The following is a 72,089-nucleotide window of genomic DNA, read 5'->3' as shown; positions in this document are numbered from 1 at the left end:
GTTATCAAAAATAAAACAATTCACTTCAAGCACAGCTATGCAATTTACTTCGAAAATCTTAAAGAAATGTTTAATAATATTTGAATAAAGGATGAAAATGTCAACAACTTTAGGCCACTACTGTATATGTTTTTTTTTAAATTAACGTTTAGTTATTTTAGACTAAATGAATGATGCTATATATATATATATATATATATATATATGTGTGTAAACATTTATATTTTTAAGGTTTTTGACAGTCTTTCATGCTCATCAAGCCTGCATTTATTTGATCAAAAACACAGGGGGAAAACGGTAATATTGTGAAATATTATTACAATTTAAAATAATGTTTTTTTCTATTTTAATATAGTTTAAAATGTAATTTATTCCTGTGATCAAAGCTGAATTTTCAGCATTATTACTCCAGTCTTCGGTGACCCTTCAGAAATCATTGTAATATGCTGATTTATTATCAATGTTGAAAATATTTATATATTTTTGTCTGTATGTTTGATCAAATAAAGCTTGATGAGCATTCTTTCAAAAAACAGTAATGTTTCCAATCTTTTGACCGGTACTGTATGAATATACAGCAGATGGTGGAGGCATCAATCTGCTCCACAAGAAGGATTGGGGGAAGAGGGTGAACAATGGGAGGTCTTTTCCGCTGTGGAATTATGGGAACACTATGGAATGAGGTGTGGCAGATCACATGTGCTGTGTAGGCAGACGGGATCTCACACAGCACAGGTGGGAGAACAGCCGGATTTAAGGCTGAAGAATGAGAGTGTCACAGAAAACATGCACTTACTGACGTGTGAGAGAGGAGAACCATGTCTACAGCGGACTGATATATTATACATGGGTCTTTGCAGATCTATTACATCGGCTGGACCACATGACTTTGATTTGAACTGTTTTTAAGTTATATAACAGCTGTGCCAATCCATTTTCACCTCTCCTATGCTGCACTGTAATCCTGGATAAGTTGGCAAAACTCAAAAAAATTGAGGCAATCAATTACATCACAATTTTTAAGTTAAGAAATTCAAAGTTTAAAGGGTTAGTTCACCCAAAAATGAAAATTCTGTCATTAATTACTCACCCTCATGTCGTTCGACACCTGTAAGACCTCCGTTCATCTTCACAACACAAATGAAGATATTTTTGTTGAAAGCTGATGCTGAGAAAGGCTTCACACAGGCCTCCATTGGCATTCAGTACATTTACTCTCCCAAGACCCATAAAAGGCACTAAAAACGTCGTTACAAAGTCCATCTCACCACAGTGACTCTACAATAATTTTACGATGCGACGACAATAGTTTTTGTGCGCAAAAAGAAATAAAAATAACACCTTTATCCAGCTTGTTCTTGTCTTCCGTGTGTGCCTCCACGACGCATGCGCGAGAATATGACGCAGATCCGGCGTTCGGACACATGACCCAGAAGCGATTTGTTTACAAGCAGAGGAAGACGCGCGTATCTAAGCTGTTGAATTCTACATTGATCGTGCTTTAGGTCTCGGCGTAGTTCTCAAATGGGGTTAAGTGTGCATTTCATGGATTCCCGAACCCCGGCGCTACGTCATATTCTCGCGCATGCGTCGTGGAGGCACACACGGAAGACAAGAAGAGGTGAATAAAGTCGTTATTTGGATTTTTTTTGCGCACAAAAATTATTGTCGTCGCTTCGTAAAATTATTGTAGAGCCACTGTGGTGAGATGGACTTTGTAACGACGTTTTAAGTGCCTTTTATGGGTCTTGGGAGTGTAAATGTACTGAATGCCAATGGAGGCCTATCTGAAGCCTTTCTCAGCATCAGCTTTCAACTAAAATATCTTCATTTGTGTTCCGAAGATGAACGGAGGTCTTACGGGTGTCGAACGACATGAGGGTGAGTAATTAATGACAGAATTTTCATTTTTGGGTGAACTAACCCTTTAAATTCCATATCTTTTTGTTTGGCATGGTCTGAAGATGATCTGGTTACATTGAAAATCGTCTTGAGCCAAGGAATCCGAATTTAGTAAAGAATTTTAGTAATTAATGACAGAATTTTCATTTTTGGGTGAACTAACCCTTTAAGTAAGCAGAACTGGCAGATTGTTCATTTTATTTGCTCTTAGCTTGAAATATTTGATTAAGCCAACTCATACATTTCACTTAAAGGCACAATATGTAAAAAATTTTGTATTAAAGGTCCTGTTCTTCGTGATCCCAATATAAAGCTCAAAGTTCAATGTCAAGCGAGATATTTTATTTAACAGAAGTTCCCTTTCAAAGCCTACAGCGAACGGCCGGTTTGGACTACATCCCTGTACTTTCTGCTTTAATGACGTCAGTAGAACAGTTTGTTGACTAAACTCCGCCCACAAGAATAGGCGAAAAAGGGGGCGTGGTCTTGTTGCTCTCCCTCGTGGAGAAGAGGAAGTGTTGCGTTTGTAGAGTGTGTTTGTCGCCATGTCATCGAGACGCTGTTATTTTCATCCCGGAGTCAAATCACCTTTGTTTGGCCTTCAGGGATGCTGTAGTTTGAGCACATGCATCTCCCCGTTATGGTAAGAGGCGTGACCTTTCCGGGCAACGAATCACAACACGGGAACCGCTGGCACAATCAGAACTCGTTACGTATTTCTGAAGGAGGGACTTCATAGAATAAGGAAATCCTCAAGCCGTTTTTAGGACAGTGAAAACAGCGGTATACAGATAAGTAAATTGTGTGAAAAATACTGTTTTTTTACACGCGAAACATAAACACATGTTATATTGCACACTGTAAACACAATCAAAGCTTCAAAAACACAGGAAAAACGGGACCTTTAAAATATCCAAAAAACACTTGCACAGTGTGATTAGGCTATGCAGTTACATTACTTACATTATCCCAAAAGTTCCCAAGAATTTGTAAATCCAGAGAAATGGCTCGTCCCTTGACATTATCGCCTGTAAATGACGTAATATCCTCGGTTTACGCGTGTTAAAAACCATGGCAACACACGTGGATAATTGCAAACACGCCTGTTGTGGCATTCAGTCATCATGGATCACGATTTTTCATTGGAGAGTTGAGTTCAGAAAACCACCCCTAAATGTAAACGTAGATCATCTGAAGCCCCGGGTATACTTCACTAGTTTCCACAGATTTATATTCCTTTTGCCATAAACGCGGAAAGACGCGTTCGGCGCGTGCACACTATCTATCGCTCTCACTTTGATGTCATTCGCCGATCTGTCTGCGGAGCGCCAATGCATCTCAAACAAGCCAAAAAGATTAATGGGATTTAAAAAAAATGTTTACCATTATAGGCTGGTTGTTTACACTCACTGTGTTCAAACCAAGTGGCAACCTCCCCAGTTTCTCTTGAAGCCAATACGGAAGTGATTTAAACTGCAATTCATCGATTGGCCACTAGAGAGAATTGCAGAAGAGAGCAGGGCCCTTCTTAAGTGGTTGTATCCCTAAGGGGGAAAAATCCCTGAGGCAAGGGATTTCTTTAAGAGGGTTGTAACAAACGTCTTAACCGTCACCCTTACCTAAGTGTTTAAACTAAGCTTTTCGCGATAGTTTCTGTCAAAACACGGCAATGGAGAAGCGGTTGCTATAGTTACAAAATCTCACGCAATAAACAGAACATACATAACGGACCACTGACTTTTAAACAAGTTTGACATTTACTAAACTATACAGCTGTACTACAATATTTGAGTTATGGGGAATATTAAAGGCGGCCTGACGGACGACACAGAGCGTCCTCGAGCACATTGTTTTATGAGTCCAGCTACGACACCTGACCGGAGGATGTGTGTCCTAGACGCAACGTGTGCTAACCGGCTTTACAGTAATGCAAAAAAAAAGAAATCTAAAACAAACTGGACCAAGGACAAACAGCATTTTTGTTTTGTTTTTAAACAGGGGTAAAACACCCAAGCCTGCCACTATAATCGGTCACTCTTGTGCACAAGATGAAAGCCTGCCATGAAATAATTAATTTAAGTAATGAAAAAAATATGAAAACTTTGGTGTTGAATGTTTATTTAATCAATATACACCGTGTCACGTCATACTTTCAACAGGCTTATTTTAATTGATTGGTAAAAATGCACATCAGTACATTCTTTCTCAGTTCACATGAAATCATCCATGGCGTTTGAGTTTAGCAGATGACTTAAGATACCTATTTTGATCCCTTAATTTTTTAAGGGCTAAATGGTTACTAAGGACTTTGTTGCAACGCATAACAGAACTTAAGGGAAAACTTAAAGGGATAGTTCACCCAAAAATGAAAATGATCCAATGATTTACTCACCCTCAAGTCATCCGAGGTGTATATGACATTCTTCTTTCAGACGAGTTGTATTAAAAATGTTCTGGCTAACCCAAGCATTATAATGGCAGTAATAGTTGCTCGGTTTTTGAAGTCTTGTCCTCTTTTGAAAAATGCATCTGTCCGTCAAATAACTGCTCCACGTGGCTCCGGGCTGTTAATAAAGGCCTTCTGAAGCGAATCGATGCGTTTGTGTAAGAAAAATATCCATATTTAAAAATGTATTTTTTTCTATGGCTCTGCATCAGCCGTCCCCGCGCCATCACTTCCGGCGAATAAGGTCAAAATACATCCAAAATACCGGCGCGATCATAGATATATACATAGATTCCTCAGTAGTGCCTGCGCGGATCAGTCGAATGAGGCATCTACATATATATAGGCTATCTTTGATTATTTCCATTATTTTGACCTTATTTGCCCGAAGTTATGGCACTGGGAATACTAGATGACATTCGTCGGATAAGAGGTAAAAAATAACATAAATACTGTTAGATTTCTCGCAGAAACCGATCGTTTCGTGTCTTAAGACATCAATGTGTCGCCACGAGCCGCATGGTTTAATAAGGATTCGTATGTCGATGTGTTTTTCCTCTCTTTGCTCTCATACTCTAAAATATCCCCATTGACATGCATTATACGACTATCACACTGCAACGGTTGGAGTTAAAAATCTTCATTTGTGTTCTACTGAAGAAACAAAGACACCTACATCTTGGATGCCCTGTGGGTGAACAGATAAACATAAAAAAAATTGTTGTTGCATTTAAGCCTTTAAGCATTTAAGGGAAATACTTAGTAAAAGCCTTAAGATTCCTTAAAGGGTTACTTCAGTGATTTAGCATTAAGCTTTGTATTTAAACTGGGTCATTTATGTAGTAGAAATGTGAAATTATTTTTGAATTTGGTGCCTTCTAGACTAAGAAAAGACAGAGGTCGGAGGTGAACGGAGGTCTTACGGGTGTCGAACGACATGAGGGTAAGTAATTAATGACAGAATTATCATTTTTGGGTGAACTAACCCTTTAAGGGCTTTCGAAACACATCTAGTACCACCCCAAAGTTCCTAGTTCCTGGGGAAAAGTTCCTGCAGTAAACGCGGCTTATGCTATCCACCTGTCACTCAAAGTGGCCACGCCCTTAATTATGCAGAACTTTAAGGCTTTATATAATGTAAACGAATGAGTCATTAAAAAATTCACCCCCTCACAGTCGTCATGAAGGGCAAAAATAGACCAAAACCACAATTTGTCCCAGACTGTAAACATGTGTTTTTCTGCTGTAAAGTTGGGCATTTTAACATGAGCTCAATGAGATTCTGCTCCTTCTGGAGTCTGTCCCTAATGGCCAGTCGAGGAATTGCAGTTTAAGTCACTTCCGTATTGGCCACAAGAGAAACTTATGGGTGACTTCACGGACACTACATCCATATTTTTTTACAGTCTATGGTTCAAACACCTTATAAAAGTGAATTTTGCAGTGTGATTACAGTGTGAATAAGATGATCTGAGGAAAAGTGTGTTCTTTCTGCATGTAGCGTGTCTGATAAAGGGTTTGAGGTGTTTGGCTTTGCAACAAATATTTGTGCCATTCACACACATTTCTTGAAATCCTAATGGCGCGTCACACAAAAGTCCAGCGATTTATGAGCTCTATGCTGAAGCTTTGCCCTCGATGCAAAACTGGAAACAATTAAATACTCGTTATTTGAAAAGGAAGAATGAAGGAAAGCACAGCCATTGCGAACAGGGCTTTATAAAGGGCAAACTGCGTTTCACCAGACAGACACATTGTTTTCCGGTTGCCGAATCTGAGGCTGTTTTTGCAGACGCCAAATATAAGGTGACGACCGTCTCTCGCTCTCCTCCTACAGCTGTGGTCACACGCAACAGCCCGAGCTGTAAATCCCCCCCCTGTCTTTGTTTATGCACAGCCTGACCGCGTCCACCGACACTCGGTGATATTTTTCTGCTCAAAACCCCCGGGCCAGTGGAATGTGCTGATTGTCAGGCTTTTTGGAGCCATTCTCACATTGCAACCCCATCTGAACTTCCCTCACCGAAGCTTCCCCGCACCACTCCTGCTCTCCTTATTCCTACTATTTGGATGCCCTTGTCTCCAAGGTAACACACAAAGACACAGATGTTTCTCGGTTAGCCAAAGCAATTTGTGAGGACAGACGGAGCGCAGAAGACAAGTATAGGCCTTCGACGTGACTGTAGTCTGACGAGACTTTCTGGACTGAAAACACTGTAATCAAGACATGACATGAACCCTGCAGAAAGCCTTTACATGAAGACATTTGCATAATGTCTGGAGTGTCTTGTGATCTGAAAATATTTAGATGCAAGTGTCTGCTTTTTCCTGATAAAAGCAACACTGGACATTGTCTGTGATCTTGGCCCAGCAGGTCTTCTTTAATAATTAAAAAACACACATTTCATTTACACACTTGAGTTGAGTGCGGTATTTAATGGCTTAGTAAAATTCATGATGGTCAATTACACAAAGAGTGTTTGAGATAAAGAAAAGTGTGCCAAATGCATTTGAAAAACATTTTTATTTAAAGGTGCACTATGTAACTTTTGTAGTTTGAAGATGTCAAGTGACCGAGTTTTGTGGAGCTGAGGAACCGCTGGAGCGATTGTTAATAAGATTAATGCAACACGCTTCGCGAGCAGCGGGACTTTTATTATGACACAGTCGCCGGCGCCATTTCTGCTTTTCCGGTCATGAGTATGAGGTAACGCAGCTCTGTTTATCATATTAGACACATCTGAGTGTGTTAATGATGTTATGACGTTACTCTGTGTGTTCTCTCTGCGGCTGCTATGACACTTGTTCACACTGCAGTGAGAGTAAAGCGTTTCTGCAAAATAAAACCGGAAACCGAGAGTAACGCAGATATGATGTCATCGACAGGCGACGCCCTCACACGTCCCAGTTCCTCGGTTAAAATAGCAATTTCTCACGATTTACAAATAGTTGGAAACATTTGGGATATTGTAAATACTCAACTGAACAAAATATATAACACTGGCCTAGTGGTTTTTTGATAATTTACTGAATTTTTTTTACATATTGCAGCTTTAATGACTGTACAAATGACAAGTAGTGTAACCATCAAATATGTATAGGCTACATCTTAATATTTTCATAAAAGTTTATTTATTTTTAATATTTATAAATTGTTACATTTTTTTTTTAATCATAAGTTTTTTTGCAAAGTTGCACCACATGACATATTCTCAACTAATCTTGCCTTGTTATAAAATGATCAAAATATCTGATAAAACCTGGACAATCTCTATGATGTAATTTCCTGTTTCATGTTTTTTTGTCTGTATGTTTGTCTGTGTTGGTTTCATATATTTTTGAAAAACATTTGAAGCATATTTTAATGTAGGTTTAAAAATGAAACTGTAAAAATGTCATGTGGTATAACTATCAAATATGTAAATATAATAATAATATTTTCATGTTTCTAAACATATTTTTCAAATTATTATTATTTTTTTTTTTTTACAAATATCATAAATGATTACTTTTACAGCATCTCACCACATGATATTTCCTACTATTTTCTACATTTTATTACTAAACTTGGCTTGTCATAAATTCTAATATATATTAGGGCTGTCAAACAATTAATCACATCCAAAATAAAAGTTCATGTTTACATAATATATGTGTGTGTACTGTGTATAATTATTATGTATATATAAATACACAAACATGCATGTATATATTTAAGAAAACACTTTTATTTATAAATCAAATATTTATATGTATATATAATATATGCATGCAACTATTTCTTAAATATATACATGAATGAGTGCTTATTTATATATATATATATATACATACAAATAACAATTATACACAGTACACACGATTTTACAGGACTAATATATATATATATATATATATATATATATATATATATATATATATATATATATATAATTACATTTATACTATATTAAATAAAATTATACTATATACTTTTTGACATTGACAAAAGGATTTCTATGATGTAGTTTCCTGCTTTTTGGTTTGTTTTCGTGTGTTGGTTGTTGTTGTTTTTTGCATGTTTCTCTGTGTTTGTGACTTTGTGACTTGTGACTTTGATATAAATAAATATTATATATACCCGGTATATTATTATATACAGTCAAACCAAAAAGATTCAGACTCCAGATATAATGTTTCACTAGTGTGTGCAGGACACTATAGTTCATTTATGATGTGAGGAGAGCAAAATAAAGTAAACTGTGACATATTATACCCAAACATTCTTCATACAGTGACTACAGTAAAACTGATAAAAATTTGCGAGCAAAATGATTCAGACACTTTGAGCTGACCGTGTTTTGCTGAAGTGTTTTCTCTTTAATTGCTCATGTGACCTTTGACACCACAGACTGAACAAAATGAAGCATTGCTTGGTCATTGAGCGTATTATCTAATTGTGTTCTTAATTGTAATCCATTACATCCCTTTTTATCAAAGTTATCTGACATTATCAAGATGAATTTGAGTTCATTTTCTAAACTATAGCGAATGAACTGTGATAATGTGAGATGTCTGAATACATTTTGGTTTGACTGTATAATATTACATATAAATAAGTTTCAATATCTAAATTAATTTTAATTCAGAAATGAAAATCATACTCGTCACAGAAGATCCATATTCAGGTGGTTGTGTGTACAGTATGATAAGACAAATGCACTCCCTCAGATGCTTGATGAATAATGTGTTGAAACTGCTAAGCCATGCTGAGTAAAGCGTTTTCATGGACTGCATGTGCCGGGCCGTCATGCAAACGTGGCAGCCTCCTCTGCCCCCTCCTCTCCTCTCCTACCACCCCTCCTCTCCTCTCCTCCTCCTCCTCCTCCTCCTCCTCTTTACTGGCAGCGCCAGACCGCCGGGGCCCCGGGGGCGAGATCTGTGGCGGGCCCCGCTCTCATGTCACTGGGCTTGCAGAGATTACGCTGACTCCTGCTGGTCAGAGGAGGCGAGGCGCTGGCCCGCTCCAGATGTCAGCCTCAACACCAGTCTGAGGTCGCTCCCAAGGTTTTGGGGTTTGATGAGAAAGAATGTTCGAAACGGCACAGACATCTGATCCCAGATCTGCTGTGTGAATGTGCACGTGAAAACGGAGTGTGAGGACTGAATGCACTGAAGAGGAAAGAAGCTAAATGAATTACACAATCTGCCTCCTGTCATCAGAACCGGATGTCTCTTTCTTTGTTAAAACTAAATTTGTTTTTTACGTTGATTTTTATAATCAGTATTTATTTATTAAATGTATTCATTTATTTATGTTTGGCATTAGAAGTTTTTTGGGCTTGATTAATTATATTTTCATGTTTGTAAAGAGGCAAAAAAAAATGATTAGGTTTCTATAAAATTGTTAGTTTTTGCCAAAAAAAACAATTCAGGTATTTATTTATTTATTTAGTATAGAATTTTTACATTTTCGGACCAGTATTTTATTTATATTTTTAATAATTGTATTTTAATAATAATTTATTTATTTGTTTGTTTGTTTATTAGTCTTTTATCTGCAAGAAAACAACATTAAAAACTATTAATAAGAATAAAAATGAGCATAACATGATCATACTTAAGCAAACTCAGTGATTGCATAAATATATTTTTACATATATATATATAATGTACACAAACATAAAAAATAGTAAAAAAATTATATATATGTACTGTAATAAAAAGATTTATTACACTTTTTTACTATTTTTTATTTTTGGGTATATATGTGTATATATATATATATATATATATAATATTATTTTAAAAATTATATATTTTATATATATAAATATATAATAGAATTTTTTAGTAATTTTTATATATATTAAAATAAAAATAATTTAAAAAAAATATGTATGTGTGTGTGTGTGTGTATGTATATATATATATGTATATATGTATATATATATATGTATATGTATATATGTATATATGTATATATATATGTATATATGTATATATATATGTATATATGTATATATGTATATATATATGTATATATGTATATATATATATATATATATATATATATGTATATATGTATATATATATATATATATATATATGTATATATATATATATATATATATATATATATATATATATATATATATATATATATATATATATATATATATATATATATATATATATATATATATATATATATATATATATATATATATGTACACACACACACACATTTTTTATTCACATTATTTTTATTTTATTATGTGGGGCACAAAGAATGTACATGTAGATGTTGGGCTTCAAATGTTAAACTTCGTAAACCCATTCACTTTCATTATGCAATAGGGCAGCCTGGACATTCTGCTAAACATCTCCTTCTTTTCCATTCCACACAAATCATACAAGTTTATAACAAACCACAAGAGGAGGAGTAAATGATGACGGAATATTCATTTAAAGAGACGTAAACAATGTTGCTAAATAGTATGTTTAGAGTGATGATATAATCTTTGTTATGCAACCATAAGCATTTCAACATGTCAGCAGATTTATTTGAGAGCATGAAAATAGCCCTTAATGAAGAACATGATGATCTTTCCAGTAATGAAACTATACAGGAAGTGTCGATCACATTCAGACGAGGAGTGTTGCCTCATTTCTGAAATAAATTGCATATGGAGACATTGCGTGGTTGTCAGTTTAGCGTCTATCTCTAATCATATTATCCCAGTGGAGTGGCATGCCTGCTCAGACAGGACAGAGAAGACTCTGGGATTACAGTGCTTTAAAACATACAATTACTGGCAGATTTGGCCTCTTGAAGCAGCATGGGGTGCTCAATTAAAATAATTAAAGCCAGGAAGTATTAAGGTAAACATTCTCATTGTGTCTACACTGCACTTCATTTCACTAATGTGTTTCGGAGGTGTTCACTGGTCTACTTTATGCTGAAACTAGTTCACCAGAGAATGTCAATAGTTATGCAGTTGCTTAGGTCAGTTGCATAAACAGCCATTATGTTAAGACGGTGTCTTAAAGGGATAGTTCACCCAAAAATTTAAATGTTGTCATCTCTTACACACCCTCAGGTTGTTCCAAACCTGAATGAGTTTCTTTCTTCTGTTGAACACAAAAGATATTTTGAAGAATGTTGGGCCTAAAATGGACACTCGCCAAGCACCAAATGCGAGTAAAAATCTGTGTTGGCGACTGTGAAATAGTGTCACTCGCCAGTTGAATTTATGAATTTGAACAATGCATGAGCGTAAACAAACGTGACGGGCCAGCGCTACATCACCGCGAAAGTTTAAGCCTCGACAATATTCAAGATGGGAGCTCATTTCATTACTCGCACTCTGTGTGGAGAGTCTAATGTGGCGTTCACACCGGACGCGATTCGCGCGAATAATTGGTGTAAAAGGAGGACGCTTGAACATTTTGAGTTTACTCGCTTCAATCGCGCGTGAAATTCACTGCACAACAGACGCGAATTCGCGTCATGGGCGGGGCTTCTGCCAGCGGCTCGTCTCGTTGAGAAATGGCTGACATGGGCTGTGTTTACACGTCTTTTTTTTGTTAAAATCTACTGTTAATGTGTGACAAAACGTAGGTTTATGACTTTTTCAGTCGATAATGTAGTTGTTTAAAGCTCAAATCTGTGGTTTATTTATATAAAGAGTGCCTATTTGAACATTTTATCTGCCGTTTTCGGAGTTGTGAGCTCCAGTGGATCAGCGGCACTCATCGCTCGTCAAAGCCGGCGAGGGCAACCTTTCCTCGGCCAGTCCTTCTGCCGTCTGCCGCTGGCTCTGATGTCTCTGTGGTTTTTCGAGCTATAATTCGTCTTGTAACGGCCGATCTTTGGTCTCATGGATCTATAATTTGTTCCCTGGCAAATCGTTTAGACTGAAGGCAAAGATAAGTTTCATTACTTTAAATTTTTTGGCTATAACTGTACGTTGCAGTTGTAACGTTAGCCGACTAGCACTGACTTTGAATGTTTGACTGAATTGTTTGCTTTATTTCATGTATAGCTTATTATAGCTTTTACTTATACTTTTGTATTATTGATCATACATAAACTTGCATTTAACAAAAAGAGACTGGGTTGTGTTTCATGTCATTTAATGTTATCACAGTGATAATCATATTGTGTGAACCAGATATTAATATACAGATTTTCTCCTCATTGTTGTCACTACTAGAGCAAGCTCCTGATTGGTTAACGCAGCGCGAAATATCCGCCAAAGTTCAGATTTTTCAACTTGAGCGATTCGCGCGAATCGTGCGTTCAAAACGATCAATTCGCGTCCTTCGCGCCGCCTCAATCGCGCTGCAGAATGCCATTTCGCGTCTCTGCATTGACTTAACATGTAAATCACTCGCGCGAATCGCGTCCGGTGTGAACGCACCATAAGACTTCGAGCGAATACTAAACTGAGCTCTTTTTCACCTTTGCTTGCATTTGAGCGGACCAATTCACACAAAATTATGTCCAAAAATAGTGAGCATCCTTGTAAACCTACTCTCAAAAAAATGAACTTTCACTGTTGTTAGTTGCACTCAAATCATCCTTGTTCACATTACTTAAAAAACTCATGTAACCAAATTTACTTCGATTTACTGAGTTGTTTCTACTAAAAAATTAGTATTGTCAGCTTTACTTAATAAGTGTTTGTTCGGTCAACTTAACATTGACAAACTGGGCAGTGGATCTTTAGTTCCCACCATGCTTTGCAAGGGACTGCATTAGGAGAGTAAATTTAGGGATTAAAGTGTTATTTTATCTTTTTCAGTAAAGGGAAAGATGTAGTTAGTTTATGTTAGCGCTATGTGCAGTTATGTTGGACATTTAGAGGAGTTTCTGTAATTTTAGGAGTTTCAGCCTGTGTTTAGGCTGTGCAGCCACTCATTCACTCATTTAATGGATGGACTTCCTGTTCTCAATTAAGTTTTTTAATTTTGTTTCTAAAAATATGCTTTTTGTTATATTTAATAGTTTTCCACTTACACTTGTAGAACAAGTAGGTAATTTAATAAGGTAAATTAAATCAATAAATGTGTTCACCTAACATAATAAACTTTTATAAATGTAACATAACATTATTAAGTAAACTGCACATATAAATATTATGTAACAGTGACAAATTCAAATGGTTTGTATTTACTTAAAGACATTTTGTCAGCTTTACTTGACTTTCTTTTGTTCATATAACTAAATTGTTATTTGTAAAAATGACTCAATATAGTTGAGTGGAACAACTTGACGCAGCTTTTTTAAGTAAATTCAACAAATTATTTTTTTGAGTGTAGTCATTTGTGTTAAAGGAACGGCGACTTTTTGGGATAAGTCCATACATCCCATTCTCATCTCCGTACGTGCCATAACTCTGTCTGACGCACACAACGCTAGCCTAGCTTAGCACAAAGACTGGAGGTAAATGGCTCCAGCTAGCCTAAATAGGTGACTAAATAACGCCAACATTTTCATATTTACATGTTGTGATGTGTATAGTTACATCGTGTACTAAGACCGACGAAAAATGAAAAGTTGTGATTTTCTAGACCGATATGGCTAGGAACTATTCTCTCATTCCTGCGTAATAATCAAGGAACTTTGAGCCGTACCACGAAGACGTCAATAAAACAGCTTGAGAACAATATGACGCAGCAACACATTTACCTCAGAAGTCATTCAGTGTCCACAGCTGTGAGTTCACTAGAGAAATCAACTCTTTCACTAAATATATGCCCTAAATTAGCCGTTATATTCATTATATTCTACTGAACCTGTTAGTGATGTCTGGATTATTTCATGTATGTTTAAATAAATCTGTCCTGAAAAGGACAGACACTGTGTATAAATTATATTTCAACAACGAATTTGTGAAAAAACATAATTTTACCGTCAGTTTTGTGTACTGTTACACCACTATTTGTTCTTATTTTATTACTGACTGTTAACTTGTCTTTTAAATGTAAGTTTTACATTTATATTAGTTAGTCTAGTAGTTTTAGCTGTGGTATCGAAACTGTAATAGGAAATTTTGAATTTTCACTGGTATCTCATATTTTGGTGTCATTACTGCGTGTTTCATGGCCGGTACATTTTCTGAAGTCACCGGCCATTGGCAGGTGTGGCAAAAAGTTAGTTTTAGGCCCTGGTTGGTAACCAGACAGTTAATGGTAGCCATTGACTTCTATAGTATGGAGAGAAAAAATACAATGGAAGTCAAAGTCTACACTCTAAAAAATGCTGGGTTAAAAATAACCCAAGTTGGGTTGAAAATGGACTAACCCAGGAATTGGGTTGTTTTAACCCAGAGGTTGGGTTAAATGTTTGCTTAAAACAACCCAATTCCTGGATTAGTCCATTTTTAACCAAACTTGGGTTATTTTTAACCTAGCATTTTTAGAGTGTACCGTCAACTGTTGCCAACATTCTTCAAAATATCTTCTTTTGTGTTCAACTGAAGAAAAAAACTCATACAGGTTTGAAACAACATGAGGGTGAGTAAACGATGGCAGAATATACATTTTTGGGTGAACTATCCCTTTAAAGGTCCCATGGCATGGCATTTTTCTATTATTGTATAATGTTTCCTGAGGTGTACTTATATTGTTAGTATGACTTTTACATCATAAAATGTCATAATTTAGAAATAAAAGGCATTTTTTCAATACTGCTGTTTGCCCTGTGGCTGAATGCCCTGCTTCAAGAGGCGTGTCTGCTGTGAGACTTCAGTAAAAACGCCCACTGTTGTGATTGGCTGACATCTTTGTATTTTAAATGAGCGGAGGGGGCGTGGTTTAACGAGGTCTACGAGGCACGAGCTGCTGCCAGAGAGACGGATGGACCTGAGTTCACTTCACATCAGTTCTCAGCATGTCTGAACTGTTGTAGTTACTAGAATATACTTCAGGTTATTAGTCTATTTCTAGTCGGAGGGGCTGTCACTCATGTCAGAAAGTTAGTAACTTTAGTAAATTATGGATCAGCACTGACTGGAGACGCGAAACGTTTAGAACGATTCAGTCCGATTTGGTGAACTGATTCGGTTCACTAAAAAGAACTGGTTCAAAAGAAAGATCGTTCGCGAACCGGACATCACTAACGTACCAGAGATGGAGCTCAGCGATTGCTAACAAAGTTATTTATAGTACCTACTGAGTTATGAGAGCGCTGTCAGTCAGCGCGAGTTTATTGTGTTTGTATCTGAGAGTTCTGAATAAACACGAGTCCCAGTCACACCGAGTCCGTCTTCATCATTATTACCAACTTTGTAACACATGCAAAGTACCATTACAGCTGTCGAGATGAACGAGTTAAAAGTAAGTGTTGATAATAGCATTATTTTTAAAATAAAATAAAAGCGTCAGTGACGCGCATTGAGTACACAGCGCAAACAAAGACACAACAGCAGTAATCGAATGTAATCCAGTTTATTGTGGGGAAAGCTGGCTAGCCCGGATACCCTCACGCTTACCCCCCTTCTGCTTAATCTCACGCCGCGTTTGGTGCCTCCGCTGTGGGCCAGATGCAGTACTGGGGGTCGGGGATGTTGAAGGCCAACGGCCAGTGCAGCCCGAGCTTCGGCGTGTGTGAGGCCGATGTTGAGCAGAAACTCATGACTGTATGCACATTTTAGAACCGATAGACGCGACGAGGACGTACAAAAACACTGACTCACAAGATAGAAAACACGAAAACACAGTTCTGTCTGGAGAGAGAGAAGCCGCAGTGTGTGCACGAATAATAAATAATTAGCTACACATCAGAAATTACTGATCACAGATCAGAAGGAACTGAAAAAAGACTTCTGTTTTCATTTGTACATCCAAACACTGAGAAACTGCCAGCGTTCACTCGTTCACAAGTAATGATCTCTCGAGCGTTTGCATGGATGTGCCAGATTCTCTGGGCGGAGGAAAGGGAGGAAACCGTTCCTGCTTGGACGTCAAACCAGGAGACTTCAGGATTGGCTCGTCTGGCCTGTCATTTTCTCAAAGGCAGAGAGAGACAGCCAGAACTCGGGTTTACACCGATCAACATTTCTATCCACTTGGGGACAATATTCAGGCTAGGGGAACTCATATTAATGTTGAAATACCTCATAAAATGGAAATTTCATGCCATGGGACCTTTAAGAACTGGTATGACCAACTAGCAAATTAGATCATTAGATTGAGTTATAATAAAGTTATGACATCCGCATCAAACATTACAATGCTCATGATACCTTTCGGTAACTCTACAATAAGTAAATCCACTTCACCAAGTAATTACTCTTCGGCAGCGATGCCATAGAGCCAGAGCCGGCCCAGCCACTAAGCGAACCTTGCAATTGCAAAGGGCCCCGTGGCCAGCAGAGGGCCCCCTAGAGTCATTGCTGAAAAAAAATCATACATCAAAAGTAACATAAAATAAATAAATAAAAATAAAGAAAGAAATGGGCCTACAGTGCTCTTTATCAGGCATCATGATAAGCACAGTTGTTATTTATTTAGTTCTTTATTATGGCGAGTTCCCCGCTAATCTTGACCCCTGACTGACCCTGTGATGTCAGTCACATCATGTCACTCGTCAGTCAGTGACTCCGACGTCGACGATGTCTGACAACAAGAAACGAAAATATCTTTCTGGCCATGAAAAACGACAAAAGAAGAGGCTGGAAGAAGAAAAGAAGCAAGAAGATAAAGGTACGTAAACCTGTAGGCTTAATTTTCCGATACCTATGTATGTATGGATAATCTGCAGTCTAAATATAAGTTAGTCTCTCTCGCTCGCAGTATAGCGAGGCGGTTGTTATAGCGAATAAAAACCGCCTCGCAGCTCGCTATAGATTATCCCTCTTATTACATGGATACCTACCAAATCAATAAATAATTTGACACAAAATATTGATTGAAAAAGGAGTTTATTGATTTAAAAACGATTGTTGCTTCCGCTAAAGAAAATAGTCCGTTCCGCGTCCATAGCAACGCTCTGCTCAACGGTGTGTTATAGCTACTTCACAGCGGGCTGTTATCAAGACGTAACAGACCCGCATTCTACATTGGAATTCAACCAAGCCATGTAATAAATGCTAATAACATGCTGCAAAAAATTAGTTTAGTATTATACAATTTGTTGTGATGTTAAAGCATTTAACAGAACAATACAACCCCAGTTTGGCTTCTTCACTAAAGGGCTAACATTAATTTACTCCTTATGTCCCCTTTCCAGGGGCACTATTAAAGTATATGCTGCCAGTAAGCAAAGCTCCAGCTGTTGGTGAGTATAAAGGTACTGTAAAATGATAACCTTCTGCATTTTAAAAAATTAAGTCTAACTTTATGTATAATTATTTTCTTTATTGCAGCTCCATCAACCACTTCTTTTCCTGGTTCACAACACAGTCATGTCACCCAAGAAGACACAAATACACAAGTTTGGATTTTAATAGTTCTATTGTAATGTTACCTAATTCTTATTATTGTTACTTTTAATCTTGTTTGTGGTGTTTTAGATATTGTTAATTTTGTTTATTTGAAAAGTTAAAACATTTAAATGTTCTATTTATTATTTTATATAATAGTTTATTTAAATGTATTAAATATTACTCTATTTGCTCTATTTCATTTCAATTATATATAGGCTGTTGTTTGTGCCTCTTAAACTCTTGTGTCAATTAAAAATGTTTCTTTGATTGTCAGTGAAAATCACTTTATCAGTCTTTTTATTCAGCAAGTTCATCAGTGTGTTCATTGCACTGCACTGCCATTCAGCTCAGTGGTATCATAATTTTACTGTTAGACATCAAACATGGAACTCAACTCAAGAACTCAAGGTCTTTTATTGTCATTCTGTACATGTTGCCACATAAGAACGAAATACGTACTCAGGACCAGCAGCGTAAAAAAGAAAATTAGCATACAGTATACATAGAATAATTAAAACATAATTTAATAGACTAAAAAATAAAATAAAAACATAGTAGATATAATATGTACAGTATAGTTATAAGGTAGTCATTGCTTTTCTTTAGGCCTTACTTAAAAACGGTCAAAGGGGCCTCCAACCAAATTTTGCTTAGGGCCCCCAAAGGTCTAGGGCCGGCTCTGCATAGAGCTGATGTTCAAACACAACATTCTGCGCACTTGTTTCTCTGGCGCTTAAGGTCTGTACACTTTTGGTTGGTGTTTAGTTTCTTGCTATGTGGTTGCTAGGGTGTTCTACATTATTGTTTACTTGCTTAAGTAAGTTCATATTGAAAGCTGAAAGATGAGAGATTATTATGTGAAGTTGATGGCAGTTTGCAGGGGGTTCAGATGTTCTGCCTCTGTGTCCTGACTGAGATTTCTGTCCGGTTTACAAACCTCACTAAGCCAGATTGAATGCGTCCAATGTACTGGACGCCACCCGCTGGCATGTGTCCCTCCTAAGCCTGATCTGGGACAAAATGTATGTTAGTCACATAAGTCACATTTATCAGCTTTTTCAAATCGAAAGTTAAAGTGTGTCATTTTTAAAATGCTAAAATGTCCTGCCCAAGCTTAAAATGCACAGACAGATATACGTAAAGCATTTAAGTTAATTTCCTATGAAAAGTGTGAGCACTGTCTGTGTGCATGTGTGTGTGTGTGTGTGTGCTGTGTTTGTTTAAACATCCCAACCAGCCAGACGCCAACAACACTGGCTGAACCAATAATATGAGTCTGTTTGTCTGACCAATGACAGACGGGTGTGTTGAGGAAACCTGTTTGAAAGCATTCATTATTTTTGGCAGTGATGGAAATTACATTGAAAACATTTTTTTTGTATATATAAAATGGCTGACTATTTTTTTTATAGATAGCATTTTATGTAATACACTCAATTATACTGTAGTTATAAGTGATATTTATCTTAATATTTCGTCTTGTTCTCAGTCACATACATGTTTCATATTTACATCTCAGGCATTATTACGGAGAAAATTGTTGGTTGCAATAGAAATCATTATACACAAACACACTTCTAGAAGCGCATTTGTGAGGTCAGGCACTGATGTCGGATGAGAAGGTCTGGCTCTCAGTCTCCACGCTAATTCATCCCAAAGGTGTTCAATCAGGTTGAGGTCAGGACTTCACACCAAACTCGCTCATCTATGTCTTTATGGAGCGACGCTTTGTGCACTGATCAGTCATGTTGGGACAGGAAGGGGTCGTTCCCAAACTGTTCCCACAAAGTTGGCATGAAATTGTCCAAAATGTCTTGGTATGCTGAAGCATTAAGAGTTCATTTCACTGGAACTAAGGGGCCAAGCCCAACCCCTGAAAAACAACCCCTACACCATAATCCCCCCTACACCAAACTTTACACTTGGCACAATGCAGTCAGGCAAGTCCCGTTCTCCTGGCAACCGCCAAACCCAGACTCATCCATCGGACAGCCAGACAGAGAAGCGTGATTGGTCACTCCAGAGAACACGTCTCTACTGCTCTAGAGTCCAGTGGTGGCGTGCTTTACCCCACTGTTGGTCCCACCCGTCGAGGCATGGACTCCACTACACCCCTGAAGGTGTGCTGTAATATCTGGCACCAAGATTTTAGCAGCAGATCCTTTAAGTCCTGTAAGTTGCGAGGTGGGGCCTCCATGGATCGGACTTGTTTGTTCAGCTCATCCCACAGACGCTCGATTGGATTGAGATCTGGGGAATTTGGAGGCCAAGTCAACACCTCAAACTTGTGCCCCTCAAACCATTCCTGAAGCATTTGTGCTTTGTGTCAGGCGCATTATCTGCTGAAAGAGCCACAGCCACCAGAGAATACCGTTTCTTAAATACATACATGCATGTTAGGGTGGGGTTAGGTTGGGGTTAGGGTTGGGGTGGGGTTAGGGTGGGGTTGGGGTGGGGTTAGGGTTAGGGTGGGGTTAGGTTAGGGTTAGGGTGGGGTTAGTTTACGGTTAGGTTAGGGTGGGGTTAGGTTAGGGTGGGGTTAGGGTTAGGTTAGGGTTAGGGTGGGTTAGGGTTAGGGTAGGTTAGGGTTAGAGTGGGTTAGGGTTAGGGTGGGTTAGGGTGGGTTAGGGTTAGGGCGGGGTTAGGTTAGGGTTAGGGTGGGTTAGGGTTAGGGTAGGTTAGGGTTAGGGTGGGGTTAGGGTAAGGGTTAGGGTGGGTTAGGGTGTGGTTAGGTTAGGGTGGGGTTAGGGTTAGGGTGAGGTTAGATTAGGGTTTGGGTGGGTTAAGGTTAGGGTGGGGTTAGGTTAGGTTAGGGTGGGTTAGGTTAGGGTTAGGGTTAGGGTGGGGTTAGGTTAGGGTTAGGGTGGGTTAGGGTTAGGGTGGGGTTAGGTTAGGGTTAGGGTGGGGTTAGGTTAGGGTTAGGGTGGGTTAGGGTTAGATTAGGGTGGGTTAGGTTTAGGGTTAGGGTTAGGTTAGGGTAGGGTTAGGGTTAGGGTGGGGTTAGGGTGGGGTTAGGTTAGGTTAGGTTAGGGTGGGGCTAGGTTAGGGTTAGGGTGGGGTTAGGTTAGGGTTAGGTTAGGTTAGGGTGGGGTTAGGTTAGGGTTAGGTTAGGTTAGGTTAGGGTGGGTTAGGGTTAGGGTGGGGTTAGGTTAGGTTAGGGTTGGGTTAGGGTTAGGGTGGGGCTAGGTTAGGGTTAGGGTGGGGTTAGGTTAGGGTTAGGTTAGGTTAGGGTGGGGCTAGGTTAGGGTTAGGGTTAGGGTTAGGGTTACCTCATTATTACTCTGTCCAGCTGGAATTCAACATACAATATGACCGATTTCACGGGAAGTGCATGAAACCCTGGTGATTTGTAAAGAAATGTTCATGCATTTGCCATTCTTCTAGCAGATTCTGAAAGAAAGAGATGTTTTAGTAGCCCTCTGGAAATGGCATGAACATCGAGGCTGCACACTTTTGCTGCCAGCCGCACAGATGTGCCCGTTCCAGCTGTATTCGGCCCGTTGGCTTGTGTTTCAGGCACATGTGGAGCGTTTAGAGAGTGTGGGTGGGAAGATCGTCATAATTTCCAAAGAGGAAACAGAATAGCTCGGTTACAGCAAACTGAGGGAGTTTCTGATTTGATGAAGCCTCTTCACACACGTTTTCCGCACTTGCCAAAGACAAATTCCTGTACTTACTGTATTTAAGGGATGAAAAAGAAGAACTGAGAAAACTGAGAAACATTTTCATTTTATGGCAATTTAAATCTCAGCTTGCTTCCGGCTGCTTTTTGACAGCTATTTTTCTAAGTGCTTTATGTTACTGGATCTCAAACTTGTTTTCCTCAGGAATTCAGAGATTTTCTATTAGACATCAAGTGTAGCAGTGTAAAAAAATCCCCGTAAAATTTACGGTAAAACAACGGTGACTGTGGTTGACAGAACTTTACCGTAAAAAATACGGTAGCAACATTTTATGGTTTACAGATTTAAGTTACATTTACAGTAAATAACCGTACTTCATTAACTGAAATAATGTTAATTTACCAACCTAATGGAATATTAATATCTGTTATATACTGACAACCATCGATAACAGTGGAAATAAGAGTCACATGATGAATCAAAGCCTTTAGGAGGACAATACTCAAGAAGGTGCACAGTGTCATTTACACAAACACTAAACACCATCATGGTAACACGCATGAAATTAAAAAAATGCAATAAACACTAATTGAACAACATTAGATGAAACATAAAACCCTAATCTACATAACTGATTAGAAAAAAAATAAGAAGAAACAGTTATTTCAACGAAAATACATCAAATGTGAAGTGTCACGCGGGGAATTATGGGAGTGTTAATTTGCGTTTTTTCACTGTAAATTACACAACGACTTGTTCTTTTTCACTAGCCTGGTCCTACAAGAATCTCGTACATTTAATTTGTACAGAGAGTCTGGCCACTCTCCATTGACAAGCATTTACTTCCTTGAAGGCGGTACTCTGTTGAAGTTTAAAACTATTGGATCTGCCCAGAGTCGATCTGGATCTGCCATAACCAATCGCTAACCATAGGTGGAGTTTCACTTTTGTGCTTTGGCACCTTGGGTATAATTTATATTAATAATAATAATGCCAGCCCCCGTGTTTCCTGTTTCACGCGCCTCAATCCATGCAGAGTTTTTCAGAAAGTCAGCTGCGCACCATTGCATTTGCGTGTTACTGAGAATGACACCTGACTCACCCTCTGCTCATTCAGATCAGAAAACTCACACTTGACAGTTTATGGGGGAACTTTCATGTCTCAAGGGACAGATTTCAGCTTTTATTTTGGTTATATAAAGGTCACACTAAAACATTGTGGCATGCATTGTAAATAGTGGTCAAATATCGAAGCTAATCTATTTAATACTTCAAAGCTCAAAGTTAAATCAGAATATTTATTATAAAAAAGAAAAAATGTAACAGCTGCCAAAAAAATAGTCTATAGCTCCAGTGTGATTTATTTTTAAAGGAAAAAAAACTTTTAAAAAGCATCCCCTTCTGTTTTTTTTTTTTTTTTCACACATCGCACCCTGATAATAATAATAATAATAATAATAATAATAATAATAATAATAATAAAGGAATTGAATAATTAACGGATTAAATGAATTTAAGGGAATAAATACATAAATATGAATGGTAAAGTCCTAGGTCTAGTTTTTGAAGTAATCAATTTAAACAATTTGCAAATATTTTATTTCAAAAGAGTTCACTCTTAAAGGGTTAGTTCACCCAAAAATGAAAATTCTGTCATTAATTACTTTCCCTCATGTCATTCGACACCCGTAAGACCTCCGTTCATCTTCAGAACACAAATGAAGATATTTTAGTTGAAATCTGATGGCTCTGAAAGGCCTCCATTGGCACAATGCACTTTACACTCTCAAGACCCTTAAAAGGTACTAAAGACGTCGTTACAAAGTCCATCTCACTACAGTGGTTCTAAAATAACTTTATGAATCGGCGAGAATAGTTTTTGTGCGCAAAAAAACCCTAAATAACGACTTATATAGTGATGACGATTTCAAAACACGGCCTCATGAAGCTTCGAAGCGTTATGAATCAGTGAGTCGAATCAGCGGTTTGAATCGGCAAATTTCAGCAGTTTGGCGGTTTGACACGCGATCCGAATCATGAATCGACTCACTGATTCATAACGCTTCGAAGCTTCATGATGCCTTGTTTTGAAATCGTCATCACTATATAAGTCGTTATTTAGGGTTTTTTTGCGCACAAAAACTATTCTCGCCGATTCATAAAGTTATTTTAGAACCACTGTAGTGAGATGGACTTTGTAACGACGTCTTTAGTAGCTTTTAAGGGTCTTGAGAGTGTAAAGTGCATTGTGCCAATGGAGGCCTTTCAGAGCCATCAGATTTCAACTAAAATATCTTCACTTCTGTTCCGAAGATGAACGGAGGTCTCACAGGTTTTCATTTTTGGGTGAACTAACCCTTTAATATTCGTATGTCTAATAAGTAGAAAATGCTAACATTTTTTTGCCTCTTCGTCACGTTCATTTATGAATTACATGAACCTTGATCGCATTTTTTTCAGTTCAAAACAGCGCAATTTCACAAAAAGTGGAGAAGTTTGCAGTCTATTACTGCCGGTAGCTGAACATTTCTATCATAAAACAGTGTCTAAGACTTGCATCTACTTGCATCTTTCCACGAACTCTCGTTGCTGACAGTATGACAGTAAGCCCCGCCTTCTTTGATTTGATTGGCCTATCTCGATCATTTTGACATTGACGAGCGCTGTTAGACCACTGAGGGAGAAAATTAATCACCCTAAAAATTTAACTTTTAACATTTATTGTCATCCTAAAAACAATCAGCTTTACTCATTCTACACTAAACGGATAAGATAAGACAAATAAAATGAGAAAATATGAATTATATTATTTAAAAAAAAATGTATCCATAGCTCAGACAAAATCATTGGCACTGGTCTGGGTGGGACCAGCAACTACGCCTATGTCGCTAACGTTTGGTTGTGACGTATGTCATTCCATACTAGCGCACAACATCAACGTCATCGCTCTCAGCCACTCCCTGGCTGAGAATTTGACTGGAGAAAACCAGAGAATATACCGCAATCCCAGACGGAGTACTGAAGGAAAATGAAAATTGAGCGGAAGTATGTAGGAGGGTGGATCCAGGCTACTTTTCACCTTCAAAAACTGTAAATTTAAAGGCGGTCGGCCGAAAGTTTACTTGCTTAAGTTTTAAATATGGATATTTTTCTTACACAAACGCATCGATTCGCTTCAGAAGGCCTTTATTAACACCCCAGAGCCGCGTGGAGCAGTTATTTGATGGGCGGATGTACTTTTTATGGACTTCAAAAACAGAGCAACTATGAATCAAATTCTAATGCTTGGATTAGCCTGGACTTTTGTAATATAACTTTTGTATATGTCTGAAAGAAGAATGTCATATACACTAGGATAACTTGAGGGTGAGTAAATTATGGGCTAATTTTCATTTTTGGGTGAACTATCCCTTTAAGGCAGAAGAGAAGATCCGTTCATGTTGAACTGAGCTGCGGCAGAGCGATCTCGCGCCACAGCGCCAAAACGTGAAATTTCGTGAAAAAAAAAAATAGACGTAATTTGAAATCTGAGACTTTGTTTCATATCAATAGTAATAAAGCACAAAGATTATTGCGATTTATTGGGAGGCGTGCTACAATGTTTATTTCATTCATTAACTGAAAAAACAGGATGACTAATCGATTCTTGGGATTTAAGAATCGATATTGTTTTGTAAAAGTGAGAATCGATTAAAATCGAGAAATCGATATTTTTTACCCATCCCTAGTATACAGTGAGGTAAGACCTGGCTCTGTGGCGGCTCTCTAGTGTGGAAAGGCAAACCGGTTCTTAGAAGACTCGTCAGTCGAACCAACTCTGAACCGGCACTAGCACTGGCTCTGAACTAACACCCGGTTCATTCTGGTGGAAAAGGGGTAACTGAGGTCGTATTGCAAAAAAAATCCTGTATCAGATTAAGGACCACACATGGAAGTGGCACACATCAGAATTGAAAAGATCATACTCCATGTGGTTTGTGCAGTTCACACTGTCATGACAAAGACACGTGAGCAAAAAGTCGGATTTGGGCCACATTTAAACGTAAGGTGTGGATTTGCACACAGAACATCTACGACTTCATATAAAACACAAATCTGGTAGACCTTCTAGACGAGGATATAAACGGGAAAACGTCCCTCTCTATCGGGAATCAGAGGAACACACGGCTCCTTGTGAGTCGACATCAATGGAGGCTTTTTCCCAGTCTTCCAGTGCGATGAATGCGTGTTTGCTCATGAGTAGGAGAGCGTGGCCAGTCTATGAATGTGTCATTGAGATGCAGCACACTGTTACACACACTACACTTCCTCATCTCTTCTGGCTAGAAGCTTTTCACTTCTGGCTGAGGCATTTATCTCATTAGTCATCATTCCCACCATCGTAGGGACTTTTTTTGGGGCCGCAGCTGCTCCTGTTGTGTTTTACTGCCTCGCAGGCAGATTGTAATCCTCACCTGACCTGAATCATTACCACCTCACAGGGAACAAGGGCTGATGTTATGTAAGGAACCACACCACGGTGAAAGGCTTATTTGCAGTGAACCTGATCCAGAGGCGTTTAGTGTTCATAAATTCATCGCATAAAAAAAGTCAAAAAGTGACTGTGTCACAGTCAATACGTTTATTTAATTTGATATTGGGTTAGTTCAGACTGCCATACAGTAAGACTCCCTGATTTGTGAATTAATAGTTTACAATATTTGTAAAAAAGAAAAATTGTCAATATGAACTAACGAATAAAAATAACATCAAAAGTTGTATCTGTAAATATTATTAACTAACATTAATAGTTAATGAATGAACTAATGGATCAAAATTTACTTTTCAACTAATTAAATCATTAGTTCACGTGAATTCAAGGTGCGAGGAAAATATATGACTTTTTTACCTAATAGCTGCACAACATTTTTAGAGAAAATCAGGGGGCCAAGCACCGAAGCACCATCAAATGCCCAAAGATACACTCACGTTTATGCTAATAACTTTTGAAGCATAGGGGCTAGAAACAAAATTAGACAAAATTAACTCCTCCTAGGCCGTTGCTCCGATTTTCGCGAAAATTTAACCTCATCATCTTCACACCATGCCGACATAAAGTTATGGGATTCGATTCGTCAAACTGTTAGAATAACGCTCAAACGAATTTGACTAAGTGCTCGCCAAAATGATCGTGAGGCTAAATCTCCACAACGCGTTAGTGTATTCTGACCAAACTTGGTGTGTGTTATGACAACCATGACATGAGGCTACCTGCACAGTTTCGGCACAGTGCCACCTAGTGGTCAGGAGATGTGAAATATTTACATTTTTGCTTATAACTTCTGAACTGTTTGGCTAAAACCCACAAAAGTCTCTTTATGGTGCATTCACACCGGACGCAAATGACGCGATTCGCGTGATTTACATGTTAAGTCAATGCAAATACGCGAATAGACATTATGCGGTGCTGTGCGATTCGCGCCTTTTCGTGAATCGCACAGCACCGCATAATGTCTATTCGCGAATTTTGACTTTTTTTGACCCGAGTTGAAAAATCTGAACTTTGGCGGATATTCGCACCGCGTAAACCAATCAGGAGCTTGCTCTGGTAGTGACAACAATGAGGAGAAAATCTGTATATTAATATCTGGTTCAGACAATATGATTATCACTGTGATAACATTAAATGACATGAAACACAACCCAGTCTCTTTTGTTAAATGCAAGTTTATGTATGATCAATAATTCTACAGTATAAGTAAAAGGTATATATAAAGGTATAATAAGCTATACATGAAATAACGCAAACAATTAAGTCAAACATTCAAAGTCAGTGCTAGTCGGCTACAACGGTAACGTAAAGTTAAATAGCCTAAAAATAAAAAAGTAATGAAACTTCACTTTGCCCTCAGCCTAAACGATTTGCCAGAGAACAAATTATAGATCCATGAGACCAAAGATCGCCCGTTACATTTACACAAGACGAATTATAGCTCGAGACACCACAGAGACATCAGAGCCTGCGGCAGAAGGACTAGCCGAGGAAAGGCTGCTCTCGCCGGGGTTAACGAGCGATGAGCGCCGCTGATCCACTGGAGCTCACAACTCCGAAAACGCCAGATAAAATGTTAAAATAGGCACTCTCTTGATAAATAAACCACAGGTTTGAGCTTTAAACAACTACATTATCGCCTGAAAAGTCTTAAAACTACGTTTTGTCACACATTAATAGTAGTATTTTCACAAAAAAGACGAGTAAACACAGCCCATGTCAGCCATTTCTCAACGAGACGAGCCGCTGGCAGAAGCCCCGCCCATGACGCAAAATCGTGTCTGTTGTGAAGTGAATGTCACGCACGAATCAAGCGAATTTCACGTCCAACTTCGCGAGAAAAGCGTGAATTATTTGCGTCCGGTGTGATCGCTACATAAGAATCAGTGCAGTACACCAGTACCACATTTTGTGTGTCAGCCATTTTGAATTGTGTCGAAAAATGCTATATTCTATGAACGTATTGGTGTATCATTACGATACTCGTTTTCAGCAATATGCCCTGTGACAGTACTCAAAAAGCTTCGGGGCAAAAGTTGTAAAATTACATTTTTAAATAATGCTAAAAACTAAATTAGCCTATTGTAAGGAAATTAAAGGTGCACAATGTAACATTTTTTCAGGAAAATATCCAAAAACCACTAGGCTAGTGTTATATATTTTGTTCAGTTGAGTATTTACAATATCCCAAATGTTTCCAACTATTTGTAAATCGTGAGAAATTGCTATTTTAACCGAGGAACCGGGACGTGTGAGGGCGTCGCCTGTCGATGGCGTCATATCTGCGTTCCCATCTGTTTCTGGTTTTATTTTGCAGAAACGCTTTACTCTCACTGCAGTGTGAACAAGTGTCATAGCAGCCGCCGAGAGAACACACAGAGTAACGTCATAACATTATTAACACACTCAGATGTGTCTAATATGATAAACAGAGCTGCGTTACCTCATACTCATGACCGGAAAAGCGGAAATGATGCCGGCGACTGTGTCATAATAAAAGTCCCGCTGCTCGTGAGGCGTGTGTCGCGTTCATCTTATTAACAATCGCTCCAGCGGTTCCTCAGCTCCACAACACTCGGTCCTGCTTCTGCTTCACTACAGTAACGTTAATAATCACATCCATCAACATGATTTCTGCCCGAGTCCTATCCCGACTCTTTCCCACCGGCTGTGAGGTGAAGACCACATGTCCCAAGAGTCTGCGCTCAAACATGCCGTCATCAAACTACGCTTTTGTTTTGAATAGGCGACCTCTAGCGGACGGAAAAGTTACATAGTGCACCTTTAATAGAGTCCTTGGGTCATACTGAGAACAGAGATACAAATTTTGCCAAACTTCCCGTCAGCCATTTTGATTTTCTTTAAAAACCTACTTTTCGAGCTTTTCACCAAATTTGAGTCAGGGCATCTTCAGACTGTGGCAACAAAAAGTTATGGATTTTTTGTCGATAGACAAAACCATTTTCATATACATTTTTGTGTGTAATTGTCACTTTACTGACCACACCACAATTTTGTGTCTGCGCCACCTACTGGTCGAAAGTGATAAACCATTAAATCACATTACTAGTGATATTATTTATGATTTTACAGGCATTTTGTCTTTAATAGTTCGTTGTTACAGTTGGTCTGATGCTCCCAGTCATGTTGGCTTGACTTATCATGTGTTTGTGCTTGGCCCCAATAATGACTACTTGCAGCTATATTTCAAACTTTTGTTGAAAATAATGTAAATGTTTTTTTGAAACCAGCCGAAAGCAACATGAAAACTTGGCATGTTTTTATTTTTTTTAAATAATGGACACTCGTATTTGTCATAGAACTCATAAGTACAGACTCAAATAGATCCTTGAGCCTTTTCTGTTTATTTCATGATCTATACATTTAAGTCTTTATACCTCTACATCTTTTCCCTAACACTAACAGTCAGCCGAGGTCACATCCTCAAACATCATCATAATAAAAACCATCTGGAAATATCAATAATCTACCTGTTACAAAAAGTCCTGGTAAGATCAACAGGAGAGGGAAGTGCATTCGATGTCCAGTGGGACAGAAGAGGACAGGCCTGCATGTTTTCTCTGTGTAGAAAAGGGTGTGTGATGCCAAAAGGAAGGATAAAATGTAACATTACTTCTAATCTGACTTTTTTATTATCATAATATATCATTCCACTTCATCAAAGCCAGAACAAAATCAGAACACACATGTATGAGTATCTCTTTGCAAACACTGCCACCGTGTGGCTGAAACTGGCACATCTGCGGTTCAATGCCCTTTGGCAGCCGGTTTTCTTCAGAGTGGCTGCCAAGGTCAAAGCGCGTGACCTTTCTCGAGCCTCGTCAGATTGTCAGAAAGATGCAGAAACAAACAAGGGAGACTGAAAGGCGACTCAGCAGTTTTTAGGGCGGGTGAGGTGAGGCAGCTCTGCAGGGACTCCAGCAACACCTCATTTACACCAGAACATTCTGTGCACAACCAAACTCCCGAGCTGCACCTATGAGTGTTTATTCCTGTTATTCTCGTTTCAGTCTGGTGTATTATAGGCTAGTTATGGAAATATTGGACCCTTATTTACTTATATTAGTCCTTCCTTATATGTAATAATATTTATAATGATTTATTTAATGATTTAAATTTTTATAATTAATCATTTAACATAAGATTATCAAATATCTTGATATAATTTTTTTTTAAATAGTAAAAAAATGTGTGTGTGTGTGTGTATATATATATATATATATTAAGATTATTGAATATCTTGATATTAGTTTTTTTCAATAGTACAAAAATGTGTATATATATTTTTTTATTTATATTTATTTATATATATTTGCATGTATATTTATATTTGCATTTATTTATATTTATATTTCCATTTATGTTTATATTTGCTTATATATTTATATTTGCATTTATGTATATTTATATTTGCTTATATATATTTACATTTGCTTATATATATTTCTATTTGCATATTTATATTTCCATTTATATATATTTATATTTGCTTATATATATTTATATTTCCATTTATATATTTATATTTGCATTCATATGTTTATATTTGCATTTATATATATTTATATTTCCATTTATATATATATTTGCATTTATATGTTTATATTTGCTTATATATATTTATATTTGCATATTTATATTTCCATTTATATATATTTGCATGTATATATATCCATTTATATATATATATGCATATATATTTATATTTGCATTTATATATTTCCATTTATATATAATTATATTTCCATTTATATATATATTTATATTTGCATTTATGTTTATATTTTCTTAAATTTATATTTGCGTTTATATATATATATATTTATATTTGCTTATATTTATATTTGCATTTATATATATATATATATATATATATATATAGCTTATATTTATATATATATATATATTGCTTATATATATATTTGCATATTTATATTTATATATTTATATATATATATTGCTTATATATATATTTGCATATTTATATATATATATATATATATATATATATATATATATATCTCAATTATCATTCTAAGTGGAGAATAGAGAAATTCACATTACAGCTATATTTCAGTTAATAATTATTTAATATAACAACTAGATATTCAATATAATTTAAAGTTAAAGTATTTTTGAAAATAGTATAAAGTTGATCAAAAAAAATTGTCTTACTATATTATAGTTATTAATAAATTCTAGGAGGTCCAGAAATAAAGTACTATAACGATAAAGTTGTAATAATGGTTCTAATTCTATGAGAATAGCAAAGATCACACAGCAGCAATAACGATAATGGCAACATCGGTGGAATCACACTCCAGCTGATGAACAATACATCCAAGAATCCACTTTAAGACAGACGCTGAACATGTATCAGCACATCAGAAGGTATTAAAATTCATAACCTTATACATTCTTTCATTTGAACCAGTAAGAGGTACAAAACATGACTGCTTTAAACACCTCACCAGGCATTCACCTGCTGACTTAAAGACGACAGTACAGTTACAGTCAGACTAACCCCTGAAACTGATCTCAGAACATCAGGAAATGATTCACATCTACAGACTAACCTCTGTTTGCTTTCCCAGCTGTCATTTTAATGGACAATTAAAACATCTGAAAAACAAATGACCTTGTAAATTATACATAACTTTTGTGAAACAGGCCGTAAGCACATTTAAGTATAAGAATTGCACACATTTTATCTCTTAATATACAGATAATAATCTATGAAGAAATTCACATGAATTCCTTTTAAAGGTTTATGAAAGTTCATGTGTTTTGTAGGTGGGACACGCACACATGTGAGCCTGTTTCTGCCACATAAGGGGAAAAAAAATCATAATTATAATATATAAAGTCATAATAATGACATTAACATCTTCAAATTAGAGGATACTTTGTCAAATTTATGAAGAAAAAGTCAAAATTGACCCAAAAAAAATCAATTATGATTAGAAAATCTCCCCATTATCACAAGTATGAGATAAAAAGTCAATTATGAGAGTCATACTGACATTAAAATCTCCCAATTATGAGATACAAAGTCATAATTATGACATTTACATCTCCCATCTAGAGGATACTTCACCAAAATTGAGATGCATTGTCATAATTATGTGGAAAAAGTGAATTGACAAAAAAATAATAATTATGAAATTAAAAAAATCTCCATATTAGGAGATACTTCATCACAATTATGAGATAAAATGTCAATTATGAGTCAAAAGACAAAAAAAAATCATAATTTTGAGATAGTCATACTGACATTAATCTCCCAATTATGAGATACAAAGTCATAATTATGAGAAGTCATAATAATGACATTAACATCTCCCATCTAGAGGATACTTCACCAAAATTGATACACCTTGTCATAATTATGAGGAAAAAGTAATTTGACAAAAATAAAAAATCATAATTATGAGATCAAAAGGAGACACTTCATCACAATTATGAGATAAAAAGTCAATTATGAGTCAAAAGACAAAAAAATCTTAATTTTGAGCTAGTCATACTGACGTTAATCTCCCAATTATGAGATACAAAGTCATAATTACGAGATACAAAGTCAAAATTATGAGTTGAAATTGACAAACACAATTATAACAATTTCTACGGTTTATAAGAATCAAAATAGTTATAAATGACATCAAAACAGTCGAAACTGATAATGTCAAGATTAAGATTAAAAGCTAAATTATGAAAAAAAATTGAAATGATGAAATGACAACAATTTTGACTTCTCATAACTATGACATCGCATCTCATAAATGACATGTTTTTGTATAATTAATAATGGCCAAAGCAGGATTTCTCTCTCATGTGGCAGAAACGGGCTTCCATACCCACGGGTAAAGCAGGAATGGCTTCTTGCAAATCGGTGATTTGTAAGACAAACGTCCAAAGCGAGTCTCCTGAAACCGTCCCAACACAGCGGGGCGAAAGAGATCCACATGTATGGCTTCCTGACAGCTTCCTCAGTCAAATCTGATAACATTACACATACATTCAAAGATAACAAACAATACATGAAGAAAGCATCCACTGACTGTATGAATGCAGGAGAATTGTGCCTAGAAAAATAACAGCAATGTCCCTCTTGACTAAAAACCACTGTGATCATAATCAGCACACAGAATACACCAGTACTGTCACCATTTGATTATCTTTGTTTCAAATTTTTTTTAATTTTACAAACTACTTCTTCTGTAGCGAATGCCAATGAGAGAATAAATATCCCGAACAGCACATGTCGTCACAGCATCAGGGTTTCAGATTGTGCTGACGAAGGCCATGAGGACGGGACTCTCCTTCAGACAGCCGGAGGTCACATAGCTCCCGCCGCTCACAATCTGGGAAAAAGATCGCAAAGTGTGCAGGATTCGAGATGTACACTACATTACTGTGTACGTTCTTATCAGAGCATGTAAATCAATGACGCACATAAATCATGACTGAGGTACTGAGTGAGGTTTTTGATGTCGTGTTGTTCCCACAGGGTATGTGCTTTACGCTGCGCACGACTTCTGGGAATATTCCAGGTTCGTTTACCCAAAAATGAAAAGGGTCATCTTTTACTCATCCCTCATGTTCCAAACCTGTGACTGTCTTTGTTCCGCAAAACACAAACTAAATATATACATACATAATGTTTTTGTCCAATCCGAAACATTGAAACCCACCGACTTTCATTTAATAAACAAAAGAAAAGGGGGAAAAAAGTTGAAATTATGAAAAAAGTCAAACATACAACACTAAATTATCAGCCAAAATTGAGAATTCTATCTCATAAGTTGACTTTTTGACAGAATTCAGAACTGTTTATGACTCAATTATGACTCAATGTTGACAATGAGATAATTTTTACTATGACATACTAAGTCAAAATTGAGATGTCATAAGTCAAATAATTGAGATGTTATATTTCACGTCAAGATTGAGATGAAAAGCAAAATTGAGAATTCGGACAAAATATCAACTTATTATGACTTTATTTTTACTCTCATAATTGTCAAAATTAAGACATACTAAGTCAAAATTGAGCTGTCATGTCAAATAATTGAGATGTTATGTTTCACGTCATAATTGAGATAAAAAGCTAATCAGTCAAAATTGAGAATTCAGACAAAAATGTAAATTTATGACTCAATTTTGACAATGATAGTACAAATTATGACATACTACGTCAAAATTGAGATGTCATAAGTCAAATAATTGAGATGTTATATTTCACGTGTCATAGTTGAGATAAAAAGCAAAATTATCAGCCAAAAATTTAGAATTCAGTCAAAAATGTCAATTTATGACAATGTTGACAATTATGAGATATTAAAAATTATGACATACTAAGTCAAAATTGAGATGTCATAAGTCAAATAACAGATGTTATATTTCACGTGTCATAATTGAGATAAAAAGCTAAATTATCAGCCAAAAATTGAGAATTCTGACAAAATAATATAAACTTATGACTCAATTTTTACTCTCTTAATAGTCAAAATTAAGACTTAAAGCAAAATTGAGATATCAAGTCAAATTGAGATGTTATGTTTCACCTCATACTTGAGATAAAAAGCTAATCAGTCAAAATAGAGAATTCTGACAAAAATGTCAATTTATGACTCAATTTTGACAATGATAGTAAAACTGAAGACACACCAAGTCAAAATTAAGATGTCATAAGTCAATTAATTGAGATGTTATATTTCACGTGTCATAATTGAGATAAAAATTGAGAATTCTGAAAAAAATGTCAACTTATGACTCAATTTGGACAATTATGTGATAGTAAAAATGATCAAAATTGAGAAGTCAAATTTTTTCAGAATTTTCAAATCAATATTTTTTAATAATTTCACTTTTTATCTCATAATTATGACTTATGTGAAACAAAACAACATTGGACCAAAATTCAACATTTTCCCAAAAATGTTTTGTGTGTGACAGAAGTCAGTCAGTCACAGGTGTAGGACATAAGAGAACACACACATACCCTTTAAGATACTGCATATTGTCAATTAGCTTATTTTGGCCGCAATTTGGAGGGGGAACTGCTATTTCCAATGAAAAATGAATGTGATTTAACCCATGCATGAAGGCTAATGAACACCAGTGTGTATCGTTTACAACCGAATACAGAAAGTAACCCAGAGCAATGGCGGGAAGAGACGTATAACGATCACGCCAGTGCTCTGGAGACTCGGGTTAATGAGGAACAGTTGCCGTCGAGGTAATGAGCCGTTTCTAACCGGTGCGGGGCGCGCAGAGTCACATGGTGCTCATAACCAGGAGCAGAAGACCTTTAGGAAAAGATAAATGGCCGAATGTTTGTGAACACGTCGTTAGAGATGCTGATGAAATCTTCAAGCAATGCCACTGATAAAGGGTTAAGAATCAGTAAAAAGTCTTACTTAGAAGTAATTAAAAAAAGCAGGGTAAAGATTGAAATAGTACAGAATATAATCTCTCAAAATAGAAGCAATATTCTCTGATTGCAGCCTGAGCGCTTACAGCATAACCGCACTATAAAAGAGGAAGTCAGACAGCCATTAAAGTGATAGTGTGTCCAGTACGGTTTCCTCCACGGAGACTGGGCAGTGCCAGGAGATGAAGATGTATAGCATCACTGTCAGTTTAATGCGTCTTTGTGCACTCGATCTACACAGTGAGCCTTTTGAGCCTCCAGCAAACGTGTCCGAGATGTCGATTAGCTACATTGAGTGATGATATCGGTCTGGTTTTAAGATTGCATAGAAAGTACTGGTTTGTGCTCAAAGACGTCTGTCATAATATACAAAGCATGTGGGCGCACTGAAACATGCCTCAAGCACAGCAACTCTTCTTTTCAAGGCACAACTATTTTTCTAAGATACTCAAGTGTGCAAAATGAAGCTCAAGTTCGATTATTTTACAAGGGGAGATCACTTTGAGAGGACCACGTGGGTTCTTATGCATAGTCTAGGGAAACGAACTGCGATCCGTTGGGTTGGTTTATTCAAAAACTAAAATTTTTGTGCAAAATGTTCTTTTAGCTTCCGTGGTTTGGTCCTTTATCTCTTAGTGGTTTGGTGCGGATTGGTTCACGATGACCTGGATGACAAAGTCCTTCTGGATCTTGGTGTCCTGCAGGCGGGTCTTGTCTGTAAGGAGCTTTCCCGAGAAGAACCAGCGCTGGTGGGCCAGGTCAATGTCCTCCTGAGCTTGCAGCTGCTTCTTGAGCAGGCCGATGGTGTCCGTCATGCTGGCGTTCAGACGCAGGTCTTTGCCGGTGGAGAGACGCACCTTCAGCTGGAACTCTTTCTTCTGTGCCGTCTGGGGCTCAGGGTTGTCCGTCAGGTCTTCCTCGCTTCTTTCTGAGATCAGATTGACCGGCGGGGCCAGGCAGTAAACCGGTAGCTGGTAACGGTTTCCCAGTTCATCGTAGCACTCCGTCAGGGATCCTAGAGTGATTGGAAGTATAAACAACAGATATAACAATGAGGGATCATCATTTGCACACTTTGTTATTAAATACTTCTTCATTACGGTGAAAACTTCCCCTCTAGGCCAATAAAGGAAATAAGGGTCAGGTTGTGAAGATAAGAAGCTGTTTAAACAGATGAATGTAGTTATTTGATATATTTGATAAAAAATATATATACAGGTGCTGGTCATTAGGGCTGTAATCAACCAAAGAAAATCTTGGTCGACTGAAGTCCTGAAATTTTCGATTAAAAATCGACTAAAATGACGTTAGGAAAAAAAACGTTAAATTAATTAGCTGCACACTGTGCGCAGTACTTGGTAGCCTTGTTGTCTGCATAAATGAATTATAAATAACATAAACTAGTAGGCTATTTGCAATATATTAAATACTTTTTGACCTGATTATTTTGCACTGAAATGAGTCTGACACACGAGTCTGTCGGCTCTGACAGCGTTGCATCACGTGCACCTGCGCAATATCATAGCCTATGACTTCCGAAAATATAGTACTGTGTTGTCAACTAGATATCATCACAAGAACTTTTGAGGAATATGCAGCATAATTTAGACAATTGTTTTTGTCATATGTATTATAAGAACTGACAGACACTCATTTCAGCCGCTCTGTGCAGCTCGAACAGGAGCTGAGCTTCGCGGCTGAGACACGAATAGACTATTAACTTAAAGCTTTTACTCTTAAACACAAAAGGCACGTCCACTTTAATAAAAAGGGAATATTTATTAAACAAGCCAGATCAAGAGCAGAAAAAACTCACAATTACATAAATAATATACAAGAAAACTAGCCTTCTTCAATCTGTCTCTTCTCCAGTGGGTTGGGCTAATCCAAAAGAAGTGAAAACAATGGGGGTGTTCTGAAGGCAGACTGTTACCTGTGAAACAGGTGCTCTGAAAACACCCCCATTAGCAATTAGTGCTTTCCACCTGATGAAATGAACGCGGCGCGGCAAAACTGATGAAATGAACGCAGCAAAACTAATGAAATGAACTCGGGGAAAAAATCGACCAATCAGAATTTTGGTCGAGCCAGAACGTATCGACTAATAATGGACTGGGAGATTACAGCCCTACTGGTCATATAATTGAATATCATCAAAAAGTTGATTTATTTCACTAATTCCATTCAAAAACTGAAACTTGCATATTATATTCATTCATTCATTACACACAGACTGATATATTTCAAATGTTTATTTCTTTTCATTTTGATGATTATAACTGACAACTAAGGAAAATCCCAAATTCAGTATCTCAGAAAATTTGAATATTGTGAAAAGGTTCAATATTGAAGACACACTCTAATCAGCTAATTAACTCAAAACACCTGCAAAGGCCTTTAAATGGTCTCTCAGTCTAGTTCTGTAGGCTTTCATTGATGAAAATCAATGAAAGGAACGTGATCCCATAAATTTGGATTAAGCCATTTGTCAGCCATGTATTCTGAGCTGCTCAGTTGATACTCCATGATTTTAAAGGCCCACTGATGTGATTTCCACTGAAACAGGAAGACAGGGCGGGACATATCCAACAGCTCCTCCCCCCTTTTTGTGGCGGTTCACGTGACACTAATGTGAAACCAGACTTCATTTACCCCAACAGAAAGCATATTTACACGTCTGATGGTTCCCAATCCCCTATATAGTGCACTGTCTGATGGTTCCCTATCCTCTATATAGTGCACTGTCTGATGGTTCCCCATCCCCTATATAGTGCACTGTCTGATGGTTCCCAATCCCCTATATAGTGCACTGTCTGATGGTTCCCAATCCCCTATATAGTGCACTGTCTGATGGTTCCCTATCCTCTATATAGTGCACTGTCTGATGGTTCCCCATCCTCTATATAGTGCACTGTCTGATGGTTCCCTATCCTCTATATAGTGCACTGTCTGATGGTTCCCTATCCTCTATATAGTGCACTGTCTGATGGTTCCCTATCCTCTATATAGTGCACTGTCTGATCGTTCCCTATCCTCTATATAGTGCACTGTCTGATGGTTCCCTATCCTCTATATAGTGCACTGTCTGATGGTTCCCCATCCTCTATATAGTGCACTGTCAGATGGTTCCCTATCCTCTATATAGTGCACTGTCTGATCGTTCCCTATCCTCTATATAGTGCACTGTCTGATCGTTCCCTATCCTCTATATAGTGCACTGTCTGATGGTTCCCTATCCTCTATATAGTGCACTGTCTGATCGTTCCCTATCCTCTATATAGTGCACTGTCTGATGGTTCCCCATCCTCTATATAGTGCACTGTCTGATGGTTCCCCATCCTCTATATAGTGCACTGTCTGATGGTTCCCTATCCTCTATATAGTGCACTGTCTGATGGTTCCCTATCCTCTATATAGTGCACTGTCTGATGGTTCCCCATCCTCTATATAGTGCACTGTCTGATGGTTCCCCATCCTCTATATAGTGCACTGTCTGATGGTTCCCTATCCTCTATATAGTGCACTGTCTGATGGTTCCCCATCCTCTATATAGTGCACTGTCTGATGGTTCCCTATCCTCTATATAGTGCACTGTCTGATGGTTCCCTATCCTCTATATAGTGCACTGTCTGATGGTTCCCCATCCTCTATATAGTGCACTGTCTGATGGTTCCCTATCCTCTATATAGTGCACTGTCTGATGGTTCCCCATCCTCTATATAGTGCACTGTCTGATGGTTCCCCATCCTCTATATAGTGCACTGTCTGATGGTTCCCTATCCTCTATATAGTGCACTGTCTGATGGTTCCCCATCCTCTATATAGTGCACTGTCTGATGGTTCCCTATCCTCTATATAGTGCACTGTCTGATGGTTCCCCATCCTCTATATAGTGCACTGTCTGATGGTTCCCTATACCCTATATAGTGCAGTCTGATCGTTCCCTATCCCCTATATAGTGCACTGTCTGATGGTTCCCTATCCTCTATATAGTGCACTGTCTGATGGTTCCCTATCCTCTATATAGTGCACTGTCTGATCGTTCCCTATCCTCTATATAGTGCACTGTCTGATGGTTCCCTATCCTCTATATAGTGCACTGTCTGATGGTTCCCCATCCTCTATATAGTGCACTGTCTGATGGTTCCCTATCCTCTATATAGTGCACTGTCTGATGGTTCCCCATCCTCTATATAGTGCACTGTCTGATGGTTCCCTATACCCTATATAGTGCAGTCTGATCGTTCCCTATCCCCTATATAGTGCACTGTCTGATGGTTCCCTATCCTCTATATAGTGCACTGTCTGATGGTTCCCTATCCTCTATATAGTGCACTGTCTGATCGTTCCCTATCCCCTATATAGTGCACTGTCTGATGGTTCCCCATCCTCTATATAGTGCACTGTCTGATGGTTCCCCATCCTCTATATAGTGCACTGTCTGATGGTTCCCTATACCCTATATAGTGCAGTCTGATCGTTCCCTATCCCCTATATAGTGCACTGTCTGATGGTTCCCCATCCTCTATATAGTGCACTGTCTGATGGTTCCCTATACCCTATATAGTGCAGTCTGATCGTTCCCTATCCCCTATATAGTGCACTGTCTGATGGTTCCCCATCCTCTATATAGTGCACTGTCTGATGGTTCCCCATCCTCTATATAGTGCACTGTCTGATGGTTCCCCATCCTCTATATAGTGCACTGTCTGATGGTTCCCCATCCTCTATATAGTGCACTGTCTGATGGTTCCCCATCCTCTATATAGTGCACTGTCTGATGGTTCCCTATCCTCTATATAGTGCACTGTCTGATGGTTCCCCATCCTCTATATAGTGCACTGTCTGATGGTTCCCTATCCTCTATATAGTGCACTGTCTGATGGTTCCCCATCCTCTATATAGTGCACTGTCTGATGGTTCCCTATCCTCTATATAGTGCACTGTCTGATGGTTCCCTATCCTCTATATAGTGCACTGTCTGATGGTTCCCTATCCTCTATATAGTGCACTGTCTGATGGTTCCCTATCCTCTATATAGTGCACTGTCTGATGGTTCCCCATCCTCTATATAGTGCACTGTCTGATGGTTCCCTATCCTCTATATAGTGCACTGTCTGATGGTTCCCTATCCTCTATATAGTGCACTGTCTGATCGTTCCCTATCCTGATGGTTCCCCATCCTCTATATAGTGCACTGTCTGATCGTTCCCTATCCTGATGGTTCCCCATCCTCTATATAGTGCACTGTCTGATCGTTCCCTATCCTGATGGTTCCCTATCCTCTATATAGTGCACTGTCTGATGGTTCCCTATCCTGATGGTTCCCTATCCTCTATATAGTGCACTGTCTGATCGTTCCCTATCCTGATGGTTCCCCATCCTCTATATAGTGCACTGTCTGATCGTTCCCTATCCTGATGGTTCCCCATCCTCTATATAGTGCACTGTCTGATCGTTCCCTATCCTGATGGTTCCCCATCCTCTATATAGTGCACTGTCTGATCGTTCCCTATCCTGATGGTTCCCTATCCTCTATATAGTGCACTGTCTGATCGTTCCCTATCCTGATGGTTCCCCATCCTCTATATAGTGCACTGTCTGATGGTTCCCCATCCTCTATATAGTGCACTGTCTGATGGTTCCCTATCCTCTATATAGTGCACTGTCTGATGGTTCCCTATCCTCTATATAGTGCACTGTCTGATCGTTCCCTATCCTGATGGTTCCCCATCCTCTATATAGTGCACTGTCTGATCGTTCCCTATCCTGATGGTTCCCCATCCTCTATATAGTGCACTGTCTGATCGTTCCCTATCCTGATGGTTCCCTATCCTCTATATAGTGCACTGTCTGATCGTTCCCTATCCTGATGGTTCCCCATCCTCTATATAGTGCACTGTCTGATGGTTCCCTATCCTCTAAATCACTCAATGACCTAGGACCTCAATACATTGCAGATATGCTGATTAAATACAAACCCAACAGATCACTCAGATCATCAGGATCAAGTCAATTAGAAATACCAAGGGTTCACTCAAAGCAAGGAGAGTCTGCTTTTAGCTATTATGCCAGCCGTAGCTGGAACCAGCTTCCTGAACAGATCAGATGTGCTCCAACAGTAGCCACTTTCAAATCCAGACTCAAAACACATCTGTTTAGCTGTGCATTTACTGAATGAGCTGTGCCACTGTACGTGCTTTGTCCGAACTGCTTGCATTTTAATTTATATGCTTAAATTTAACCCTGTTTTTATTTTTATTTTTAATTATACTCTTTATTTTTATCTTTCAATATTTTCTTTATTTTTTATTTCTTTAAATTCCTATTATAACTGTAATATTTTTATTTCATTTCTGTGTAAAGCACTTTGAATTGCCACTGTGTATGAAATGTGCTATACAAATAAACTTGCCTTGCCTTGCCTTGCCTATATAGTGCACTGTCTGATGGTTCCCTATCCTCTATATAGTGCACTGTCTGATGGTTCCCTATCCTCTATATAGTGCACTGTCTGATGGTTCCCCATCCTCTATATAGTGCACGGTCCGATGGTTCCCTATACCCTATATAGTGCAGTCTGATCGTTCCCTATCCTCTATATAGTGCACTGTCTGATGGTTCCCTATCCTCTATATAGTGCACTGTCTGATGGTTCCCTATCCCCTATATAGTGCACAGTCTGATGGTTCCCCATCCTCTATATAGTGCACTGTCTGATGGTTCCCTATCCTCTATATAGTGCACTGTCTGATGGTTCCCTATCCTCTATATAGTGCACTGTCTGATGGTTCCCTATCCTCTATATAGTGCACTGTCTGATGGTTCCCCATCCTCTATATAGTGCACTGTCTGATGGTTCCCTATCCTCTATATAGTTCACTGTCTGATGGTTCCCTATCCCCTATATAGTGCACTGTCTGATGGTTCCCCATCCTCTATATAGTGCACTGTCTGATGGTTCCCTATCCTCTATATAGTGCACTGTCTGATGGTTCCCTATCCTCTATATAGTGCACTGTCTGATGGTTCCCCATCCTCTATATAGTGCACTGTCTGATGGTTCCCCATCCTCTATATAGTGCACTGTCTGATCGTTCCCTATCCTCTATATAGTGCACTGTCTGATGGTTCCCCATCCTCTATATAGTGCACTGTCTGATGGTTCCCCATCCTCTATATAGTGCACTGTCTGATGGTTCCCTATCCTCTATATAGTGCACTGTCTGATGGTTCCCCATCCTCTATATAGTGCACTGTCTGATGGTTCCCTATCCTCTATATAGTGCACTGTCTGATGGTTCCCTATCCTCTATATAGTGCACTGTCTGATGGTTCCCCATCCTCTATATAGTGCACTGTCTGATGGTTCCCTATCCTCTATATAGTGCACTGTCTGATGGTTCCCCATCCTCTATATAGTGCACTGTCTGATGGTTCCCCATCCTCTATATAGTGCACTGTCTGATCGTTCCCTATCCTCTATATAGTGCACTGTCTGATGGTTCCCCATCCTCTATATAGTGCACTGTCTGATGGTTCCCTATCCTCTATATAGTGCACTGTCTGATGGTTCCCCATCCTCTATATAGTGCACTGTCTGATGGTTCCCCATCCTCTATATAGTGCACTGTCTGATGGTTCCCCATCCTCTATATAGTGCACTGTCTGATGGTTACCTATCCTCTATATAGTGCACTGTCTGATCGTTCCCTATCCTCTATATAGTGCACTGTCTGATGGTTCCCCATCCTCTATATAGTGCACTGTCTGATGGTTCCCCATCCTCTATATAGTGCACTGTCTGATCGTTCCCTATCCTCTATATAGTGCACTGTCTGATGGTTCCCCATCCTCTATATAGTGCACTGTCTGATCGTTCCCTATCCTCTATATAGTGCACTGTCTGATGGTTCCCCATCCTCTATATAGTGCACTGTCTGATGGTTCCCCATCCTCTATATAGTGCACTGTCTGATGGTTCCCCATCCTCTATATAGTGCACTGTCTGATGGTTCCCTATCCTCTATATAGTGCACTGTCTGATCGTTCCCTATCCTCTATATAGTGCACTGTCTGATGGTTCCCCATCCTCTATATAGTGCACTGTCTGATGGTTCCCCATCCTCTATATAGTGCACTGTCTGATGGTTCCCCATCCTCTATATAGTGCACTGTCTGATGGTTCCCTATCCTCTATATAGTGCACTGTCTGATGGTTCCCTATCCTCTATATATTGCACTGTCTGATGGTTCCCTATCCTCTATATAGTGCACTGTCTGATGGTTCCCTATCCTCTATATAGTGCACTGTCTGATGGTTCCCTATCCTCTATATAGTGCACTGTCTGATGGTTCCCCATCCTCTATATAGTGCACTGTCTGATGGTTCCCCATCCTCTATATAGTGCACTGTCTGATGGTTCCCCATCCTCTATATAGTGCACTGTCTGATGGTTCCCCATCCTCTATATAGTGCACTGTCTGATGGTTCCCCATCCTCTATATAGTGCACTGTCTGATGGTTCCCCATCCTCTATATAGTGCACTGTCTGATGGTTCCCCATCCTCTATATAGTGCACTGTCTGATGGTTCCCTATCCTCTATATAGTGCACTGTCTGATGGTTCCCTATCCTCTATATAGTGCACTGTCTGATGGTTCCCTATCCTCTATATAGTGCACTGTCTGATCGTTCCCTATCCTCTATATAGTGCACTGTCTGATGGTTCCCTATCCTCTATATAGTGCACTGTCTGATCATTCCCTATCCTCTATATAGTGCACTGTCTGATCGTTCCCTATCCTCTATATAGTGCACTGTCTGATGGTTCCCTATCCTCTATATAGTGCACTGTCTGATCGTTCCCTATCCTCTATATAGTGCACTGTCTGATGGTTCCCTATCCCCTATATAGTGCACTGTCTGATGGTTCCCTATCCTCTATATAGTGCACTGTCTGATGGTTCCCTATCCTCTATATAGTGCACTGTCTGATCGTTCCCTATCCTCTATATAGTGCACTGTCTGATGGTTCCCTATCCCCTATATAGTGCACTGTCTGATGGTTCCCTATCCTCTATATAGTGCACTGTCTGATGGTTCCCTATCCTCTATATAGTGCACTGTCTGATCGTTCCCTATCCTCTATATAGTGCACTGTCTGATGGTTCCCTATCCTCTATATAGTGCACTGTCTGATCATTCCCTATCCTCTATATAGTGCACTGTCTGATCGTTCCCTATCCTCTATATAGTGCACTGTCTGATGGTTCCCTATCCTCTATATAGTGCACTGTCTGATCGTTCCCCATCCTCTATATAGTGCACTGTCTGATGGTTCCCCATCCTCTATATAGTGCACTGTCTGATCGTTCCCTATCCTCTATATAGTGCACTGTCTGATGGTTCCCCATCCTCTATATAGTGCACTGTCTGATGGTTCCCTATCCTCTATATAGTGCACTGTCTGATCGTTCCCTATCCTCTATATAGTGCACTGTCTGATCGTTCCCTATCCTCTATATAGTGCACTGTCTGATGGTTCCCCATCCTCTATATAGTGCACTGTCTGATCGTTCCCTATCCTCTATATAGTGCACTGTCTGATGGTTCCCCATCCTCTATATAGTGCACTGTCTGATCGTTCCCCATCCTCTATATAGTGCACTGTCAGATCGTTCCCTATCCTCTATATAGTGCACTGTCTGATGGTTCCCCATCCTCTATATAGTGCACTGTCTGATGGTTCCCTATCCTCTATATAGTGCACTGTCTGATGGTTCCCTATCCTCTATATAGTGCACTGTCTGATGGTTCCCCATCCTCTATATAGTGCACTGTCTGATGGTTCCCTATCCTCTATATAGTGCACTGTCTGATGGTTCCCCATCCTCTATATAGTGCACTGTCTGATGGTTCCCCATCCTCTATATAGTGCACTGTCTGATCGTTCCCTATCCTCTATATAGTGCACTGTCTGATGGTTCCCCATCCTCTATATAGTGCACTGTCTGATGGTTCCCTATCCTCTATATAGTGCACTGTCTGATGGTTCCCCATCCTCTATATAGTGCACTGTCTGATGGTTCCCCATCCTCTATATAGTGCACTGTCTGATGGTTCCCCATCCTCTATATAGTGCACTGTCTGATGGTTACCTATCCTCTATATAGTGCACTGTCTGATCGTTCCCTATCCTCTATATAGTGCACTGTCTGATGGTTCCCCATCCTCTATATAGTGCACTGTCTGATGGTTCCCCATCCTCTATATAGTGCACTGTCTGATCGTTCCCTATCCTCTATATAGTGCACTGTCTGATGGTTCCCCATCCTCTATATAGTGCACTGTCTGATCGTTCCCTATCCTCTATATAGTGCACTGTCTGATGGTTCCCCATCCTCTATATAGTGCACTGTCTGATGGTTCCCCATCCTCTATATAGTGCACTGTCTGATGGTTCCCCATCCTCTATATAGTGCACTGTCTGATGGTTCCCTATCCTCTATATAGTGCACTGTCTGATCGTTCCCTATCCTCTATATAGTGCACTGTCTGATGGTTCCCCATCCTCTATATAGTGCACTGTCTGATGGTTCCCCATCCTCTATATAGTGCACTGTCTGATGGTTCCCCATCCTCTATATAGTGCACTGTCTGATGGTTCCCTATCCTCTATATAGTGCACTGTCTGATGGTTCCCTATCCTCTATATATTGCACTGTCTGATGGTTCCCTATCCTCTATATAGTGCACTGTCTGATGGTTCCCTATCCTCTATATAGTGCACTGTCTGATGGTTCCCTATCCTCTATATAGTGCACTGTCTGATGGTTCCCCATCCTCTATATAGTGCACTGTCTGATGGTTCCCCATCCTCTATATAGTGCACTGTCTGATGGTTCCCCATCCTCTATATAGTGCACTGTCTGATGGTTCCCCATCCTCTATATAGTGCACTGTCTGATGGTTCCCCATCCTCTATATAGTGCACTGTCTGATGGTTCCCCATCCTCTATATAGTGCACTGTCTGATGGTTCCCCATCCTCTATATAGTGCACTGTCTGATGGTTCCCTATCCTCTATATAGTGCACTGTCTGATGGTTCCCTATCCTCTATATAGTGCACTGTCTGATGGTTCCCTATCCTCTATATAGTGCACTGTCTGATCGTTCCCTATCCTCTATATAGTGCACTGTCTGATGGTTCCCTATCCTCTATATAGTGCACTGTCTGATCATTCCCTATCCTCTATATAGTGCACTGTCTGATCGTTCCCTATCCTCTATATAGTGCACTGTCTGATGGTTCCCTATCCTCTATATAGTGCACTGTCTGATCGTTCCCTATCCTCTATATAGTGCACTGTCTGATGGTTCCCTATCCCCTATATAGTGCACTGTCTGATGGTTCCCTATCCTCTATATAGTGCACTGTCTGATGGTTCCCTATCCTCTATATAGTGCACTGTCTGATCGTTCCCTATCCTCTATATAGTGCACTGTCTGATGGTTCCCTATCCCCTATATAGTGCACTGTCTGATGGTTCCCTATCCTCTATATAGTGCACTGTCTGATGGTTCCCTATCCTCTATATAGTGCACTGTCTGATCGTTCCCTATCCTCTATATAGTGCACTGTCTGATGGTTCCCTATCCTCTATATAGTGCACTGTCTGATCATTCCCTATCCTCTATATAGTGCACTGTCTGATCGTTCCCTATCCTCTATATAGTGCACTGTCTGATGGTTCCCTATCCTCTATATAGTGCACTGTCTGATCGTTCCCCATCCTCTATATAGTGCACTGTCTGATGGTTCCCCATCCTCTATATAGTGCACTGTCTGATCGTTCCCTATCCTCTATATAGTGCACTGTCTGATGGTTCCCTATCCTCTATATAGTGCACTGTCTGATGGTTCCCCATCCTCTATATAGTGCACTGTCTGATCGTTCCCTATCCTCTATATAGTGCACTGTCTGATCGTTCCCTATCCTCTATATAGTGCACTGTCAGATCGTTCCCTATCCTCTATATAGTGCACTGTCTGATGGTTCCCCATCCTCTATATAGTGCACTGTCTGATGGTTCCCCATCCTCTATATAGTGCACTGTCTTATGGTTCCCTATCCTCTATATAGTGCACTGTCTGATGGTTCCCTATCCTCTATATAGTGCACTGTCTGATGGTTCCCTATCCTCTATATAGTGCACTGTCTGATGGTTCCCTATCCTCTATATAGTGCACTGTCTGATGGTTCCCCCCTGGAAAAGAGCAGCATGAACATGCTTCCAAATTTCTCCTATTTCAGTTCCAAGTCACACACAAAGCCGCGCTCATCTCAGCCGATCGGTGGCAGGGCAGTGTAAGGACTCTCACCGTGTGGTAATGTGATGTTGGCTCCGTCCACTATAGCCTGAGCCAGCTCATGATCGTTACACTCCAGAGCCACAGCAGCCGCCTTCAGGGCGTCCCAGATCTCCTTGCGGCCCTCAAACGCTGGAGCCGTGTCCCAGAACTCGTCTCTCTTACTGCGGAGCTGCCCCTCCGTCATGGGGTAATCGCTCTTCCACTTCGGCTTGTCTTTCTTCAGGGGCTCGTTGCGACCTGTAGACGCAGATGACGTGTGAATTAACACGAATGTGAGAGAAGTGTAGACTATACAGCATTTCCTGGAATTATGGCTTAGTAGAAAGTTTATGGAGAAAGAAGTACCGGTAGCTTTGATGATTAAAAAGGAGAAAAGTGCTTTTTTTTTTACCATTGGGCCAGAATTGCACTATTCCAGTGTATTATGTTAGTTTCACGTATGACAACACCTATGAAGGCCGGCAAAGACTTTCCATTTGTATTTTCCATCAGTGCTTTCTCTAACGCTTTAACTGGGCGACAGACAGAGAACGCAGTGGAATGTAAAATTGACATGTAGTGCAAATGATTATAGAGTAATGGAAAATTTAGAAGGGAAATTTTACACATGATCAAGAATGACTTTATTAATAAAGTAGAAAGGGCATATTTCTTCACAAATGACTGCAATATAATATAATACATATAAAAAACATACACTAAGATTTTGGGGTCCGTAATATTTTTTTGTTTTGAAAGAATTTAAGTTTCTTCTCACCAAGTCTGCATTAAATTGATCAAATGTGATTTCAAATTCTTCATCAGAAAAATCCCCAGTTTTCACAAAAATATTAAGCAGCACAACTGTTTTCTACATTGATTTCTGAAGGGTCATGTGACAACAGAAAACAGCCATTTTAAATTGCAATAATATTTCCCAATATTACAGTTTTTACTCGATTTTCTAATCAAAGAAACGCAGACTTAGTGAGGTGATTATTGGTGACTTGGTGATTATTCTGGTTAAAATTGCAATTTAAAATGGGATTTATTTATTTTTTACAAATGAAAAGTGTGTGTGTGTGTGTGTGTGTGTGTGTGTGTGTGTGTGTGTGTGTGTGTGTGTGTGTGTGTGTGTGTGTGTGTGTGTGTGTGTGTGTGTGTGTGTGTGTGTGTGTGTGTGTGTGTGTGTGTGTGTGTGTGTGTGTGTGTGTGTGTGTGTGTGTGTGTGTGTGTGTGTGTGTGTGTGTGTGTGTGTGTGTGTGTGTGTGTATATATATATATATATATATATATAATTTATATTATATTATATATTATATTATATATTATATTATATATTATATTATATATTATATTATATTATATATTATATTATATATTATATTATATATTATATTATATATTATATTATATATTATATATTATATTATATATTATATAATATTATATTATATTATATTATATTATATTATATTATATTATATATTATATTATATTATATTATATTATATTATATTATATTATATTATATTATATTATATTATATTATATTATATTATATTATATTATATTATATTATATTATATTATATTATATTATATTATATTATATTATGGCGGAGGTGGTCAAATCCTGCTTGGCCCAGCCGACCCGTGGCTGGCAATTTTGCCAATTAATTGTCAGTTTTAGGGCTGTCATACATTTTTTGTGTGCTTCGATCATTAAATAATTATGAATTTAATCCCTTTTAAGTTATCACTTTGCAGTGTAAGATTACAGCTAACACCTTGAAATATTTATTCAGTAAATAACTGAAACGATCACAACAAACTGAAATAAAAGGGTTATAAATGTATCCTTCATATATTTCTATCTCTATAGAATATCTACATCTGTGTTTGTGGAACTAATGGTCACTCTTTTATTTGTTAAACACAATCCAGAATCCAATAAGTACACACTACTTCATTATAGAGAAAACAATAAATGAATAAAAATATATATAATCATAAGGTATGACAAAAATCTATATAAAAAATTGCAATTACAAAAAGTAATTCTGGAAAAAAATATTTGGGCTAATTTTATGAAATCTAAACATGTTAATAAAAAGGTACAAATTACTTTGTGTTCTTATAAAATACATTTATGAAAAACAATTTATATTATTAGATTTATATTTATATATGAATGTAGATAATTATATGGGCCTACACAAATAATATCAAATTACAAGATGTTTATTGTAAACGTAATGTGCAGCTTTGTAATGGGGCAACAAAGATATGATAGATACGAGAGAACAAGATTTTAAGGCTTTTAATAATCTTTCAGCGCACAAAACTATGAAAATATATGAAACGCTTCAAAACAGTGCGGCAACAAAGTGCTTATGCGCATCCCGGGTGCAGAATGATGCGCTTAAAGCAACATGGAGTCAGAGCGCGCAGTGCAGCGCGAGTGCGCATTGAAAAGTTCACGGCACAAAGAAAAGAGATGTTGGGCGTACAAATCCTAGTCTATAATGTTTATCTGTCCAACAGTTTACGGATTATTTGTTTCTTCACAGTTTTGATTTCCAGTTATTGTGCGTGTGATGCTAATTAATAGTCTGTGTGTTGTCACCCGGTAGCGAGTAGGCATGTGCCGGTATCAAATTTTCATGTTGCGATTAATTGCTGAAGCTTTTATCACGGTATACGGTATTATCACGATATTTAAAAAAAGTTGCAAAAAAAGTGTTGTCATACTATAACAGGTTTAAAAACTTTATTATAACAAAAGAACCAAACATTTAAATACAATAAAGCAATACACAAAAATGTATAAAGTAAACAAATATTTGAAACAGATTAAAGTGCTAAAGAATTATAAAGAACAATAGGTAACACTTTACAATAATGTCTCGCCAGTTAATGCATTAACATTAACAAAGAGCGAATAGCTACATTTTTACAGAAGTTATTCTTCTTTGATAATGTTAGTTTAAAAAAGCAACTGTTAGTGTAAGCTCAGGTCCATTAACCTCTTAACAAGCGCCCCATTTTTTAGGAATTCTTTGAAAACGATATACCCAAATGAAAATGTCTGCAGCTCTTAAACCCTATGGTCTATATTCATAAACCTGGTCTTATTTTAAACTAGACACTTGAAATATTGCTACCCAAGAGTCATAATAACTCAAAGTAATATGGGAACAGAGTAATATACATGTAAATATACATGTAAGTGACTCACGTTTTTTGTTTTCACTTAGGGAAAAAAATATTATAATTTAATGTTAAGAGCCTGAAAATAACTTAAATATAAAACTGAATGTCTAATCATGTCATGATTCAAATATGAGGATGATTCTCTCAGTAATGTAGCTTCTGTGAGCTTTTATGTCAAGAAAAGTCTAGGCGTCATTTCAAAAAGGCCATTTATTTCAGAACATTTGCTATTGTAAAGAGTAGTTTTTCATTCAAATAAATCTGCAATAAACTGCAATATACTACTAATTATAATGGATAAACAGTTACTGAAAAACTAAAGCAACTATTTACAGAGATTACAAAGTGTAAAAAACTCATTTAGCTGATGGGAAGCGTCAGTGAGAGACAGCGCGCTCCACTGCAGTTGCGCCATGGAGAACGCGCAGCCAGCGCACAAACAGTATTCACCAAAGCCTACTTACGCAAACTGCGCAAGATAATGCCTTTTGATTGGTTACTAAGTCCATCAATCAAACCTTTGTTGGAAAGGCATTGGCTGGGCACCGAGTGCCTTTATCCAACGAAAACCATGGGCGCAATGATTGACAGCTCACCAAGCCTGTAAGGCACTTCCTCTATATGATGCATCCCAGAAGAGTCTCTGATTGAAGGAGAGAGACGAGGGTTGAACCATTGCACGTGGGAGAAGCCATTCTAGCAGGGGGAGTTTGCCAGACACGGATTAGAATCGATATTTCATTGAAAATGGACATGATTGATCACGCTAACTCAAAACTCTCTTGCAAACAACGGAGGATTTTTAGTTTTTTTCCCTATTTTTTCGTTGTTTTGGATTAAAAAGTGGGATGCATTTTGAAGAGTGGACTCTTACACAGAGATGTATGCGGGTGTTTATTGGATTCGTCCGATCTGATCTGAACGACAGGAGATGAAAGATGAGTAACGCTGATATTATGCTAATGTTTACATGGACGGTCCTTTAGCGTTTCATTTAACCCTTTCCTCTCTGGTGTATTTATTGCAAAAACAAGTTCAGAACATGAATCTTGAGTGTTTTAGCTTTCAAATGATGCATAGTTTGTGATACTTGATTGAATATTTTGTATAAAACAAAAGTAAATAAAAGTACACACCCCCCCACTTCCGTCAACCCCCCCGCCCACGAACCGGTGCGGGTTAAGAAGTTAAATAATAGTTACAACTTTTGATTTTAATAATGTGTTATTAAATGCTGAAATGTACATTTAACTAAGATTAATACATGCTTTAGAAGTATTTTTCATTGTCAGTTTGTTAATGAATGAACTAATGTTAAATAATGGAGCCATATTGTAAAGTGTGTGATTGAACAACAGTCAGAACATATTCAAACAATATCTAGGGCATGTAATTTAAAACTTAAAAAAAAAAAAGTTTGAAAATGACTTTAAGTCTTTAAGTATTAGGTTATGTGATGACGAGCACCGGATTGTGATTACTGGGGAAACGGCTGTATTTCTGCTGTTCCATCAGCGCCCTCTGCTGTCTGAAAGTGAATGTGCACTTCAGTGCGTCTTCACGCCTTCCGCCATGTGCTCGGCTCATGAACGGTCTGTTTACATCAGTGCGCGTTCCTCTTTGACGCGTTGTTCATATTAAACGGTTGACGGGTAAAGTATTCTTAAAATACATTCTAAAAATCTGAATAATTCGTAATAAATAATTATTCACGGTATTTTGAAGTGCCCACGATAACAATATTGTGCATGTTCATTATTGCGGTATATAGTATTACCGTTTACCGGCACATGTCTAGTAGCGAGTACAACATCGTTCAGAAACCGCTAGATTAACTCCAGCAAGATATGAAGTCATTTTATGCAAACAGCTATTTATCTATAGATCAAGTATTATAATGAATATATCATCTTGAAGAGAGTTTTACCGTGCTGCTGCTGCTGACAGTTGTAACCGAACGCGACGGGCAGTTTGAATGCCGAACGGAGAATGATTGACAGCTACAGCAGAGGGAAGATGAGTTTCCGTGAACTTTAAAGGGTTAGTTCACCCAAAAATGAAAATGCTGTCATTAATTACTCACCCTCATGTCGTTCGACACCCGTCAGACCTCCGTTCATCTTCGGAACACAAATGAAGATATTTTAGTGTAAAGCTGATGCTGAGAAAGGCTTCAGATAGGCCTCCATTGGCATTCAGTACATTTACACTCACAAGAGCCATAAAAGGCACTTAAAACGTCGTTACAAAGTCCATCTCACCACAGAGACTCTACAATAATTTTACGATGCGACGACAATAGTTTTTGTGCGCAAAAAAAAAATCAAAATAACACCTTTATTCAACCTCTTCTTGTCTTCCGTGTGTGCCTCCACGACGCATGCGCGAGAATATGACGTAGCGCCGGGGTTCGGGAATCCATGAAATGCACACATTAGCCCCATTTTGAGCACTACGCCGAGACCTAAAGCACGATCAATGTAGAATTCAACAGCTTAGATACGCGCGTCTTCCTCTGCTTGTAAACAAATCGCTTCTGGGTCATGTGTCCGAACGCCGGATCTGCATCATATTCTTGCGCATGCGTCGTGGAGGCACACACGGAAGACAAGAACAAGCTGGATAAAGGTGTTATTTTGATTTTTTTTTTTTCGCACAAAAACTATATATACGTTTTAAGTGCCTTTTATGGGTCTTGGGAGTGTAAATGCACTGAATGCCAATGGAGGCCTATCTGAAGCCTTTCTCAGCATCAGCTTTACACTAAAATATCTTCATTTGTGTTCCAAAGATGAATGGAGGTCTTACGGGTGTCGAACGACATGAGGGTGAGTAATTAATGACAGCATTTTCATTTTTGGGTGAACTAACCCTTTAAACATAACGATGTTAATATTATTCTGTTCCTCACATTCAGCTATGGAATGGCTTTACATGACTTTGTACCAGCAAAGTCTAAAAACAATTTTTTTTTACCCGAAAATAGGATGGAGTGAGCAGTGCTGGGCGCTAAACACACTCATGTTTCATTCATACTGGAGGCCAGATGGCGCCCTCGAGCAGAAACGCCACACACACCTCAGAGAGAAGTCATATAAAAGACGAACGATAGATAGATAGATAGAACGATAGATAAATAGAACGATAGAGAGATAGAACGATAGAGAGATAGAGAGATAGAACGATAGAGAGATAGAACGATAGAGAGATAGAGAGATAGAGAGATAGAGAGATAGATAGATAGATAGATAGATAGATAGATAGATAGATAGATAGATAGATAGATAGATAGATAGATAGATAGATAGATAGATAGATAGATAGAACGATAGAGAGATAGAGAGATAGAGAGATAGAGAGATAGAGAGATAGAGAGATAGAGAGATAGATAGATAGATAGATAGATAGATAGATAGATAGATAGATAGATAGATAGATAGATAGATAGATAGATAGATAGATAGATAGATAGATAGATAGAACGATAGAGAGATAGAGATAGATAGATAGATAGATAGATAGATAGATAGATAGATAGATAGATAGGAGCTGTCAATCGATTAAAAAAAAAATATCCGACATTTTTCTGTAATCGCAATTAATTGCACCTAAAATTGAAGATTTTAATATGTTTGTATATTGTAATTTCACATTTAATCCCCAAATTAATGTTGAAACAACATAAAGACAGTATATTTTTAATATTTGATATATATTTTTAATATTTGATATATATATATATATATATATATATATATATAAAAAAATATATATATATATATAAAAAAATATATATATATATATAAAAAAATATATATATATATATATATATATACACACACACACACATAATTAGGGGTGTAACTATACCCTAATGTCACGAGACACATTGTAAATGATTAAAAATAAATGTTTTACTGTTGTACAAAATGCTAAATTTGGCATTACATTGGGGGTGTAAATGAATAGTCTTGGACTTGGTGCTGGTAGGGAAAATGGTGACACCAGAATAAAAATATTCACGAAGCTGAAAATACAGAATTATTTTAGACGAATGTGCTTGCACTGTCACTGACGAGATACAGTTAAAATAATGTAGGCCATGTTTTACTGGTGACATAAGACATTTGGCATTATCAGGACCCACAAATATTCCCCCAGTGCATTATTAAACATTTTATAGAGTATTTTAATGTAGTACTGACACTATTGCCATATATTGTGATATATTGTCACACACACACACACACACACACACACACACACACACACACACACACACACACACAAGATTAAGTGATACATAAATCATCCATTAAATGGAATCAATATAAACACGATTGTGGAGTCCAGCGTCTCAAAATAAAGCAGAAGTGAATTATACTCACTCACATACACGACAGAGCAAAGGTTGTGCATTTATGACTGTTTGTGTGCGAACACTCCCCTCCCCAATGACTGATCACTTCAGCCTTCATCTATCCAGATCACATCTCACAACAGCCCTGAGGGCAACAGCCACACTCGAAACACCCCCTCCATGACCCTGACGCTATCTGCTCAAATACAGCTCGTTTTCAATCAACAATGATATGTTGAGCCCGACACACTGTGATAAGGCCTGATGTTTCAGAACAGATATTAGGGCTTAAACAAATCTCCACAATATCAACTCTTGTCTACAGATATTGTTTTAGTCATTTGATCTCAGGGGATGTAACAGGAGATTATTTAATGCAAACCAGGCGCATTTTAACCAGAGGAGCATCGCACCTGAAATGGGAGATCCAGACGCAACGACAATTCATTAGTTTGTGCGCAAGCTATTCCATTTTATTAATCCATGGCATATGCATTTTGATTCTTTATATGCAAGTAATGTTGTCCAATCACTTTTTTCAGCATTGTTTTATTAATTTGTATGGCAATATTTATTTCGACTTTATATTAAGGTGTCATTGTTACAGTGTGATTATATATTTAAGTACTGAGTAATATTAATTAACTATATGCTTACTGTAGGGTTAGAATTAGGGTTTGGTTGAGGGTTATTTGCGTGTGGTTATGCATAATTTACATGTAACATATGTAACAAGGACACTGTAAAATAAAGTGTTACCCAATTTTATAAAAAAAAAATTGTCCATAGTGTAAAATGAATGTAAAAACTTACACTGGTTTGAACGATTGCTTGGGACATGGCTTTTAAATGGTGAGACTTTGGTTTTTCTAATCAGCTCTCAAAAACAATATTAAAATTAGAATTTAGATTTATCGGCCAATATATTGGTTATCGGACTTCAAATGTAAAGACAAGGCTCAAAATTGCAACATTTTGGTCGCATATGCTCCTGAATTGAATCTTTGCGACCTCAGCATTTGTGCGAGTGCAAATAATTTATGTGGTGCAACCTTTTTTCTAGATATGCACTGGTCGACCAAAATCGGAAACTGGTTTGTGCTTCAAACAAACACATAATATGTTCAATGTTCAAATAAACAATAAATAAATTAGCTTAAAAGAAAAAAGAAACGTTAACGGTAACGGAATTGACCAATTCGCTTGTAAAAAAAAGAAATAACGATGTGAGGAGACGTCATGCTCCGCTGGATCCGCCTTGAAGTCGTGCATCTTCGGATGCGGAGCCGCACAGAAAGTTACAAAAAGTGCCATGCACACCGTCAAGCGAAATGGTTTCGCATGCACTACCGAGGCCGCCCTCTCCACAATGACGGCATTTTTGCGTCCTCGTGCGGACGTGTACAAACCAAGCTTTATCTGTTATTGTATCGGCCATATCGGTGCATCCTTACTAGGGATCGACCGATATGGATTTTTTTTTCATCAGCCTTAGCCGATGACCGATACGGGCTGCCGATTTTCTTGAGCCGATATTTGGAGCCGATATTGCTTTTGCTCCCTCAATTTACATCATAAAAATGACACAATGATCAGGATAATTTAAAATTTACAATTTAAAAAAGGAACATTTATTGAACAAAAAAAAACTATATTTAACAAATAGTAAAAACAGGTGAGGTAGAACAAGAAAAAAAAAAAAGAGTTCAGTGGTGAAATTAAATTCTGAAAATAAATATTTAAGCATAAATAAAATAATTACACTATTGCACACAGTATCAACAAGCAAGCAGCATAATAAAGTGCACACTGACTGTACTATATTAAAACTATTTACAACCAAGTCACTTAATGGTTACACTCTAAAAAATGCTAGGTAAAAAATAACCCAAGTTGGGTTGAATATGGACTAACCCAGCAATTGGGTTGTTTTGACCCAGTGGTTGGGTTAAATGTTTGCTTACAACAACCCAATTGATGGGTTAGTCCATATTCAACCCATCTTGGGTTATTTTTAACTCAGCATTTTTTAGAGTGTAGGTGCACTCAACTTAATCTCTTGTAGAGCAACACCAGCGGTAATTCAGGAAAAAATCTCCCAATGCTCCACGTGAAACTTCAGTCTTTCCACCTTTTACCATCGTGTCAATTCGCAATTGATTTTGATTCATATGCGCGAGGGAGAGCAAGAGAGATTGAAGACGGTGAGAGCTGCCCTGTGGATGCCTGTCTGTAAATAATGCAGGGAAAAAAATATCTGCGAACGCATCAGCCTTATATCGGCTGATGCCGATACACGTAAAAATAGCAAATATCGGTCTAACACTAATCCTTACAAATTTAGTGTTACTTTAAATATTTGATGAGGTCCGAATTAATGAGAAGTGTTCTGAAAACAATAAACCACAACAACAGACGGGATTCTGACTCCTTCAAACAAACAGAAAACCATCAGCTCAGCTGAAGCCGAAAATATAAAAAAAGCCAAATATTAGCAGATATATCGGCCTAATCTAATAAACAAGGTCTCCAGAAAGCAACCAGGACTGGACAACTATATTTGTAAGGCTACAGATACCATAAAAATGCGAACCCAAAGTCAAGCAAGTAATTTGGCAGACAGGTACAGGCAGCCGTAACTGCTCTTTTACAGGAAGTCACTGTTAGGAGAAGCTTCCTGTTACTCCATTCGATTAAGCAATATGCTTGCCTTAGCAAACACCTCTAATAATAAACCTGCTATAGAAATCAGGAAGTTCAGGCTGATGGTGAGATAGTTTGTGGGTGGACCATGTGTGATTCTGTGCTTTCCCATCCTGTAGATGCTGCTCTGACCAGGGCCAAGTATCCAAAGGACATCATCCATTACAAACACATTATTTATAGCACGTCCAGCTTAGGTGTAATTAGAAATCACCAGGACACATTGTGTGATTTACAGCGTTGTTCCACCCAGAATTAAAGAGATATGACATGAAATTATAATTTTGAAATTGTATAGTTTGTAAAACCGTCAAAAAAAATTGTTTGCATTTGTATTTTATGTTTAAATGGCTCATATAGTATGATATAGTGAGAATATGAAGCTCAAAAGGCACAACATATTTCAGCTGGCTATTGACACAAATTTCACAATTTGATTCCGATTCACAAGATATTGATTATTTTGTATATATATCAGGTACAGTATTTGGCAAATTGATTGATATATGGCAAATCAATGGTAGATATTTTCTTTTACAGAAATCTCTTTTTAAGGACTACAATAAACGGCTGGTAGGGACTACAACAAGCTTCTTCACGGGTTAGTGACATCCCTGACCCCAACATTTACATAAACCGCCTTCGGGAACATGTTGAGAAGAGGAAGAGTTGTTGCAGTCGAGCACATTTGGGAGTCGCTCAAGCTGTCGTCCGTCTTTCACATTTATTGATACAGTACGAACACAAATGCAATAGCATGTCATAAAGCAAGATGACATCATGAGTTATAACCGTAATTAAACTAAACTATCCCTGTTCTCTCTTCATCAGCAGATATTCTCTGGCTCATCTCACAACAGTTCCCACACCAGCGCTTTATAGATTATCATGACAGAATATGCTAATCAATGACTGAAGATAGTTAACCCATAAATTCATCAACTATCCCGTCTCGTTCTACATGTTGTCTCTTCTTCTTGAGTCTCTCCATCATTGTCCAACTCCGGTTTGAACATAAAAGGCTGAACAGTTTTTGACATTTTCAGTGTGTGTGTCTGCTTGAGGTAATCGGAGCTGCTAACACAAGCTCTTGAAGCTCCGCCCTCTTCCTGAAAGGGGTGGGGAGCAGCAGCTCATTTGCATTTAAAGAGACACACACAAAAACAGCGTGTTTTTGCTCACCATCAAAAAGTGACAATTTAACATGCTATAAAAAATTATCTGTGGGGTATTTTGAGCGAAAACTTCACATACACACTCTGGGGACACCATAGACTTATTTTACATCTTATAAAAAGGGACATTATAGGAACCCTTTAATTTCCAATGTGGTCATTCTTGACCGCGAGGAACATAAGTGTGACTATTATTTTCAGGACCATTTAACCTTTTCGAATCATGTCCATTTTTTTGTGTGTTGCCAAAGCCTTTATCAAGTAAAAAATTAGGGCTGCACAATATATCGAAATATCGCAAATGTACATATCGCAATATCCATATCGCAACTGCACGCAATATCTGAATGATTTTAATAGGCTACTTCAACATTGTGAAAAGTGTACATTTTAGGTTGATGCATATATCAGAGAATAGACTGAGCACACGACTGTTACTTATGTGACTTGCTTGACGTTAAAAAGAGTTATTAAACGCAATAACTTGCGGAAAACAACTCCTTGCAGTCTCGCGCTGTCTGACACACACACCGAAACGTGCGCACAAGCCGTTCTTTTTTCATGTCGTGTTACACAATCGAACTGTCAAATACACACACAGTTGTGTCAAAATGGCATATGTCCTGATGAGTATTCATGTAAACACAGTCGGTTATGCTTTAAGTGAAAGATATCAGTTGGGGAAAGAAATAGATTTTACACACTATATCATATCGCGTTATTTAACAAGGATATCGCATATCGCATTTTTCTTCAATATCGCACAGCCCTATAAAAAATTCAACAACAACAACAGAAAAACTTTACAAATTTATCAAATATGATACAGTTGGCCTTAAAGGAACACTCCACTTTTTTTGAAAATAGGCTCATTTTACAAGTCCCCTAGAGTTAAATAGTTGAGTTTTACCGTTTTTGAATCCATTCAGCCGATCTTTGTATCTGGCGGTAGCACTTTTAGCATAGCTTAGCATACATCATTGATTCTGATCAGTCCATTAGCATCTCATTCAAAAAATGACCAAAGACACTTTCAATATTTTTCCTATTTAAAACTTGACTCTTCTACCGTTACATCGTGTGCTAAGACCAACTGAAAATGAAAAGTTGCGATTTTCTACACCTATATGGCTAGGAACTACTTTCTCATTCCTGTGTAATAGTCGCAGATCTTTGCCGCCGTACCATGGCTGCAGCGGCGCAATGATATTACACAGCGCCTGAAAGTAGCCCCAGCTAGGTAACTTTCAATGTGACCAGCACTAAGTTTGCGTAGTAGCAGAGAAAGTTTCCTGTGTGATTAGCCATGGTTCTGTGTGTTGTAAAGGGCTGTGATAGTAAGTCGAAGGTGTAACTACCACCATGTTTCACAGAATACCAATGAATCATTGCGCTACTGCAGCCATGGTACGGCCGCGAAGATCCGCGACTATTACGCAGGAATGAGAAAGTAGTTCCTAGCCATATAGGTGTAGAAAATCGCAACTTTTCATTTTCAGTTGGTCTTAGCACACGATGTAACTGTAGAAGAGTCAAGTTTTAAATAGGAAAAATATTGGGGATATTGACTCTAGGGGACTTGTAAAATGAGCCTATTTTCAAAAAAAGTGGAGTGTTCCTTTAAATGTTTAAACCGGGCTTTTAAAGTGACAAAATGGCCGTTTACAATCCAATGTTTGGTCAAATAAAAGAAAGCACTGACAAAGTGACGAACTCCACAGGGACACTAACGCCAAGTGCACACTACAAGACTAAAGATGGACGGCTGGCTCTAATTTTTCACAATTTCACTGGCCGTTGCTCTGTCACAGATTAATCAGCACATTTTGAAAAAAACGTACCATAATTTGTCTAATATGTGTGATCAGACGGAAGGCGCTTGTCTCATAGGTTCACACTTCACACACTTGTGATCTAGTCAACGACTCAAACATCTTGAGTCTTTTTCTCAGCTCGAGGGTCAAGTCACACGAGAAACACAGAGTCGGCAGGGTGCTGTTTATATATACCAGTCAAAGAGCTTATTCCACTTTATGATTATGACTTATGCCACAACAACAGGAGACAGCGTGGGCGTGTAATGCATAATGCGGCTGTCAAAGTTCAGCACCTAATGTAAGTGCTAGTCAAATGACATGTAAATGCGCTCTGTCTTTTGAGGCCAAGAGATCTAAGGATCAGCACAAGTTGCCTTCTTCTCCTGTAACTCTCTCGTTTCATCCACACAGCCAATGCAAGCAGCGACAGATTCTCTTCCCCTCCCGCCGTTACAGCAGGAACACGAGATGTTCCCTTTTCCTCCCGCTGCATTATAAAATGATGTGGCTCTTCCTCAGAACTGATTACATTGTTGTATTAGTGCTGGAATAACAATTTTTATGACGTTTGAACAATGCGATGAGAGAGAAAGACTGGGTGTCACATAATACAAGACAGACAATAAAAAACAGACCAAAAAAAAATGAATTTGTTCTTGCTGTGGATCACAACTAGGGCTGCCACTAACGACTATTTTTATATCGATTAATCTATCGGTACGGCTGGGCGATATATCGCATGATATTGTTAGGCGCATCTCGTCAGTAAAGCCGGTTCCTTCATTAGTAGTAAATCGCCAGAGGTGGACAAAGTACACAACTCCATTACTCGAGTGAAAGTAAAAGTACTACTAGTCAAATATTACTCTGTTACAAGGGAAAGTTGTTAAAAACTATTTTTACTTAAGTAAAAGTACAGAAGTACTTGCTTTTAAAAGTACTTAAGTATCAGAAGTAACTTTCCTTTTTTATGTCAATGCGTTATTTTATTATTGTGGCATTGTTGTATAAATGCACTCTATGCCATGGTGGTTTAAGCCAGTCAGTGATGCTCCATACGACCACCTTGAATAATTTAAATACTTGTATAAAAGTTACAAAGCTGCCGTCACTTTAAGGCAGAATGCACAAATCCTACACACTGATACACATCTGATATTCCCCCAACTGTTTACGTTCACTTAAGACTAGGGATGAAACGGTATGGAAATTTAACATCACGATTATAGTGACCCAAATTATCACGGTTATCAATATTATCACGGTTTTGTTCAATTGAGATGAAAGTGTTCAAAAAGAACAGATGCACACACTTAAAACATTTCAACAAGTTTTATATTTGAAATTCAACAAACAACAAATAAATCAAGCAGCTCTATGCACTTTTTTAAGCTAGTTTCTATTCTGTGGGATTTCCTTCCTTATAATGGCCGTCGTCAATAGCAACGCATAACGCATAAATAATAATAATTTGTTGTAAATATAATCTCTAATATTATCTCTGTAAATATATTCAAGCAATATTCTCATCAGTGTTCAGCAATGATGCATTTTAATCTAGCATATTTTGTGTAAGAGCCCAAACAGTATACTAGTGAAATAATGCATATCCATATTTCCATATGATTTGAAAGTTTATTTTATTAAATATCAAAAGGTGTGTATCATACCTGACACCTAGATGAACACTTTACAGTCAGTTTTATGACTGTCATTCTCTTCAAATGCTATTGAAGTTTGAAACATGTATAACGTTACCAATGTTGTATGTAACTTTAGAGACGGTCCCTAAATTCGCCAGCTTTATGCCAGTCATATCAGATGCGCTGTAGCTCTGCTGTGTTTGTTTGAAACCATTTTCGCTGCTGAAATAGAACAAAAACAGTCAATCACTGTGAGAGAATTCACCTGCGTACATCCCATGTTTATCTCTGCATTGAGTAGATTTCAGCGAGTGAGAGCGGCGCGCGCACTGAACATAACTCCGCTAATCTGAACGCCTCTGATTATGAGACGACATCGCATTCATAAACTCAATAGAAACACGTGTAAGTGGTTATAATGCGCAACGCGATTTTAAAAGAAATGCACATTCATTAGAAAAAATAAATTCCACCTTTAATAGTACAAAATATTTACAGTAAAAACCTTATCAGGAACTTAATCAAAAAACTTTTGAGGGCAAAAAAGAAAAAGCTAAATAATCGTTGTCATTGTTCAAATCGTTACAGCCCTAACATGCATTATAAATGTCATTGTTATTAAGCAAAGTTTGAGAAGTACAAATGTTTTAAAATAAGTAATAATTCTTCAAAAGTTTTGAACTTCTCAAAACTTTGCTCTGTTAATAATAATAATTGAATAGTCAAGATTCACAAATAACTCATGAACTGATTCTTTTGAGTAAAATAACACTCACAAATTATTCATATATGCTCATTATTACTCTCATATTGCGCAAGTTTGAAAAGTTCAAAACTTTATAAATAATAACTCTTACGAACGCTTACTCTTACGTTGCTCTTAAGAATATTATTGTCATATTAAGCAAACTTCAATAATTTAATTGAATCAGTAATAATATAGTCAGATTCCCAAACAAATAACATTATTATTTAGTAGGGGTGTAACGGTACACATATTCATATCGAACCGCTTCGGTACAGGGCTTTCGTTCCGGTGCATGTGTGTGAATGCAATCTTTAACAGTTAACAGTCGACTTGTTTTAAGAGCAAAACACACTTCAATCTGAGTTCTCACACGAACATATTAAGTATTCAGTCCATTTTATCACGAAATTCAAACGATAAATGCCGGTTTGACGCTCTTTAACGTGACGTGACTGTATAGACGCGTCAATCAAACTTCAAGCGGCGTGCGTGTGAACGTGATCATCTCTTCCTAAAGAATAAACATAAATTAATATCTCTTAAGGTATGTTGAGGATACATTACAACTTACTGAAATGTATATGTTGTTTAATCACTCAATCTGTGTTTCAGCCGCGGAAAGACGTCAATAAAACAGTTTGCATGTCACGTAGCATCACATTCACCTCAGAAGTCATTCAGTGTCCACAGCTACATTTTTCAGTTTGCCAAATTGAATTTCTGTGAATTGATGCAATTTAATTCACAGAAATTCAATTTGGCCAACTAAAAAATGTAGATGTGATCAGTCACTAGAAAATGTTATGCAATATATTAGCCTATATACTTAACCTGTTAGTGATGTCTTGTTTATTTAATGTATGTTTAAATAAATCTGTCATGAAAATGACAGACACTGTGTATAAATGATATTTCAACAACGAATTGGAGAAAATATAATTTGATTTAGAAGTTAATACAAAAACTGCCTTATGTGAAGCTTATGAGTGTTGATTGTTATATCTAAAAATAAATAGCAACTGAATTTAGGCTAATAGTTTGGGCTCTGTTGTTAATCTTTAATAGCAATGTGTAAGTAAGGGCTCCTTATATAGTTTACAGCATTATCTTTAAGAAACTTTTAGTTATAATTTAATTAATTTATGGACAATTTTTTCAGTAAACCACTGTTGAATAAAAATAAATAAAAAGCAATTTTGTAAAAGTGCTGTACCGAACCGTGACTTCAAAAGCGACCGTCAGTTTTGTGTACCTTTACACCCCTAATATTTAGTGTCAAAAACACTCACAAATCAGTTATATGTGTTTAGCAGAATTCATACATTTATTAAGCTAATTTTGAGACGTTAAAAACTAAGTAATACTCTTTTTTTTTTTAGTTTTTAACTTTTCTACACTGTAAAAAAAAAACTAAAAAAAATTGCTGCCTTAAATTAAGTACAATCACCTTGGATGTATAAGTCATTTCAACTTAAAATGACATTAAAATGACTTAAATGAGCAGAATCCTGTATAAATTAAAATAATTGAAAAGTGCATTTTGATGAGTTAAAGCAATGTAAAAACATATTTTGTCATAACTTAATGATCATATAATTTTTTACAGTGTAACTCTAATAATATTATATTGCTGTTTTAGTTATTTAGTGTGTTAAATTACCACCTAAATATTTAAGGCTGATGTCTAATTTAAGCTACACAACACATATTAGGCTTGAGAATGAATTGCTGTTAACCTCCCAAACTTTACTCTGGAGCAAAGACGGTCTTGACTGGAGAAATGCATTGTCTTCCTATTTTAGGCAGCGATAATCACGTAATATAACGCCCATGTGTAAAAGAAAATCTTATCTCCTGTTCAAAGCAACACACACACACACAAACTGCTGAAGAACAGATAATCCTAGAAAACACACAGATCATCTTTGGCTTCAAGACTTTCCCTGATAGAAGTCAAACGCATGTCACCGATGTTATCATCACTGGACCACAAAGTAAACAGAAAGAAAATCTTTCCATCCCAAATATGTTTTACTACAGCTTAATGCAAATGCAAAAACAACAGAGACAAACATGCAGGGACATGCCCTGAGACGAGACTCTTCAGCCTGAACGACTGCCGGCTCCAACATGCTCACAGGTGGAAAAAAAGACTCGACAGAGGAGACAGATAATGATCAAAACTGTGAATGTTTCCAAGGGCCCACATTGACACATCGAGGAGTTTCAGAATGAGCACAACTCAAACTGAAACTGGCATGAAGAAAGCAGTGCTAAACGCCAGTCATCTGGTGAAGCAATAGGGATGCACAATATCAACATTTTGGCCGATACTGGATAATACTTTATATTTGAAAGCCGATAACCGATAAATCTACACCATTAAAATCCATGTCTCAAGCACACAGTTATAATGTTCTCATTATAATTGTAGGTAGTTGATATGACAGACTTAAAGGGATAGTTCACCCAAAAATGAAAATTAGCCCATAATTTACTCACCCTCAAGTCATCCGAGGTGTATATGACATTCTTCTTTCAGACGAATCAAATCGTAGTTATATTACAAAAGTCCAGGCTAATCCAAGCATTAGAATTTGATTCATAGTTGCGCTTTTTGAAGTCCATAAAAAGTACATCCGCCCATCAAATAACTGCTCCACGCAGCTCTGGGGGGTTAATAAAGGCCTTCTGAAGCGAATCGGCGCGTTTGTGTAAGAAAATATTCATATTTATAACTTTATCAAGTAAACTTTCGACCGACTGCCTTCCATGGAAAAGTGTTGAATGTTGAAAGTGAAACTCAAGATGTGTACGTGACGTCATGACGAGCCTACCTTAGTCTTTCGATCGGCAGAGGCACTTTCAACAATTTTTCCGTAAATTGAACAGGGAAGGCGGTCGGTCGAAATTTTACTTAATAAAGTTTTAAATATGGATATTTTTCTTACACAAACGCGTCGATTCGCTTCAGAAGGCCTTTATTAACCCCCCAGAGCCGCGTGGAGCAGTTATATGATGGGCAGATGCACTTTTTATGGACTTCAAAAAGCGCAACTATTTTATTCGTCTGAAAGAAGAATGTCATATACACCAAGGCTGACTTGAAGGTGAGTAAATTATGGGCTAATTTAAATTTTTGGGTGAACTATCCCTTTAAGCTGCACGTTGCACTTAAAGGCACAATAGGTAAGTTTTCATTGCTTATTAAAAACAAAGATGACGCCTTAAATTCACAGAGCTTTTATTCTGTCAGACGAGCGCTTCCGCTTCTTCCGCTTCTTCCGCTCACACTGTTTCCTAACTACACGCGACGCGATAAGATTCCAGCGACAAGCAACATGTCTGTCCACACCAGATGCGACAACTGCGAGATTACGCCTGTGGTGATTGGTCAATACAATCGACTGCGTCGACGCTGATAATTAGTTGACCTCAATATTTTTAGTCGACTGGGTAAGTTGGGTTTGATATGAAATTGTATTAGTACCGGTACTTTAAAAATGACAGCACTCTAATAAAAGCAGTATTTCTTAACGGGGTTAGTTCACCCAAAAATGAAAATTCTGTCATTAATTACTTACCCTCATGTCGTTCGACACCCGTAAGACCTCCGTTCATCTTCAGAACACAAATGAAGATATTTTAGTTGAAATCTGATGGCTCTGAAAGGCCTCCATTGGCACAATGCACGGTTCACTCTCAAGACCCTTAAAAGGTACTAAAGACGTCGTTGCAAAGTCCATCTCACTACAGTGGTTCTACAATAACTTTATGGAGTGACGAGAATAGTTTTTGTGCGCAAAGAAATCCCTAAATAACGACTTATATAGTGATGACGATTTCAAAACAAGGCCTCATGAAGCTTCGAAGCGTTATGAATCAGTGAGTCGATTCATGATTCGGATCGCGTGTCAAACTGCTGAATCGACTCACTGATTCATAACGCTTTGAAGCTTCATGATGCAGTGTTTTGAAATCGTCATCACTATATAAGTCGTTATTTAGGGTTTTTTTGCGCACAAAAACTATTCTCGCCAATTCATAAAGTTATTGTAGAACCACTGTAGTGAGATGGACTTTGTAACGACGTCTTTAGTACCTTTTAAGGGTCTTGAGAGTGTAAAGTGCATTGAGCCAATGGAGGCCTTTCAGAGCCATCAGATTTCAACTAAAATATCTTCATTTGTGTTCTGAAGATGAACGGAGGTCTTACGGGTGTCGAACGACATGAGGGAAAGTAATTAATGACAGAATTTTCATTTTTGGGTGAACGAACCCTTTAATTTGCATCGATGTGTGACAGCAGGAGTGAGGACAATATAAAAAGTCGTCGTTAGTGGCAGCCCTATGCGAGATGCAACAAATCAATCAAAACCCACAGCCAATCAGAACAGCGTGTGGGCCGGCTCTCGCGGCACCAGAGATTAATCTTGACAGCACTCGCAAGGAAATGGATAATTAAGTACATAATCAAATTCACAAATATCACACCATCTAAACATTACTAAAATACATACAGAGTTACTAAAACAATCTGTCATAGAATATACTTGTTTGTTCACAGTTCGAACATTCTTGTTTCAATTTGTTTAATTTCAAACTATCCTTTGTTGCTTTTAGCACGTCTAACAAAGCTGGGAGCGCTAAATGATATTCAAAGTCACATTACACACGTTTAAAATTAAATAAAGCACATAAACATTACCTGAGATTACCATTGCCATGTTTTGTGTTGTTGTTGGTTGGGACAAAAGCTCTAATTAACATGGAAAATATGCCTTTTATTGCGTTGTGTGTAGTTAGGAGACGGTGTCATGCATATGTGGGGGAATGTGAACATTTGTCACACATTTGAGTGTGTTAAAGTGATGTTATAATGCTACTCTGTGCGTTCGCTCGGGTGCGACTATGAAACACTTGTTCACACTGACTGCAGTGAGAGATTAGGCAGTAAAACATTGTGTAATTTGTATATAGTGCACCTTTAAAGCGCCTTTGGCAAAATGCGGTAACGCATGTATGATGTCATTGATAGGCGACGCACGGACACGGTTCGTGTCCCGGTTAAAATTGTTTATTCCTCTGAGTTTAAACATTCTTAGCAACATTTATGATAATGCAAGTACACAAGTCAGCAAAATATATAACATTGCTCTAGTGGATATTTTAATCGAAAAATCTTACATATTGTACCTTAAACTGTATTTTCCTTTTTGAAGTGATTCATATTTCAAGCAATTCAAAAACATGTGCATCTGAAGTGTCTCAGCCAAAGGAAATAATCCATTCATCGTCGGACAAATTTTCTTAAAGCTTCACTGTGTAACTTTTTTAGTCTATTCTTAGCTTAAAACACTTAGTTCTTTCAAAAATATGTGCTCATTAATGTATATTTACTTCTTTCAAGTAATAAAGTATTCTCGTAAGTTTATAATATGCCATTGAAAATACATACGGGTAAGGGGTCCGAATGCGGGTCGCCATGTTGCCCCTCCATCTCGAAAGTACATTAGCCAAAGAGGGACATACCCGTAAATTCAAGCTTCGCCTTTCGCGTTTTAACACTCGATGGCACCGTGTCGAATGTGGACGAGGTCGAACTGGAAGCCATGTTAATCTTGGACTAAATCGGCCACCGTAGGAGTTAAAACGAAATCGGAATTGAGAGGAACAGAAACTAATATTCACTGGATGGTCATATACCTTTTCACCACTAGATGGGGGAAAATATCACACAGTGTAGCTTTAAACATTAAAAATTTACATATATCAGCCGATACCGATATGGTGGCCGATATACCGTGCATTCCTGCCAATAAAAATTATTGTTGACATGTAACTTCAACAACTAAGAAACGTGATGGCATGCATATAATGGCACATACATCCAAAGTACCATTGTGTGGTATGTATTTATTTACATGACAATAATAACAACATGGTACTTTTTGCTGATGGCTCCCACACTAAGCTAAGTCAATACACCTGACATTTGCATGCTTTCAAGAATGCCAAACACGGAAACAAACATGCAAAGGTCTAAAAGCAACAGTGTCTCACCTCCACGTTTCCTCTGCGTCCTCGAGCCGTGTCCGCGTGACTCCGCGCGCTCTCTCCCCACGCATCCTCCCATGATTGTCAAACAAACGCAGGCCACATCTCAAGACAGCAGCAATATACACTTCTGCTTTATCAAACGTAAACAGCTCAAAGTATCTACAGTCCTATGGGTGATGTGGCTATCAACAGAGAGTACATTAAACAGCGAGAAACTCAGCAAAACTCCAGACTGAGGGTCGCGCGCAGAGCTCGCGATGGTCTATCGGTTATCTGGCACGAGACTTGCGTTTAGTTATTTCTGGCTTTATCCCAAGAGCTAACTTACAGCAGCTAGCCAGAGCACGAGCTTTTGCCTGGACTCATAAGTCCAGTCTAAAAGAAAATAAACAACATCAACGAGACTAGCAGTTGAGCTTTATTGAATATTTCGTCCTCGCGTTATGGTATATCAAAACATTTATGCGTCGCAAACCTGCCTGAGCTCTTTATCTCTCGCACCTTTCCCCCCACTGAATGATGTTTCCTAGTAGTTAACGTTACTGGCTCACACCGCGCATGCGCTCTGACCACGTGACGCCGCCAGAGCCCCTGCTCTAGATAGAGCCTTCAAACTCCGCTCAAAATGTCTTGATTCCAAATAAGCGAGTAAAAAAGAACTGAAAAAGGGTTTAAAATATTATCATTGCCTCTAGCAAGCACCACTCTCTCAGTTTGAATGGATTCCGTGATGCTTTCACTTTTCAGCATGTTTGATCGTGTTTGGAGCAGAATAAGAAACTTTTTTTGTTGTTGTTGCCTTTTCCACACATAATATTGTCCTTTTTTTTATTGGTCTATTTTTTTGTCGTCTCGCTCATTGTGGACTAACTTTAAAATTAACATGACAGAGAAAAAAATAAATATATAAAACTTGAAATTTTACTTTATTTTCAATATTATACTTATATATTATATATACTTATTATATATATATACTCATATTTACACAGTTAATCTTTTAAACGTTTTGGCAAATATTTACCCTCGTATGTATTACCTTCTCTAACACTGATCTTAAAATGTACGTTGAAGAAATTTCAAACACGAAACAAAGCGGTGGCTTTGCGCATGCGCGGGTGAGTTTGAAGTTGAATTTGCTAAATGCTAACGCAATAATACAAATAAAATAAATCCCAAAACACAGGATATTTTATTTGAGATCCATACGATATTAGTTTCAGAAAGTATCGATGTTTAAATAGGGTGACCATGTTCTGTTTTCAAGTCCTTTCCTGCCCTAATATAATACAGAGGGGGCATTGAAATTAATAAGGTATGAGTAAACTTCGAGTATCGTTTGAGTGTCTCATTGCCGGGCCGAGTGTCCTGGTTTTCGGTAATCAAAATACGGTCACCCTAGTTTAAAGATAGATCCGAACGATACAAGCCCAGAGTTTGGCATCTCCACCACTTAAGGAAAGCTCTGACTGCCCTTTACAAAAGTCTCACATCTGTGTGTGTGTTTGATAAGAATAGGCTTTAGTTAACTACAGAAGATGGCAGTAGTGCAACATAAAGGATGCAAGCTCCCGTTGAAAATCAATGATGAAGAAGAATAAGTTTTTATTTTATTTTATTGAACAAATAATATAATGTAGGCTACAAACAGCATGGCAATAATTTACTTTTTTTTGTATTACAAAATAGAGATCAGATGCACACCAGAAAAATCAGAAAAAATCATAGTAAAAAAACACACAAAAAAAAACACGTTAAAGGGTCTAGGGTTTTGTTTGTAGATCATATTCTTCTATAATAGAAAAAAATATTGATTGCATTTTTATTTTTCATAACTTTGAGGGCTTGGTATAAGAGTTAAACTCACTATGAAATAAGTAAAACTTTGGTTTCACCTTTAAGGTCAAGTTTAAACTTGCATTTGTGTATATAAAATAGATGAAGAAGACGTTTGTTAGGTAGTATCCTCGTGGTATAAGAAAATGTATCAAATTTATCAGATACTAAAAACTGCTAATCTTCTTTTAAAACAGACTTTTCCCAGAATATAGAATTTTTTTATTTTTTGTAGTCGTATATTTTTTTCTCAGCTCATTTTGGATAAACTTTAAAATGGACATGACAGGGAAAAAAAAGTATATTTATATAACACTTTTAATTTAGAACCTTACGATATTTTACTTTATTTTTAATTTATTTTTACGAAAAAATGATTTACATAGTTAATCTTTTTAGCAAAATGTTACGCTCATAGTACCTTCTGTAACACTGATCGTAAAATATACATTGAAACAATTTCAAACATGCGAACATAAAACTAGGTGCAACCCAATGGCATAATAATCTTAACCAAATTCGCAAATGTAAATATTAATGATACAACCTTACAAAATCCCAAACTTTTTGTAAATGGTCTCTCCTTTTTTGATAAACGTTTTAATAACAATTGTATAAGAAATTCCTTTAAAATCGGATCCAATCCTCCATGTAAATCAAAATGGCTTAAACCTCATTATATATTTTGGCATAGCATTTGGACATTACCATATAAATATGTTATTTCTGATCAAATAAAATAAATCATACATAGATGTTATCCTGTAAATGCAACCATTAGTTGATATATTAGTACTGTTTGTG

At 37.7% G+C, this 72,089-nt stretch overlaps 1 protein-coding gene across 1 annotated transcript; it reads right to left on the bottom strand.

Annotated features, from left to right (window-relative positions):
• Positions 1 to 33,139: 33,139 nt before the first annotated feature.
• On the bottom strand, positions 33,140 to 70,016 carry ubtd1b (ubiquitin domain containing 1b). The gene is made up of 3 exons (XM_079801685.1): positions 69,453 to 70,016; positions 47,759 to 47,986; positions 33,140 to 36,386 (listed from the first exon to the last, which is right to left on the bottom strand). Exons 1-3 carry the CDS (start codon positions 69,523 to 69,525, stop codon positions 36,004 to 36,006), a joined length of 684 nt encoding a protein of 227 aa, XP_079657811.1. The 5' UTR covers positions 69,526 to 70,016; the 3' UTR covers positions 33,140 to 36,003.
• Positions 70,017 to 72,089: the final 2,073 nt, after the last annotated feature.

The sequence above is a fragment of the Gobio gobio genome, assembly GCF_949357685.1.
Source record: "Gobio gobio genome assembly, chromosome: 20".
NCBI classification, from domain to species: domain Eukaryota; kingdom Metazoa; phylum Chordata; class Actinopteri; order Cypriniformes; family Gobionidae; genus Gobio; species Gobio gobio.
The sequence above is the reverse complement of the archived record's forward strand: the minus strand, read 5'-3'. Positions and strand labels throughout refer to the sequence as shown.

Excerpts from the sequence above, each read along its gene's own strand:
- ubtd1b (XM_079801685.1), bottom strand. The coding sequence starts at position 69,525 with ATGGGAGGATGCGTGGGGAGAGAGCGCGCGGAGTCACGCGGACACGGC. Across the intron at positions 47,987-69,452 it reads GACGCAGAGGAAACGTGGAG|GTCGCAACGAGCCCCTGAAG; the intron begins GTGAGACACTGT and ends CTGCGTCTACAG. Across the intron at positions 36,387-47,758 it reads CAACATCACATTACCACACG|GATCCCTGACGGAGTGCTAC; the intron begins GTGAGAGTCCTT and ends CAATCACTCTAG.